The sequence below is a fragment of the Bolinopsis microptera genome, chromosome 1 (genome assembly GCF_026151205.1).
Source record: "Bolinopsis microptera isolate Bmic1 chromosome 1, MBARI_Bmic_1.0, whole genome shotgun sequence".
In the NCBI taxonomy this organism is placed as follows: Eukaryota; Metazoa; Ctenophora; class Tentaculata; order Lobata; family Bolinopsidae; genus Bolinopsis; species Bolinopsis microptera.
In genome coordinates, this window is record NC_087072.1 from 18,348,888 (window position 1) to 18,409,835 (window position 60,948).

Genomic DNA, 60,948 nt, shown 5'->3' on the forward strand with positions numbered 1-60,948 from the left:
AATCGAAATTATGCGGTACCACACCCGACTATAAAGGTTAAATGTGCGGTAAGGTGCGGTAAATTTTTACCAATTATGCGGCAAATGTGCGGCGAAATTTGTGCGGGAATTGTGCGGTTTTCTTTTGCATTTTCTCAAGGACTTTAGAAATTCTAAACGTATAACCGCCGCTCTTATCAAAAATAGGTCTGTTTATGTGTTACTGAAGGTGTAGTTCTTTACTAAGACCATGATTGAACCTAATATTGAGATTCAGTTATCTGAGAACAGTGACTTGATCTGGTAGAGATCAGGAGACAGTTATTTGAAGTCGCCTCTTGATAGAGTCGATCAGATCCCATGCAGGTATCTTCTGTTTCTTGTGTGGTGAGCTTGATGATGGGTCACTGGAGAGGCCGACGACCAGGCCCCCTACGTTGGATCATAATGATCATTATGCAAACATTCACATGACGATGACTCACCCACTTAAGGAATTGTGCGAGAAGATGAACAATCAACAAAGGCAAAGATGAGGAAATAAAATAATGTGTAATGCGTGTTAGGCATAAGGTAAGTTAGGCATAAGGTTAGTTAGGAGTTAATTTGTTAAGTGAAATTGAATCATGAGATTTGGAACAATGAGAACATTGATCAATTGTTAAGACAATATATACAGACAACATCTCATGAGGGTAAAGGAAATATTTCTATGAACGTAGTGATCAGGAGTGTCAGCTTTATACTCGGACGACGAGCCCTCGGTCCCCACAAAAGATAATCTTTATAATTATAGTTAAGACTAGTAGTACAATCTGTGTAAAAGAACTAATGGTCAGTCTATAAAACACATGAAAAGCAGTGTGCTCCATACCCCTTAGTCTCTAGCTTTGTTATCAAAACACGTGATTCGATCATGTGATGTTATCTCATTGTAAACAGGGTTTATTTGTTTTATTACGTGTAGTATGGTAAAGTATTAACACAATTTAACTAATAATATTATGTGAACAGAGTCGACATGTGAACTCTACTCTGTATCTAGCCCATTTCTAGGTCAATTAAATTCTACTGATGGATCACATCACTAATCATACGTCACTAATTGGTGTCATGATCTGATCTCCCGAATAATGAGGGGGGCCTGGCCGTCGTGCAGCCGGTCACTGTGTGTAGCTGTTCGTTTCTTTAGGAAACGGTCCATGACGTTGTGATGTGATATAGAGTAAGCAGATGATGTGGTGAAGTTACGAATGATAACTGATACACTATAATCGAAGTACGGTAACGACGAGGGTTCCATAACGGCCTGGGTCACGGTCCCGAAAGGGCCTGGGTCACGGTCCCGAAAGGGCCTGGGTCACGGTCCCGAAAGGGCCTGGGTAACGGTCCCGAAAGGGCCTGGGTCACGGTCCCGAAAAGGCCTGGGTCACGTGGTAACCGGGTCACGTGGCCTAGGCATGAGTTCCAAAAGGGCCTGGGTCACGGTCCCGAAAGGGCCTGGGTCAGGGTCCCGAAAGGGCCTGGGTCAGGGTCCCGAAAGGGCCTGGGTCAGGGTCCTGAAAGGGCCTGAGTCACGGTCCTAAAAGAGCCCGACTTTTAAAATATTTTGGTTTTTACACTTGAAAATCTTAACGCGAAAATTTCAAAATTATGCGAAATTACGCGGAAAATGCTAGATTATGCGGAAATATGCAGAAAATTACAAAATGTTCGGAAATGTGCGGAAAACAATAAATTATGCGGAAATGTGCGGAAAACGGTAAATTGTGCGATCCCGCACCCATCGCACCTAATATGTGCCTCTGAGTAGCTGTTGAAAATGAGAACTAAGTTAAAATAAAAGCTGCAGCCCAAGTTGCCCCGACAAATTTAAGGGGGGGGGGGGGGGGGGGGGGGGCAATGGGTATTTTTTTGTGAAACTTGATTTCGAAATAGTAGTTGACCAACAGACTAGGACCAGTGACCAAACTTTTGAGGGGGTCCCGGACCCCAACCGCCAAACGGTGCCCGCGGGGCAGCCACGCCCATATTTGGTCCAAATTAGGCCCAATTTAGCCAAATACCCTGAACATGCCCAAAACCCAGGCTTAAGGTGCTTTACTTGTAGCTAGTGGTATCTTGTAATCGTATATGAAATTTCATCAAGATTGGACAAAAAATGACTGAGTTATGAGCCAAAAACTATATGCCCATATTTGGGCATAATAATAATAATAATAATAGGATTATGGCCACATAGCCATCTCGACAAAACTTGAAACCCAACTGCACTCTACGCTATTGCAGTTCGCACAATATTTTCAAAAAGAAAAATGTTCCTATCGGAACATGTAATGATTAATTATTTTAAGGACGTTAACATGCGCATCAAATTTGGTAGAATTTGTCCCATAAATTGGTCAAATATCAATATTTTTGAATGAGACTTACCTTATATTAAAGGTAGTTTTAAACTGCATATCCTCTGTGAGTTATAGCTTTATATCTGTTTAAATGTGGATACTAAGGCGAAAATACCCCAAAAAATGAACGAAATTGCCCGTATCTTCGTTCGAAATATTCGCGGAATTGATTTCATTAATTTGGAAATAACTCAATCAGTTTTCAAAAGTTTTGCAGGAAATTTTCGGAATCGACTCTAAATCGCATTTCCACCTTATTGTAGAAAGCCGATTTTTGATTTAGGCCTCCAAAAAAATTTGGCGGCCGAATTCCAAAATTTTGTGGGAGGGGGGGAAGGGGTCTGAGCCTTGCTGACGTCAGCATTAACGTAACGTAAATTTTGTCAAACATTTTTGTTTCAAATCAATTTTATTATAATTTTAAAAACTTTACTAATTTCCTTGATATCAGTACTTCGGTGAACTGAGCTCTGTTCAACTTCACCAACTGTTTATATCAGTCGCATACTAATTTTCCCTGCCTAAACCCGTCAGCATTTCTATACCCCTCGCTAATTGGTGTCTTAATTCAGATAATCATCAAAAGTAAAGTAAAAAGTGAAAGCAAACGTTTCAGCCGATAAGCAGGAATGGAAATTATGATACAATTAAATGGAAGGTGTTCCTCTATTCGACGTCAACAGTGATGGGTGGATAAAATATTTTAATTATTTGCGGATCCACAACAAATATAAGGGAGCTGTTCAACATGGTAACCATCGAGGTGTCAGAGGTAAAGAATACATAGTAATAATTTTAATTGCCACGAGGTGAATTGACCACATAGAATATTGGATTATTTGTTTGTATTTATATCGTATCTTTAACAATTTAGTTGGTGCGACAATGAACTACCCAATATGTATTATGTATGTATGATTCTTTTTGTTTCATCCAATAGATGTGGATACTCGTGGGGAGGTGAGGTAAATTTGTTTACTTTAATAGTAAGTACCTGTTCAGCCCGTTAAATCCCACAGAAAATCCAATGAGGGCCCGTGAGAGTTGGAGAGTCAGGTAGTTCCCCACCACAGAACTGCAATTAGGATAATTTTAGGGAATCTAAAGTTTAACCACTTTATTCGAGGGAATGTAACATTACCCACTTATTTGACTTATATTATGCCACGTAGCTCACATTTATTGAGCTATTACCCCATAAATTGCGAAAACCAATCACCAAACCAGGGTGTTGACTAGCATAGCACAGTCCAGGTACCCCGACCGTGGTAAGATGCATGGAGGACCGTCAGTGGCAGTGCACTCTCAGGTATATTCACAGTTCAGTATTTAACTATTAAAATCGCCCTGAAGTTCTTACCGAGTAAATGGGAGACCTGCAACAAAGGCAGTTGTTCCCATTGTTAAATAAAGAATGCAGCCCAGAATTCACAGGCCACGTATTTTGTCAAAACACCTGAAAAATGGGTAGCTTTATGTTCACAAAATACTATTATATGGTTTAGTTTTGCAAACAACAACTCAATAAATTTAAAACTGCTGACATACTTACGCATGTACTTTTTATAGAACTTATAGAAGAACTACGAAGATTTCATCCGAGTTGTGGTGTTTTACTGGTTATCCAACTCATTACATTACTGGTATGCCTTAATGTCAATCCAGGTATTTCAAAGCTCAAATTCCAATAAATACCTGCTAAATATATTTCAATGCCATCCCCGATATTGATAAGCAGTCCAAAGAAAAGGAACATCCACTCCTTTCTTGTCCAAGTAAATATATTTCGATGCCATCCCCGATATTGATAAGCAGCCCAAAAAATGGAGCATACAATCCGTTCTTGTCCATTGTCCAAGTATCTTTCGTTTTTTGGAGAAGATCACTTTGTTCGCCTAAATTTTCTCCCATTCAATTATCGTAGCTGTTGAAAATAAGAACTAAGTTAAAATAAAATCTGCAGCCCAAGTTGCCCCGACAAATTTAATGTAGTGCAAGTTCTGAATCCTCAGTGCGTTTTTGAAATCGAGCTAATATCAGCTGCTTTGAAAATATATTTCGACGTGAAAACTTAAAAATAATTGTTGTTCATGTTTGAAGAAATGTATAGCAATGTCAATCAGCTGGTAAGGACTATTACTATTAGGACATATTAGGACTATCAGGACTATTACTATTAGCTACTCCTGTAGTAATACTAAAGAGTAGCTCGGTGTATTTAAGTTAGCGTCAGTAAGAGCACTAAAGTACAGAAATAAAGTTAAAAGACAACACGTGTGCTTGCTGCGCGTGTTCTTAGTACCATAATTATATTTGGTATTGTTATAATCTTGAAATAGTGCCCATAATTGGTTTTTTGAGTCAGTTTTGGATTTGGAAAGTGTATTTGAGGTAGAGTGAAAGCTCAGGACTTATAATTTACATCATTTAGCCGTCTCAGAATCTTGAAATAGTCCCCAGAATTGGTTTTTTGAGTCGTCGCTGTAAATACGATTAGATGGGATCGAAAGGTTAGGGTCACACGTTTTTCATGACGTAACAATGAAAACACCGGAAAGTAGAGTTACTTTTTGAAATCAGGAAAAACATATACAGAAAGTTCATTATTATTATAACTCCACGTTTTAACCTATTTGATGGCTACTTATTTTTTCATAATCGCACCGGCTTTTTTTTTCAGGGAGTGCGATTACAAAACTAATTGCGCTGTTTTGAGAGCAACCGAAATCGTATTCGGTGCGATTACAAAACTAATTGCACTGCTTTTTTAGAGTCCTCTTAATAGCTGTTCTACTATTATGAGGTACTGATTTAAATATTGATTTAAATCAGTAACCTGGGGTAGTTTATGTTTAACAGTACAATAATTGGATTGACTTTCAAATATTTGGAAAATTTTATAATTATTACGGATTCAGTGCAGAGAGAGTAGGTCAACAACTAGTCATATTCTTGGCCTAAGAAGGGTATTTGAAGGAGCCCGGGATAAAGATCTGACCGCGGTAATGCTCTTCATTGATTTCAAGAAGGCATTCGACAGCGTGCACCGTGGACTCCTCATGAAGATCCTCCTGGCATATGGAATTCCCAAGGAGATTGTAGGCTTGATACAAAGAATGTATGCAGATAAATTTGCTCGTGTGATTACCGAGGATGGTCTGAGTGAAGCATTCTTCATTCTAGCAGGAGTGATGCAGGGAGACACTTTGGCGCCCTACCTATTCATAATCGTAATTGACTACATTATGAGGGTGTCCCTAGAGGGTAGGGACTTTGGGTTTACTCTACACCCTAGAAGAAGCCATCGCTATCCGGCAGTCAAGGTCACTGATGCGGACTTTGCTGACGACCTTGCTCTTATAACAGATAGTGTTGCGGAGGCACAAGATTTCCTCAGGAGTCTGCATGGAACTGGCGGCCAACTCAGTTGGACTCCACCTCAACGAGGGGAAAACTAAGTACATGGGAAAAGACTATTCAGTTATGTTAAAAGATCGGGCGCATCTTTGCGGAGGAGACTCCTCAACCCACAATTAATTGCACGCAGAGAATAACATTTGTTGTAAAGACCCGTATAGAGCCACCTCTAAGGGCTTTGAGACAGTTTATTAAATATAATATAATAATCAATAATATCGAAAGTCGTTTCAAAATATTTTCAAACTCAAAGTTGAAATCACACTCACACTAAAAAGATCAATTATTTTGTCAAATAGTAAAAATTAAAAAAAAAAACTCTCGACACATTACAGTACGTAAGCATGATTAGCATCAGCATGCCTTTCATTTTATTTGTACCACTTAAGTCCCAGAACCTTTTATCTTTTAATTCTGCTTGCTATAGTTTGTTATAATATACGGCTATTCTAATTTCTAGAAATTTTCAAGCGTGACGATGAAAATTTTATCGCGAGAATTATCTTTAAGATTTTGTGCATTAAAAAGCCGCGCGGAGTGGGGTAAGGCTTGCTGTTATCAGCGCTTTGGCAGTGAAAAATATGCTGAAATATGTCAGTCCATTAAGCGAACGTTGTTTATTACTGCTCGTTTATTGTGTGTTTGCTGTCGTCCTATGTTATGTTATGTTATGATATGATGTCATGATTTAGCGATTATTGGTCGCTGTATTACTCAATCATCCCTCATCTATTGGACTTCCTCAAACCAGGTACGTTGTGTAGCAGAAATGCTGGCCAGCTGTCCTCTGAGTTAGCTAGTGTTGACTGTTGCTCAAGAAGCACGCGTTTTGCGTTCGATTTGTAAATATTTATTGAAAATAAGCTAGGTAGGGACGTGATGTTCTTGTTGGTGTCTGTTAGAGCTAGTAAAGGTCCTTTAAAAAAATGGATGCTTTGAAACATCGGTTATTGTACGTATCTAGCCATTCGCTACTGTTCTCATGATTTGAACCATGCGTGGGTATGTTATCTGGAAACAAATTTCTAATTGATACAGGTACTGTGTTAGGAAAGTGCTTCATGCGGTGCATTAATGTAAGCGCATTCTTTACGATGATGCCGTGTATTGTCAAAATCTCAAATTTGCAGAATCCTTCTCTGGTGTGAGCTGGCAATTTGCCGTCTTTGTAAAAGTAATTTACATATCCTGGCATAACCATCCGCATTCCTTGCTTTTGTTTACGGAATAATGTCTCAATATGTTTTGTTAACACTATAACAAAAACAGAACCTTGTCATCAAAGAAATTGTAAGTGTTGTGCAATGATAGGAAGTGAAAAGTGTTATTGTATTAATGGAGTCAAGATAAGACAAACTCCAGGGACCTGTTCTGGCTATAACATAGTCTATATATTCATTTGTAAATTATGTCCATCTCCTTTCTGCTATGTTGGACGTACCATTAGGACTTTGCATGAAAGAGTAACCGAACATAGAGCTAACTATTATAATTTATTGAAAGACCCTTCCTTAAAACTTAGTGATGATTTTTTATCTGATGATAGTGACACTTATAGTTTAGCAGCTCACCTTATAGACTCACATAACCTATCCAATAGACCTGATTTTGATGCTTCTTATAATGTTTTTATCCTAAAGAATTCTAGTCCTAGCAATTTAGAAGTTAACGAACATCTACTTATACAAAAACTCAGAACTTTGAAACCTTATGGTATTAATTCATGTGATCCTTTTGGTATGCCACTTTTATTTGAAAATAAAACTTTTGATAATGGTCCTTAAATTATTTCACCCTTAATGCAGGGACTAGTATATTTTTTTTCCGACTAGTTGGGGCCTCACAACCCCCCATACCCGAGTGCTTCCCATTCCATTTTTGAGAGTTTGGCTTCTTTTTACAGCTAACATCCTTTAGTTCTAATTATAATTTTCTGATATAATTGGAGTATTAACCCTTATCTTTATTAGGTACTGAAGATGTCCGAAAATGTTTTACCAATGATGTTATAAAGATTTTGTTGGAATTTTTAAACTCATTCGTTGTCTGACTGTGGGAAATATTGATTCTTGATACATGGGAATCAACATAAGAGATGATGATAACCCGACTCTAGTTGCTGGGAGTGGGAAGAACATTGAGAAAGTCGATGACTTCGTTTATTTGGGTAGTAGAATGAAGAGTTCGGAGAAGGACTTCGAAGTGAGGAAAGCTAAGGCATGGGGAGCGTGTCACCAGATGAAGCTTGTATGGAAGTCGGATATGCGTAGAGATCTCAAGATACGACTGTTCCTGGCTACAGTCGAGTCAATCCTTCTATATGGCTCTGAAACATGGACTGTCAGCCAGACCCTCGCAAAACGTATTGATGGATGTTATACGAGAATGCTGAGGATGGCACTGAACATTGACTGGAAAGAGCGGCAGACTAACGCCAAGGTGTATGGACACCTCATCAGAGCATCTGATAAGATATCTGCACGGAGGATGAGACTCGATCGCAGGTCATTTAGCCAGACATGAAGAACTATTGAGTCATCAACTTCTCTTCTGGGAACCCCTTCAAGGACATCGTCGAAGGGGAAGACCACATCTCACATACATTGACATCCTTCGGAAGGACACGGGGCTTGACGACAGCAAAGAGATTAACAAACTCATGCTGGATAGACAGATTTGGAAGAAGACTATTTCTGTTCGGACGCTGAAGCCGCCCTAAGTCGAGTAAGGCGAGTATAATTATAATAAAATAGAAAATATTTCCTTGCGTTTGAGATGTGTCAAGCGAAATAAAAACTTTCCTTGTAAAACTTTCTCGAACAGTTCCATTTTTATTACACTTATAAGTTTAGAGCCTAACCAGATAGCAAGTTGCATTGATAATGCATCGACTTTTCATACTATCGATATTTGATTAAAGAAACAAAAGAGGATGAATCTTGGCAAATGAACAACTTATTAAGCTGGATCGCAATGCCTCAACAGATTGAAATCGAGTCACTTTATTTTGGGCTCGTTATATTCGCTCATACACAATGTATCAGAATGTTAAATTAATGTAAAGTTTTAGTTATTAAGTTATAAAGTTATAATATTGAATACTCCAGTTCAATTATGCTCATGACGAGCTCAACTAACAATAGGGCAGCACTCAAAAACAATAAGGCAGGACTCAGTCGGGTGCGTCCAATTTCAATGAGAAACTCATAATAAACATGATCACATATACAATACACTCAAGAACAGGAGAATGTGACTCACAGTGTGACTCACAATTTAACACAAGTATGACCTCGACGATGGACAGTTCGCCGCTTCTGCCCAATGTTGCAGTTCAGGCTCGGAATGGATACGGTGGAGTTAAGTTATCCCCCTCCAAACCCAAGGACCAACCTAACGGTGATGTCAAATAGTCAACTTATCTAACGGCAATTATTTATTCATGTTCTCAAAATCATAACTAACTAACGAAACTAATGATCATAATATGTTCATCATAATTCGGTGTCCTGGGTAATAGGGTTCTCGAAAGTGATTCCCTGGTCTATCACACTAACAGCAGTTATGCATGCAGATGGTAAGACACCTTTAGTATTGGTAGTAGAATTTCCTATAATTTCCGTTCCACTTTAATCCCACAAAATGCAATCCTCCGTGCTAGATCTTTAACGTACTTCCCAAATCTTCTGTTGGTTATGGTGTACAATATTGGGTTGCCACCAACATTGAGAAATATAAAGTGAAAAGCCATAAGGTCAAGAGCAGGGGGCACTTTTATTCCTTTAGTTTTGAGATAGGTAAATATCACGAACGGGGTCAGACTGCAGATGAAGAGTCCAGATAAGAAGAAGATGGTTATCAAGCCCTTCAAGTTGACTTTCCTGTTTGTACTGTGCATGTGCCTCTTTTTTTGGCGATAAGCTACCAAGAGTAACACCAAGTTGAAAACTGTGATGAGGACAATGGGTACCACAGTCTGTGAAATGAACACAGCTCCAAATAACGGGGCAGCAGCTTGGTTTACATAAACAGTAGTGAGGCATCTAGCGGTGCTAGGAACAAAAACAAAGTTAGACTTGTATCCTAAAGAGATCACCGTTCCGGCCATCGAGAAAATCCAGATAAGTACAATGGCTAGATGAGCAGACTTCCTCGAAACTCCATGCAGTGGGAATGTTATGACCCTGAGTCTATAAGCTGTAATGGTCAGAACGGTGAGAGAGTTTACAGCACCGGGGATGAACGCCAGATGGGCGCTGATGAAGCAGTAAATGTCACCAAGAATATACCTCCTGGCGAAGTAAGTTATAGTAAGAGGCACCACCGTCACCAGAGTGTATAACATGTCCGCCATTGCCAGGTTCCTCACCAGCACAATGGATATCCGGTCTAATTGTATCGCGTTATACCGAATAGATGAGTAGACGACGAGGCCGTTTCCGATCAGACCCATCATTCCTACCAGCAGACAGAATGTTGCTAGGGGCACAACTTGAGCTGTGCTCAGCGTCAACTTCAACATTACTTCTCATTTTAAACGTTCATCTTCCTGAATAAAATGATTTATTTACATTAAGAAATCGAGTACAGCATACAACGGCCCTTGAGGAACTTAACGACCGTTCAGCGAAAAGGTAAACTAAAAAGTAAAGAATGATCTTTCAATGGTTATTTAGATAACATTTTATCCCTCGATATATGGTGATAAAAACTATGTAAAGGTATGTATATTGTATAATTTGTTTAAATACTTAGTGTTAAATACGTAGCTGTTAAATACGTAGTGTTTTGTGCAAACGTAAGCTTACAAAACACATTTATTGCCGATTTCTCGTATTGAACGTGTTCTTGAGATAACTGATTGAGGCATTCAAAAGTATGGTGGCTCGGATGCTTTTTTTATTTGTACAGATGGTCCAATATAATAAAGGTTAATCTGTACTTTATATTAGAATTGAACAAGTCAACGTTTACCAATTTACCAGCTGCATCTCAAATCATTTAATTATCTTAAAACTATAGATACAACTTTGGGTTGCTTACTTGATAGCTAATTTGGATTCTGAATCAATGATCTCAATGAATAATTATATTTCTGATGCATTAACTATGAAGAGGTTTAATAACTGCACAATTTCGAATTTGCGGCCTTCCTTGGGAACCATATTCGAAGCCATATTTTTTTTCCGTTCTAAAAGCGAGTCGAACAATTACAAACAATTTTTGTTAAAGCGATATATATATAAAAATCGTTGCAAAGAAAAGTTTTGACTGCAAGCCGTAAGTAAAATTCAGGGTCAAAATTCAGAACAAGGTGGACTTTTGAGTCTACACCGATCACGACCTCATAAAGTGTTGTTCGAGATGAAGTGACTAAGCCATGAACGCCACATCTGATAGTGCGATGCGATAAATTTAGCCTCTAGAGGCAGTACACTATAATTATACACTACCATCTTGTTTGATGTCGCACTAATCGAATTTTTGACGTAGGTTTTCAAGAAACTTCAGTGATAACATCTGGTACCAGATGGCAAAACTACTGTCTGATCTAAAAGTCTACTTTTACTCGATACTATTATTACTGATATACGATGAATGTTGCTCGCCATGTCAAGATATTTTCATGGTCAGTATAATCAGTATTTAAAGGCACATTGATCCGGGCGTCAAACATCGAGTGGTGGAACTACACTAACGACCATCATGCTCCAACCCTGGAGGTGGGACATCAGACATGTCAAGTTCCAGGTCAACTTTCAGGGAATTAAGATGCCCAACATCAAACATGAGGGAAGCCACACAATTCCACCTCTTGCTGGCTAAAGATCATGATACTTGTCCGGATAAGTTGAGGACGGGACTACGAATAGTGGACGTGGTCAGATTGTTTGCCTACCAAGTGATTGTTGTACACAAAGCTTGAGGCACCATCTGTTGTTAGATTGGAGGCTGTGATCCCCTCAATATTGCTGAGGATGTTTAGTCCTAAAGAACACAGTGGGTAATCACATATTCGGTCGGTGAATATGATGTTCACCGACCGAAGAAATTGGGAGGCATAGCTCGTTGCTATAAGTAGTGCCAGCTGTGATCAGAAGAATAAAATTTAGGATTTTTGTTATAATTATGTTAAAACTTTGTTATATACTACAAATAGAATTGCTCATTCAAACACCCAGCACCGTCCGGGCTAACAAACAAACAAGGATCTGAATAAAATGCACGGCAGTGCAATATGTGATAGAGATACAGCCCCAAAATGTAAAGACTTTGACTATCAAGAAACATTTTATATACCAGTTCCACTAATACTTGATTACCTTTTAAAATCGTTCAGCTGCAGTAGCTGATAAATGGTCAGGGATGATACCAATGATTAATGATATGTCATTTTTTATAGTCGATCAGAAACATATGAAGGTACATTGTGGTTGCTATTTTGGCTATTGCAACGTTCAAAACTCAGAAGTTAAGTCGCCATTATTAACTTTAGAACTATCAGTAACTTTTTACAGAATCAAGTTTAGACAAATGGATAAAAATGTATCCAAAAAGTACACCTTACAAGACTTTGGAAACACCTGTATCGTGTAGTATAAATACTAGTAAGACAGTATCTGAGCAGCTGTGTCCGGTAAACTATAAAGTGACTTACCTGCTAACCACACACTTAGTGGATTCTTACATGATAATTCTGCAATCAAGTGAACTAGCGGATAAATTATCTTCCATTACCACATCAAGAGACAGGTGTTGTGGAGTGATGAGTGTAATTCTCACTAAATATCGAATATTCTGACACGACTAGCCCCCGTACCAGATGTGTGTTAAATAATAGATAATATCAGTTCCCAATGTGACCGCTGTGATCTTATAAACAGAACCTCTCCCACAAGTATTCATGGTTATACGTAAGCCGGATGTGTGCTCTTTGGTCAGTTAAACAATTAGTCGAAACTTGAAAACTGCGAAATGGTTTAAACTTTTAAATGTCTTTACATTTAAAAGTTAAGTTTCATGTTTGTGAGATGCTGATGACGACTAATTATCAAAACAGATGATGAGGGTTGCTTGCGGAAATGTAAATCCAGTGACCAGTCCAGTATTCAAGTTTCGATGAAACTTTTGACTAAAATTTCGGAGAAATTAAAATGGCTGAAGGCCGAAAGCAGGGACCTTATTGAGCTGATGTATTTATGATCCGAATTGTTGCCCGCATATTGATCTGATCATTGTGATTATAAGTTAAAGGTTTCCTTGTTTTACCAGCACTGACTGAAAGTTAACGGCAAAGAACTTAAAATTAAAAAGACGATGAAACCCTGAAATTGAGATAGAGATATGATCCAAAAATGAGCCTTTTGACTGTAGTTTTGACTACCTTATCGGACCTTATTTGGACGGACATTACTTGAACGCTGGAGGCCCTAGCGTTCATCTTAATGTCCGTTCAAATAAAGTCCGTTCAGTTAATGTCCGTCCAAGTTAAAGTCCGTTGAGATTTTTTCAAAAATTTTCCATTTCGAACTTTTTGTCCAGAATATGACAACTTTGAGAACTTTATTGTGCCATAAGTTAACGACGGAAAGGTTCTCCTTGGTCTGCTGGAGGCACAAAAAACTCTACTACTACTACTACTAGTATATGATGTTTTCAAGGGTCACTTGGCGGAAAAAAGTCAACGAAATTATGGCATTCATGATTCAACAAAATAAGTCATGAACTAGTCCCCGCCAACATGACAAACTTGTTCCAGCCTTTATATATAACGGTAAATCGTGTTGCCAAGGACATTGTCCGACGTTGTTATAGTTCATATTACTCGAGGCGGTAATGAAACAGTGCTATGAAAGCTCCACGTGATGTTAAGGTTAACCTTAAGTTGTCTAAGATAAAACCACTTCACACCGAATGGCTTGTAAAAGTTAACACTGAAATGCAGGACCGGGGTAGTTTGATTAAAAAAGGTTTCCATAAATCACTGATGCTTTTCTTACTTACTGTATAAAAAATGGATTTAAAAATCATTTGCTGAAATTTTTTTAAAGTCAACAAAATTCGGATTTTTGATGGTTTTGAATGCCTTCGAGCGTTCATATTAATGTCCGTTCATAATTGTGTCCGTTCATGTAATGTCCGTCCAAATAAGGTCCGATAAGGTAATTTATAATTATGGACTAACTCAAATGATCACGTACATACGTTTAAACTGTTATTCCAACCTACACATTCAACTGGAATGTTGTTAAATCCATGAAATTTCCACTGACATCCAATAGTTATACATACTTGGAGCGAATTTGCAGATAAAATCAAAGCAGCTTCAATCATATATGTGCTAAACTGTTTAGCCGACAAATGTTTAGTTAACATTTGTCGGCAAAAATGTATTTAAATATTATAACTTAAATGCCCTCGATATTGACCACATCATCACAGCTGACGCTAAAACATTGGTGCTAAAAATATTAGAAAAACGTTCCTAAAAAATATTAGAAACTTCTGGATGGTGGTGTGGGCCAGATTAAAAGTCCAGGAAACTTGTGTTTTACGAGGGATATTTATATTACTGGAAGCCCCGATCACAATATATAAGTGACTACATCCTATGACTAGCTTTTTTGCGGTCAACAATTCACTTGAGCATTGAATATGAAGCAGCATCAAAATTCTTTAATCTTTGCTTCATGATTTTATATGAAACATTGAAATAGTAAAGTTGTCATTTGATAAAAGCTTCAAATTAAATCACAGATGCAATCAGCACAATTACATATGATTTGTTACAACTTACAATTATATCGTTTTAAACCGTCAATTTTCAAGAAAAGGCAAAAAGATTTCGTACACTGATACAAAGATGAAAGCCATCGTTATTCGTTAATCATACTAATGTTTGCTCAATCAAATAAATATCACGTGCGTAAAGAAAAGACCTCGATAAGCTGAGATGCTAGATCTCAACCTTTCACACAGAAGGGATCTGCTAACCCAGCAAACCCACTCGTGTACTGACTTAAGTCTAAGAAGTGGTCATGTTGTGAGACTGTGGGACCGCAACTGTTCCTTTCCTCCGAATAGCTGGATTGACAGCCACTGAGAACCTGCGGGAAACATTTCCTCTGAAATTCTTGTTCGATATTCCATAAATTATTGGGTTGCAGCAAACGTTGAGACCCATAGAACAGTTCAGGATTGTGTGCAACATATCAGGAGGTTGGAAATGTGTGGTACTCCAGATACTGTAAACCACAACTGGAAGATACGACACGATGAAGAGCCACGCCACACTCCCCAGAGCAAACAGTGTCCGCCGGGGGACACCATGACCTACTTTTGCTCCTTTGACGCACACTTTAAGCGCTATTGAAACGTTGATAATAGTCGTTAAGACTACACTCCCGCCAACTACACATATAACGTAGTATATTGTTACTTTCCGAACGAAATAGTTTTGAGATTGTTCTGGAAAGTTAAAATTTGAAGAAATACACGATAAGGAGCTGGCCACGAATTGTGCATCTACTGATGAGTCTCCATTAATGGACCTCCACAAAAGAACACTTCCAGGCATGGCAAGAGCTATAAACAGGTTTATCAACATCACAGAGTAGATTATTTTGTACATCTTAGTTGGATTTCTTCCATTTTTCCTTGATATTTTCCACAGTCGATACACTGAAATTGAGGCAATAATTGTTAAGAACTTAATTTTGAAAGTGTATTCATGAATTACGTGGCAATCAACAAACATTTAATTTCAACATGAGACTCCATTCGATATTCAACGATTTTTGTTAAACTATATAATTTACCCGACATGGAAAGAACTGTAAGCAGCTCATTGGCAACACAAGCAGACTTGAAAAACCCAGCCACCCAACAAAGAATATCTCCCAGGACCCATTCTCTGAACAGAACAGTGGCAAACATGGGCAGGAAAAACAAAAAGACACTGAAGATATCAGACACGGACATGCTGTGAACGAATATGAGGGAAGCAGAGTCTAGTCTGAGGTCTCCGTGTACCAAAGAGCAGTACAAAACTACCAGATTCCCGAGGAGACCCATCACAACGACGAGGCCGAGGTAGAGAGTCAGTAGATACCAAAGTGGTGGTGGGATCTTCAGGTTTTGTATTGAGGTCAAGCTGTTTGCTATGCTCGTTGTATTCACACTGTAAAGATCAGCCATTTTTTTCCTTTAAATGGTCATAATAATCGGAATCTGCCATGTTATCAGTTATATATATTTAAATTTAATATGCATCAAAGCGAGAGAATTGTTAATGAACTTTCATGTAAAGCAATTAAGGTTATTTGTATTTCGTAATGAATTTTTTGTGGAATCTCACGTTAAGTATTGCACTGAGGTCTGAGACAAACATAGAAACACAAAACTAAAAAAAATAAAACCTAAACTGTATTCAACTAACACAGTAGCATTGTGTACTTTATAGCACTGGTAGCTGTGGTTTAACGAACAGAGCCGTTCCATAAGTACTTAAGTAGTGGCTTTTACTTCGTTAAACGGATCTTTCAGGTTTCCGACTTGATGTCGATAATCGGCCTTCACACATCTCACAATGTAAGAATGTACGCATTCTCTGTAGAACAGCCGCTTAATTTTGAAAAATTTAAACTATTTTATACATTGAAACAAAGCGGGGAAATATGGATAAGAGAATACAATTTCACCAAAGCATATAAAGAAAAGAAATAAGATGATAATAGAGCCATAGAGGGTAAATTTAGTGTAAATTAACTTTTCCATTATATCAAATCTTTCAAAATGATCACATATATAAACGATTTAAAAATTAAAGCTATTTTTAACATTTTCCAATGACGCCGGAGATTTAAAAAAGGTAAAACACGATTCCATATCAGAGTACATAATTTTAAAACAAAACTAGTGAGATGTAAATTAGATTTCTGTTGTCCATTCTATTAAAAGATAACGCAAATCTCTCAACATTTAACAGTCATATGCAAAAAGGGTTCTTTTGCGATAGTCAAAACGCGACAACTAGCGCTGGATGGCGACAACTAGCGCTATCCAGCGCTAGTTGTCGCCATCCAGCGCTAGTTGTCGCTATCCAGCGCTGGATAACGCTGGCCAGCGCAAAATATATATGTTCGATAATTGTCGCTATCCAGCGCTAGTTGTCGCCATCCAGCGCTAGTTGTCGCCATCCAGCGCTAGTTGTCGCTATCCAGCGCTAGTTGTCGCTGGCTATGCGACACTGTCGCACGCGATAGTTTGCGATGGCCAGCGCAACTGGCCATCGCAGAAAACAGTTCGATAACTAGCGCTGGATAGCGACAACTAGCGCTGGATAGCGACAACTAGCGCTGGCCAGCGCTGGCCAGCGCTAAGCGATAGCCAGCGCTGGCCAGCGCTGGCCATCGATATCCAGCGCAAAATTTTTGCGCTATTACTCGTCAGCTAGCGCTGGCCAGCGCTAGCCAGCGCTAGTTGTCGCTATCCAGCGCTAGCCAGCGCTGGCCAGCGCTAGCCAGCGCTAGTTGTCGCTATCCAGCGCTAGCCAGCGCTAATTGTCGCTATCCAGCGCTAGCCAGCGCAAGCCAGCGTTAGCCAGCGCAATGTATCAAAATCATATACTTGCGATATTACTCGGATGATGATTAATCACTTTACACTTGACTGTCACGTGCCTTTTTTAATCCATTCTCTGACTCTAGCTGGTTCTGAACGACTTTTCGAAACCCCAACCCTCTAAGTCTAATCTGATCCCAACCCTAACCCTAACCCAATCATTAACAAAAACATATGCTGAAACCCTAACAATAACGAGAAATTAGACTAACTTCCTTATACGGTCATATCACGTGATCGATACATGTACAGTTTTTCGCCAATATCTCGTCAGGAGAGCATTTTAACCCTATGTCATGGGCCCATGGGGGTTGATTCGGAATTAGCGTCCGAAAATACATCGATTGAAGTTGGACACAACCACCGGGGGCCCTTTTAGAACAATCTCGAAGATCCACTGTAGAGTGATTAAGCACGCTCGATATTAGTATTACTCGTCAGCCAGCGCTGGCCAGCGCAATATAATTGCGATATTACTCGTCAGCTAGCGCTGGCCAGCGCTGGCTAGCGCTGGTTAGCGCTGGCTAGCGCTGGTTAGCGCTGGTTAGCGCTGGCTAGCGCTGGTTAGCGCTGGTTAGCGCTGGTTAGCGCTGGCCAGCGCTGGTTAGCGCTAGCTGACGAGTAATAGCGCACAAATTTTGCGCTGGATATCGATGGCCAGCGCTGGCTATCGCTTAGCGCTGGCCAGCGCTGGCCAGCGCTGGCCAGCGCTAGTTGTCGCTATCCAGCGCTAGTTGTCGCCATCCAGCGCTAGTTATCGAACTGTTTTCTGCGATGGCCAGTTGCGCTGGCCATCGCAAACTATCGCGTGCGACAGTGTCGCATAGCCAGCGACAACTAGCGCTGGATAGCGACAACTAGCGCTGGATGGCGACAACTAGCGCTGGATGGCGACAACTAGCGCTGGATAGCGACAATTATCGAACATATATATTTTGCGCTGGCCAGCGTTATCCAGCGCTGGATAGCGACAACTAGCGCTGGATGGCGACAACTAGCGCTGGATAGCGCTAGTTGTCGCCATCCAGCGCTAGTTGTCGCGTTTTGACTATCGCAAAAGAACCGCAAAAAGATATTACTATTTTGAACGTATGATTCGAAAGATTAGGCAATATATTCCTTGTTGTAGAGCAACCATTTACGACAACCATTAAGTTCAATATTCGAATCCTTGCCTTGTTCATTTACTCCAGGCTTCACGTACTGTTCTAGTGCTTTACTGTCTCAATCTTATTACACTCAACAATCAGATACGCAGTTGAGGCATTCTTACAAAATATAAACAGGGGTTCAATGCTGAAATCGAAGGTATCAGGATCAGGGTGGTCAGGAAATGTCCATAGTTCTGCCACAGCTTTGTATTCTCGACGATCTTCTCTTTAAAACTGTTTCCATTGAATCCTGTCGCTAGGTACATAACCTCTACCACTAACCTTGGGAGGTTGCAAACGAGGAAGACAGTGGTGAATATAGTGAGGGTAGCGGTAATTCTGCGAGACTCTCTTGCCCTTTCGTCACCTGCAGCAGTGGTCACCGAACTTGATCGCAGCAAGGAACAGGCGTCACAACAAAGCAGATAAAAACGATCAGGGATGGAATGAGAGCCTAGACTTGTTGAAAACCGGAATGAACGTTTGCATAGATCTTCCCTGATGTTGCGTTCAGAATCGGTTGTATTTCACAAAATGAGACGGCTTTTCGAAACCTATAATCTTAATTTTCCCAGTATGGAGGTACAGCACATCAATCACTGAAAGTATTACCAGGTATATCGATACCCCAGGTATTATTTTCTTGTTATGCTTACCGATGTCATAATAAGGATACACTATTGCGATTGTCCTGAAGATGTTCAGTACCATAACCATGAATATTGAAGCTTTGATCAAGAGGTAAAACAAGATGGACCAGGATTTGCAGAACACATTGCTATTGAACATCATTGGAGTTCTACCCGTTATCAGAGATGTTATCACTGGAACTACACAGTACACATACCGATAAGCCGATATCAACTCCTGATATGATAGAATATTTCATACCAGTGGATTTCATCCCTTTTCTAATGAAGTAGATAAAGGAGGTAACGTTACCTGCATCACCAAATATCATCAGAAGGCTTGTGAGGCTGCCCAAAACATTGTATCTAAGTTTGTTCTGAACGAAATTCGGACTTGAAGTAGTACCATCTTTGTTTACACCCCTATACTATGTATTGGTGCCATATTGATACATGACAAATATAACATGGCCACAGTAGTGGTTCCCGGTGTGGTTCCAAATGTGCGTATTGGACGTGAATCTAATTGGAATGGATATACCTGAGATGATCCAGTGAAGATGCTCCAGTAATCTCAGAGGATGGCGAACTCAATACACCATCTAGTTTTGTTCTAAACAGTAACTGGGAAACTGTTTTCTTTAACTCGACTGCTGGAAAATCGTTTGAAATTGAGTTCTGGATAAACAGACCTTCACACTTAGCTGATAAGGGTACGGTGACACTGAAGGTTGACTATATTTTCCTCGACAAAAATAAATTCGTGGAAGAAGTTGAAGATTTTTGCGATTCAGGGCATATAATGTGCGAGGACCAACTCAACTGCATTAATCCGGAACATGTTTGTGATAATGATCCCGATTGTTATGATACAAACGACGAGAGTTCCTGGTGTCTAGATAGACCTTGTCTTTATTCACAATAGTTTAATTATTCACACAGTTTAATTATCTTAAAGATAATAAGTATGAGTGTGGCTGCAGAGGAGGACAGGAGCGAGAATCCGATAGTGTTTGGGCTGAAAGAAGAGGATGAAGAACAGCTTCCAGCTCTGGTAACCGCAGTACTGGAGGAGATCGGGGAGAAACCTCATTTTGAAGCGACAAGAGTCGGCTGGAAGAGGCCAGGTACGGCTATCGGACCAGTCAAGATCACCGTCCTAAGCTCAACAGCAGTTCATCAGATTCTGACGAAAACAGGGAGACTGAGGCTGGCTGAGGCACACAAAGATGTATGGATTTGTCCTGATAGATCCAGTGAAGAGCGTGCAGCAAGGAAGAACCTGGTAACTGACCTGAAGAAGAAAAGGGCTGAACAGACTCATCTCGACCACTACATCCGTAACGGGAAGGTCTGTAGCCACCATGAAGTAATTCATGTCTCTCGGACACCGATCAGTATATGTAGGAGTATCTTAAGGGTTTCGTACGTTATCGGATCAAACGGATTAAACGGATTAAACGGATTAAACGGATTAAACGGATTAAACGTTAATTGGTCAAGAGAAGCCCTAACACTCCTGGCTTGACAATACAAGAATGTAATCATAACATAGAAATAAGATACAAAAACCGTAAAGAAACATATACTATAATTTAAGCTAAGTCTCTCGGGAAACGAAGTGCATCTATATCAGCTAACAATTTAGCAATCTCTTTTAAAAGCTTTGGTTGAGTGAATATGAGATCCATTCCCTCGAGGAGGTTGGTTTTAGCTGTACTAGCAGGAACCCGTATAACCCTAAAATGGTGTCAAGACTCAAGAGACTAAACTAATCATTACCTATTTAATTGGTGTTTTTGACACCACTTAAGGGTCCGCTTTTTAGCATTTATACATTTCGGCCCATTTTATATGTTTGTTCGATTTGCTGTTCATTTGTATATTTTCTATTTTGCAAAAGTTGGATCCGACAGTGTGTTATTTTTCGTGTGCGATTCACACTTTTGATTTAGTGTGGAATTTATGTGTGAATCTTAGGCATGGACACAAAGGACTGGTTGTTCGCGTCATGAACATTCCTTTTTAGAATAGCTCGGTTTTTAAACTCTTTAGACTATAACCGTCAACCGTGCATTTTTCAGGACAGGTTTCGGTTTTTTCGTTTTTGACTTTAAAAATTTAGATCCGACACAATGTTTATTGTAATGATCATTTTATTTTGAAATCCTTGAAAGTTGAAATCCTTTATTTTGAAATCCTATGATAACGTGGTAAAAATGTTTGCAGTGATTCATGGTACAAAAAGGGAAACTGATGTTTTCGTAAAAGTTTTCAAATGATCAGTACATAAACATGAAGTATTGAATTGATAGTAGGTAGCATATACGCTAGGATTAGCTTCAGTGATCACTTATAGCGACCAGTTTATTGACAACTTTGATAAACTCTAGAAATTGTTAGGTTTTGAAATAATTATTGATCAGAAGCGCGAAAAAAGCCTTTTCTTCGTCAAAATTCACCCCAATGACCATTTTTTCCTGGGAAAGCACTGGATTTTTTAATCTTTTCTCTTATTATCTTTCCTCTGCAAAATATGGCTAATAGTACATCGGTTCCTTCAACTGATGGAATTGGGACGTAAATGTAATCCTCAAAATTTAATAACCGGTGTTGAAAAGCTTATTCCGGAGCCTTATTCTAATCCAAAAGCACGTATTCATTACCATCTCCTTTTAGGTCCTGGTTCTTGTCCGTTATTTTCCCAATTAAGGAGGGATGCTTTTTCCACTCATCCCTCCAGACCAGCACTCCGAAGACAATACTGACCACCCCCGTCAGTCCCACCCCACTGCACAGCACAAAGAACCACTTCCACCTCATCTCATACTCCTCCCAATACCCAGTCTTATTCTCGTCCACACTCGTCATTCCTGCTCTGATCAGGGGCACCAGAAACCCGGATGTTTCCCCCACTCCGTTTATGATACCAAACACTACTGGGCCATTAAAGGGGTCTAGTTCATAAGCCAGGGTCACAATGCCTCCAGCAAAAGCTGTCCCTATCATAATATCACTCACTACCAGGAGCAATATAGAAACTGACAAGTTCCCGGTGAATGGCATTATAGCGAGGCACACACATCTTATTACAAGCGGGATTATCATCATACTTATTCTACATTTTAACCAGGACAATTTGGCATCCAGAAATGTAAGTACGCTTTTCCAACCCACTACAGAAAGCGCAGTTGTCAGACTCAATCCGAGTTGTAGGTAAGATAAAAACTCAGTGTCTGCTCCCCAAAATTCATTGAAGAAAAAGGGAATAGCCGTGAACTCGGGATAATACACTGACAGATGAACAACCATACAGATACAAAGACAGTAGAGGTAACGACGACGAAGTATATAAATTATAGATACCTTGTACAGGTCCGCATGTTCACCGGTCTTAGCCTTCTCTTCAATCTGTTGTTTCTTTTGGAACAGCATCTTCTCCTTACACGACATAAACCACGCTTGGGTAGGGTCATCCGGTATAAGTATGCACTGCATGAAGAACAAAAGTATGAATACGATACCGCTGATATAGAAGGGGAAGGTCCACCCAATTCTCTCTGTTAACATTCCTACCATAAAGGGTCCCACCCCACTTCCAGTAAACAGCATGATACCAGACATAGATAACACTAACTTCCCCTCCTCTCCTAGACCCCACTTTCGCGCGCAATCCATGTTACCGGGCAAAAACAATCCTGCTACAAACCCCTTCAGGACCTGGAAAACTATAGCTAAATCAGGTGAGAACCTTACAGTCATTGGCAAAGTTAGCTGAATTATACCCGAAATTATAGTGGAGAATCTGAGCGAATTGTTGAAGCCTATCTTTGTTGCAAAGAAAGCGGGTATCATCTGTAGAGCGTAGCCGTAGAAGAAAGCACCAATAAAAGAGGCTTGACGTTTGTCAGACCAACAGAATTCTCCCTGATCCAGAGGGTCGGAGCAGTTTTTCTTCACCATCCCCCCGATCATGGCAAGGGGGCCGATATAACGGGAGCAAGCATCGTGAAACATGAGGAAGGTAGTCAGGAAGAAAGCTACGTATCGGTAGTGAGCAAGCTCCATGCTGATGGTACCTTGAAAATATTGGTTAAATAATATTATCTATCTTTACCTGTCCATATCATGATTTTTTGCAAAATCATGTAGACAGCAAGTAAGGGAAAGAAGTGTACATTTCAGCGCAATAGCTTAATAGACTATACTAAACAATATCCAGCAAACTCGCGCATTAATTGTGATACCTAGCCTTTTCTTCTCAGAGGATATGTACTCCCTCAAATCATTTATGACATTCTCACTCAGTCAGTTCATGACATTCCAAGCAAATAATATCATAATCATATGGATCTGAACCGTGTCTGCCGCTACAATCCATTGTTATATAATTACAGTGGGTTTAAGAGAAGTTATCAAAGTTTAATTGCTCGATCCACTGAACTGTTTTGAGTGGTTATTTTAGGGTCATGCTGGGCACTCGTGATACACCGTTTAGCCAATTATTATAGTCAAGCCATCACTGCTTCTTTTTAGGTGAATTGTATTTGACGCATATCATCAGTTATTGACTGATCGTCGAGTGTATAAATATAATGTATTGTCTCTAGTCGACAGAGCGATGAATGCTGTTTTAGGGTTACGATACTTACATGTATTATATATTATAATATATATTACATAATATGCGTTAATATTAAGAATAACACTTTCTATTCCGTTGTTTAATTTCATATGGGTAGAAAATTATATTGCTACCAGTCGTAGTGGAAATTTGACTAAGCGAGTATGCGATTAAACAACAAACTTAATAATAATATTTATCAACTAGGAATTCGCTTCAAAGTACTACGTAGCGAATAAGTGCTACAAAGCTGTGAGGTGCTAATCGATACTGAACTGAGATAGGCAAATCGAGAAATATTTACCCGGTTGTTATAGGTAGATACAATGTGAGCATATCAATCTATCCAAAAATTGAGAGGAAAATTACAAATATTGTCAATTTCGGAGGAATCATACATTTCTTAGAATAAAAGTTCTGCTACGAATTTACTGAGACCCTTCGTATGGAGTAGTATCTTGGTATGCTGCGTGAATACTGACGTAGCTGTGTGTCAATGTAAACCTAAAAGTAGCTAAAATCATACAATGGCATGTGTTAAAACATTAAAAATAATATAAATAATGTTAAGGGGAAAATGGGCGATTTTAACAGATATGACTATTTAGGACCCTAACACTTAGTACTATACGGCTGCATCACAGGGCGTCATCACAGACTCTCACTCACCCAACACAAATAATATGAATTGTTCCGTTATAATATGGCCGTTATTTTATGGCCTCTATAGTAGTATAGTCTATACTCTACACTAAGTATTATTGAGATAACGGAGCTGATTTAATGGTCGAGGTAAAGGTGAAGCTGGAGATTATGGGTATGGGGATTCCGTTGAGTAGCTGTAGTTGAATGTTGAAAAGATACTAATTCCTTAATTCAAACTTGGTAGCGGATGCTCAAGACTCAAGTACAACAAAGTTATTTTTACTTGTGGACATCAGGCTGGTGGCGTCCACCAGTATCAATGTATTATTCTTCACTCATGGATAAACAGAATGGCCGGTTAACAGGAAATATACAGGATTTTAAACAGGAAGTGAAGAGGAATCGTATGTATAGTATATGGCATATTCATAAAATTATAAGGACTGATTGCTCAATTAACATCATAGCTGGATCTAACAGTCTTGTGCGACATGCCTTCAAAGAGCAACGCAGCCTCAGTCTTTCTTGGAACACCAACATCGAGACTGCACGGTCGGTTCTAAACCAAGCCAATGGACATCATCTAAAACTCTCACCTTCACAAATCAAAGAATCGATGCGTTCCAACTTCAGGCAGATATGGAACACTGAGAGATGGAACAACAAGAAACTAACGTTCTACAACACCATAAAGATGAGTTTTGGCTATGAGCAGTACCTCAATATGAATCTGTCGCACGCTGAATCCAAAAAGCTGGCTCAATTCAGATCAAGCTCACACAATTTCAATATTGAGACAGGACGTCATGGAACCCACAAAAGAAACCAGATCGTACCTCGGATATGTAAAGCTTGCTCAACAGAGGACATGGACATGCTCGAAAATTTTGCCGAAATGCCATTCTTCGACCCCATCATCGAAGATGAGGTACACGTCCTCCGGACCTGCTCCCTGTATGAAGACTACCGACACCGCTTTAGTCAGAGAGCCAAAACCTGTCTTTTCGCTAACTTAGAGGGGCTATTCACAGATGCCAGCCTCATAAGAGAGACAGCGAGGTTCTTGGTGAGAGCAAACAACAGGCGTTTCCCGAAGAAGGAAGTCACTAAGAAGGATCTGCTGAAGTCCAGCTGTAAAGTCCCCGCTACACCTCAACAGAACTCCTCTGCGGACACGTGACGGTCAAGTCGAGCTTCATTTCATTTCATATCACGATCACCATATCATATCATTTTGGAACATGTTCATGGGAATTAGATTATTTTATTTGCACTTGTTTCTCTTTCAACAAAAGATATGACGAAGTTAAATTTTTATGATTTTTAAATTTTTATTTTAAGAAAACTCTTGATCATAACTCAGAAACGTATCACTTTTTGTGCTTTCCTCCAAAATACACTTCAACGTCCCTTTTCAGGAGAGTTTGGGGGAAACCATACCATGTACCAGAGCAGATAAGCCACAACTAAGATGCTATCAATGATACCTATTAAACGTATACAAACATTATAACATTATTTTTTATTTGGACATGAAGGGAAACACAATTTGAGGTTTGAAATCTTCGTAAAAAATTACAACATGAAAGCGTGTCAAACATTTGAAATCAAGCAATTCATATATTTCTTTATTATATCAGGATATTATAAAAAAAGTAAACTTTATTCAATCAAAAATCGTACTGAGATCATATCATGACGAAGGACGCAAAGTTACTAAAAGTGGAAATAAAATTAAAAAACTGGTGGAAGCTTTGAGGATATGATAAAAATTGAAGGAGGGTCTGTGGTTCACCTTGCTAATCACGTACTTACGTGTACTACTTGACGTGCTTACGCGTACTACGTAACGTGCTTACGCGTACTACGCGACGTGCTTGTTTCACTGCAAGCGCGACGGTTCTGGTTAGAGAAAGGTCTGTGGCTTTATGCCAGAAGAGCTTAGCCTTAGTCGTACTCGTAGCATCCTGTATTAGTCTGCCACAGCTTTTATCTGTTTATGAACAGAAAAAGCCTGAGGTGAGAGGTCCCCAGGTAACGATAATAAAGTGCAAGTTATCGACAATAATATGTGATGAAATTAAATAGTGATTAATATGAATTCTTCAGCGGATTATATTTATAACGGGGTGTTCGTCGCAACTTTATTTCTAGATCAAAACCTCGAGATTTATTTAATTTGCATTTTTATTCCCTCCCTACCGTACTACTACTAAGTTAATTCCAAAAAATCTAAGTCTTAAATCAATTAAAATTTAAATGTATCATTTTGATTTAAAGGCCGGGTAGGGCCAGGGGGTCGCTTAATGCTGAAAGTTGCTGACGGAGGGAGGATATAAGACGTTTGCCTCACATTTCACAAATATTTGCCGCACTTGTCACCAAATTTGCTGCACGCTTGCCGCACATTAAGCAATTTTAGGCAAGTGCCGCACTTACGTTTCAAAGTTGTCTGTGAGGCGGTGTCTCAAATTCAAAAGTCACTGAATTTCTTTTAACATTTCTTAAAGTACCGAATTTCTGCTGGTTGGGTCAATTGCACTATACTACTATATCATATATGTAAATGAACGGTCATACATTGACCAGTTTGTCATACAATCTATAAGCACCCTTTTATAACGCATTTGTGGTTATCTAAATTAAAATAGATTAAAGCGACGACGAATGAATCAAATACCGGATGGTAACTGTTAAACTTAAAGACAACTACAAACTGCGCTAACTTTGAATTGTTGAAATTTTGTACGGAGGATAAGATGAATTGAAAGGATCGCTGCACGTGGGTTTATTTTGCATCACACTTTTGCACTATCTCTGCTAAACGCGTGGTCGGTAGTGAACAATGCTACCGAGTATATTTTAGCGTTTTCTGAAATCAATCGCAATGATTTTAGTTTGAAGTTCGACCTAGTCAGTAGTCACCCTTATTATCTGCTAACGCAACTTTTATTGAAACGCGTATATCTCATAGCTAGCTATGCAATTATAAAATTTAAAATGGAGCGGTGTTTCCTCGGCCCTCGCATGATATACTTCTGCAATCTATAATATGGTATCGATTTTATACGTATCGTACTTCTACATGACAATCTACATGGTATCGATTTTAGACGTACCGGGCTTGCATGATTCTTTGCTACGATCAGTTTATTATAAGTCAATAAATAAGATCAGTTTACTGATCATGTCATAAGCAGTACATATTATACATTCTTGCAGTTGTTTCATGATTTCCTACTGCCATTTTAATACCGTATGCTCGAATCAAAGGACGCTAATTTGTACCTAGCTATAAGCTAATATAAGTTTAAGCTAAATTAAGTTTATAAGCTAATATAAGTCTAACATGATTTTGTGGGCATGTTTTATCCTATAAATGGTTCCGCTTCGAAACCGCATAGCAGTTGTTATATGTAACAATCATTTACCTTGCAGTTGCTACCTTAGTTATACCAATGACCATTGAAAAGTAGAAATTATCGCCCGATTAAACTCCAATTATCGCCAGATTTCCCTAATTTTCACAGAGGTACCGCATGATCACTAAAATTTAGACACAGTAAAATCACTATAATTTAGCTGGTAGCCAAGTCCCTAGCATTGTTATTTATCAGCAGAGCAGAGGCTGTGTCGGCATGATCAAGTCTGTAAATAGCTAACTTTTTGCTTCGTTATCAGATCGTTGAATGCTCCTATATAGTCTCCTATGCAACGTCAGATGCATTTGTCAACACCCGATGAATAGGTGTCCTAAATTTAAGAGAAGCAATTTGCCTTTAATTTTTAGGTTCATGCTTTGATTATAAAAAATCGTTCTCTTTTACTCTACTGTCAGTGTAAATGTTAATTTTGCTGACGTAGTGTTCCCCGGTCATTTGATAAATGATCAGTGGCCAAAGCGTTTAAACAAACGTTAGCATACCCCGTATTTGAGTTTGCATATGACTTCATAATAATTATGATCAAGCTTTGATGATTCATGATATCAATTATCACGCAATCGTTATTGATGAGTCCAGAGACTGTCCGCAGTCCGTGTACTCGGTGTGCATGATTAGACCGTTCGGTCCTACAGGCTTCGGATCTGTGATTAGACTTTTTGATAATCATCATCATCATTCTCTGCTTATCTCAGGATCTGTCGTTTACTTTTAGCATCAACATAAAATTCAAAACTTAGTGAATTCCATTTTCAATGTCCCCGTTGCAAAAGTCCAAACTGTAATGTTTCATTTGATTAAAAACGGGCCAAGAAAAGATTGCAATTGATTCCTCAAATATCCTGATCTCTTTTTAGTAATAATATTCACTTAAATTTACTGCTAATTAGCAGTAAATTTAAGTGAATATTATTACTAACTTAAGTCTCAACTCTCCAGATTGTTTCTATTTACATTCTCGCACGCTTTGTCAATTGCTATAATCAGTGCCCAAAGATCAGTCACTCTGTGAAGATCGAGACGGATCCCTCAAAGTTCAAACTATATCAATGTGCGCTCAATAATAATCAGATAATCATCAGCTAATTATGCTCAATAAGGAACTACCCAGTTTTGAATATAAAATAGAATCTATCGTGTTACGACTGTGATACTGCCTCATTTTTGTCATATTAAATTATAGTGTTCAGTATCAAAAGTTACTTACCATGTCCCCGGTCCCTTTGAATTGTTATATCATGACAGGTGACGGTGGTTTTAATGGTTTGTCCTATCGTTAATTGATATGATGATGATGGTAAAAACTTATTATCAGCCAGAAGGGTTATCAGGGATTATGATGCACGACAGTTGCTGTAGTATCACTATAACAAGAACTAATCGGTCATTTCTTGTTCAGTAACACTACATAAACTATGCTCCTCATTATAGTTCAAATTTGTAATAACAACATCTCCTTGATAATTAAACTCACAGGTTTCTTTACTTTTTTTTCAGTTCTCGGACGAAAATTGCTCAAATTTCCACGTACCAGCTCGTTAATTTATAGAAGTATAAATAAATCTGTCAAAGAGTCTATATGGAGGACCGTTGACATGTGGCTGCAGTAATTGTGTTGTATTTCTCCTCATATCAGAATTAATTCAAGCGCATAAAAGAAGTGAGGTTGTGGAACACATTCATTATTTGGTTGCTACGATTATCGTTTCGAGTGAACGCAACAGAAATATCGAATGTGTATGTAAAATCTCTGAAACTGAACCCCCACCCCCCACCACTACCCATTCGAGACACACTCAATGCACCTATCACCGGATCCCACCATATAAACCCAACGTGCAGATATCCTTTAACAGTTATAGATTTTAACTTTCCCCGTTCATTGCTCGTCTCCCTTCAGGGTCCCTAACATCAGGTCCATAACCAAGTAATTTCCAATGTACAGTGTACACCATCTGCAAGCCTCTAAATCCGGTGGTATTTAACGGCCCTCCTTTTTTATCAGACAGGGTCAACACATGCTCTGCTGCTCTAATAAAAACGATCTATTTAATGAACAATGTATGACTATTGTGCGGCTCTACCATTTTTTCCCAATGTCATTGCCGCGCCGTCTGGGCTGGTATACGGTTATTGCCTATTAGTATTATTTGGAAGACCTGGTTCACATCGTAATCAAATAGTTGCTCCGGATCTTCCTAGACATTTGGGCTTACCATCGATAATCCCGTTAAATCTTCCTGGTATGTCACGGAAACGTCCTCTTCTAATTCTACTTCAAAGATACCACAGCTTTAATTGCCATGGTCCATTTTAACACCAGGTGAACGATTTCCAATCAGGAGGGGAACATTGCATCATCCACCAATAACAGGATCGCCTGACAGGTTTCTAGTTTTTACTGCTTAAACAAAAACAATTATGATTGTGCCCTGGTGTGCTGAAGGGTGTGTTTATCGTGTGTTCTTCTGAACTTCACAATCTTCAGCGGTTCGTAATATTTAGTTCTCATGTTGCCATATTTTCTGTAATTCTTGAATAATTAATGTGGCCGGTGAGAAAGTAAGTCTTTGGCGAACCGTATAAACAGCTGCACCCTATTGTTAATTATGAACGTGGTTAATTTGATTGGTATGCCTAACTGACGAGAGGAATTAATGCCCATGATATTCAGTATGTGGTGTGTCAAATACCTAATATCTATGATAATGTTTTGTTTAAATGCATGCTTTATTATCAGTGTTTCTCAACAGATGTAATTTGTGATAAATTTAATGTTCTGAGATTGACAAGGCGTCAATTTTGGAAGAAAAGTCAACAATTAATTCACACAGAATCGTGTAGTATAAAATATAAATAAATATACCAGTTCATTACAGTTGGTACTTAGCTTTTGTTGAAAATGTTTGCTGATTCCTTGACTTGAAAAGTAAGATCATCAGTGAAATCCCTTAATAATCTGCATCAGCTGAAAACATGAAAACGTTTGAGTCTTGTTCACATGCCGATCTAACCGATTTATTTATTCCATTATCCCATGCTTTTCTGTCAGATGTCGCGGAAGCGGTCGTTTACCTTCTGTCGGCCTAATATGCACTTTAAACATCCATTAACTATATCATACATGCTGCATTTGTATAATCTTCGTAATTGCCTGAATAGAGTATATTCGAAAATGAACAGAAACTGTTCGGAATTGTATCCCGATCGTATTTATGATTGAAGTTATGAATGGATCCCATTCCCCAATATCGATGAACATTGTTGATTGCACTACCAGAGTAGCACTATTGTTGTTTGAGACAAATTTAGAGGTTCTGTAGACACCAACCCCAGTATAACAGGCTCTGCGCTATAAACGATATTTGATGCAGATTGTAATTTGTTCTACCATTCCTTGGCCTTATGAATACCATATCTCCAGCAAACTTGCTGGCGATATGGGCAGGAATATAGTAGCAGTTAGGTATAGCTAATGTGGATCTCACCTTTAAAATCGTACAATTTATATCATTGATGAGATCGTTCAGATTGTGACAGGAAATGTCTTGAAACTCTTATTTTGGTTTCGACTCACAAGGCTGGTTAACTTCTGCTTTACCAAAATGTGCATCTCCTCAAATGGTCGCAAAAACGTGGAAATATTCACATTGTCATTATTCGTCCAACTTTAAAAGCTGTCGCCAGTCTCCCGCATTTAACTGTTTTTAACTATGTTAAAAACACAGTCTACGTTTTAAGAAAAGACTTAGACAGGCAGCTCAAGGGGAGGGGCAATTAGACACCATCTTGTCACAGCAATCAAGCTAGTACTAAGAGGGCTTCGCCCTGTTAGACTGGCTGGTCTGTTCAGTTAGTTGAAACGGAGGCAATTTAAACATAAAAATTGTTGTAATTTTCTTGTGAATTAGATCAGCTGTGTTTTCCAAATCTTTGCAGTTGACTGATGAGATATTGAGATTAAATCTCCAACTCTTTATTATATTATTCCCATTATTCCCATTATTCTACAGGCTTACTGCAGCAAAATCTTACCTCAAAATTGGGCTGTTGCATAGAAACCGAAACCAGAGCGAAAATTGGGGATTATGACTTTGTTCAGAGAGGGAATTAGAGTCATTATCCCAACAATGTGTCATAATGCTTCGTATCTTGACATTGTGTTAAGTCCCTACAATTCTACACCCTTTTATTCTGCAATCTACCGCCCTGTTTCTTAACAGACTTTGCAGCCAGCATCACGGCCTCTGCTAGCCCACTTTTACCATTTACCTTACTAGATTTGTTCAACCGTGGAATTGTCCGGACAGTTCCAATAGTTTAACAGTTAATGGTGGTACTGCAGGTTCGGTTATACCACACTATTGTCGCAATACTGAGTATATAGATACTTCTCGTGGATCTCGTGGAGTAGCCTTCAATACTTTATAAATACTCAATGACAATAGTCCTAGCTAATATGTCTGCTGATTTCCCGTCCAATTTCACCAATTGTTGTCGAAACGCAATTCTAATTAATTAGCAAAGGTCGCAAAATCAAATATTAGTAGCCTTCATCAGGATCATCCAAGCATGTTTTTGTTAATTGACATTCGACCGGCGCTGAAATTTACAAATTTGAACCACCGCAGTGGCTTAATCAATGATCGTGTTGAATATCATACGGTTTGTTAGGAATGGTGATAATAACGTAGTATTGCTTATCATTTGATTTCAAGTCTGTTAATTTCAACACGATGGTTAACTAAATACCCTAACCGACCCAGAATTCTGAGATTCAAGGTGGTGGAACTCGGTTCACCATTGATGTTCGACTTTTCGTCTTCTTTTCGTTTTACCATGGCGATTATTTAGGCCAAAAATCGCGGTGCCGCGACATGCCAAACTAGGCAAAATCGCGGCGAAAAGTTAGATGTCATATATTCGTTAACTAGCTTGTTAGTCTAGTTAGATAAGCTATAAATACTGAGCAGAGCTTGCTTTTAGATCGGCCCTTCCGGCTTCCAGACGATCTCAAAAGTTCCTTCCAGCTAGCCAGCCAGACCTCGCCAGAACGGAACTCGATGTTCCGCTCCGAATCTGTACTCATATACATACATAAAATTATAAGTTAACTTGTGTTAATACCTTACCATACTACACGTAATCAAACAAATAAACCCTGTTTACAATAAGATAACATCACGTGATCGAATCACGTGTTTTGATATAAACAAAGCTACTAGCTAGAGACTAAGAGTAAGGGATATGGAGCACGCTGCTTTTCATGTGTTTTATAGACTGACTATGAGTTCCTTTACACAAATTATACTACTAGTCTTAACTATAATTCTAAAGATTATCTTTTGTGGGGACCGAGGGCTCATCGTCCGAGTATAAAGCAGACACTCGTGATCACTACGTTCGTAGACATATTTCCTTTACCCTCATGATCATGAGCTGTTGTCCGTATAGATTGTTTTAACAATTGATCAATGTTCTCATGGTTCAAAATCTCATGATTCAATGTCACTTAACAAATTAACTCCTAACTAACCTTATGCCTAACTAACCTTATGCCTAACACATTACACATTATTTTATTTCCTCATCTTTGCCTTTTTTCATCTTCTCGCACAATTCCTTAAGTGGGGGGGGAGTCATCGTCATGTGAATGGTTGCAGTTTTCCATACATTGATTGAGGTGTCTAGTGGTCAAGTTTATGTCTAGTGTCAAGTTTTAGGGACGTTTTTGGCTAACAATGTTACGTCAGCAGACGAGAAATGCTTGTGAAAGTGGATTTCTGGAAACCAATTATTTTCCACGGTTTATGCAGTAGAGGCGTGAGCTAGCCGGCTAAGCCGGCTTAGCCAGCCGATTGAAATTGCCGGCTTAGCCAGCCGATTGCCATTGGCTAGCCGATCGGCTAACACATTTTCAACAGTTATCACTTATCTCTACTTCAGGCCGGGAATCTAGACGGCATGTAACAAATTATACCATGATCGACTTTAGAGATAAATTTCATAAATTTCAGAACCGTCAGACGGATCGTCTTAAAGACGAAATTAGAGTGTATGAGGCCTTGCAGTGCCCTAAAAACTTTCTGTCCAAGATGGACACTCTTAGATTTTGGAAATGTCGTAGTGATACATTGCCCCTTCTTTCAAAATTAGCATGCGCTATATTTTCGGTTCCTGCATCCGCTGCTGATGTGGAAAGAACACAGGGCTGACTGTAAACAAGATCAAGAGGATATCAAAGATCTCATCAGACAATTTAAAAGCCATTATAATGCTCATTAATCGTAACAGAGATCTTTTGTTAAGTTTTATAAGTAAATTAGAGATTGACTCTGACCATCGAGAATTTCCTAACTTATTATTGACTAACTTATTATTATTGAAGTTATGAAATTGTATCACTTGTTACCTTCCATTTCAAGTTTTGCCCTTAAAATCGACATAAAGTATAAAGAAACATAAAGTATAAGCCAATAAATTTTAATACAAAATAGTAATATTAGCAAAATACAAATTTTTGGTACAATATCTGATATTAGGATCTGGTAATCCCATTCCCAGTTTTAGCCGGCTTAGCCGGCTAGCCAGCCGATTTTTTCTCTTAGCCAGCCGATTGCCGTCGGCTAGCCGGCTCACGGCTCTATTATGCAGTAATATGCTACCCTGATCATTATGAGCCTAACATATTTTTTTCGGTTTACTTTACTGAAGTCCGTACCTTTTAGTAGTACCTACTTCTCGATATACGATTTTGGACTCGAGGCTTCAACCTTGTAATGCGATCTCGGAATGCAGGCGGGAGGTACGTATCGAGAATTAAGTCGAAAATTTTCAAAGATTTTCTGGAAACTACGTTTGTTCATGTTTCATGCTACCCTTATTGGTTCCATATATTTATAAAGAACGTGATATTTGGCCTGAAGATTTAAAGGAGAATGCTCAAATTTGTCGCGGAGAACTGAAATAATTGCGATTTGTCGCGAGGATCTGAGAAAATCGCAATTTGTTGCTGCAAACGTCAAAAATCGCGATTTGTCGCGAAGAATGGGAAAAATCGCGATTCCGCACGTGCCGTGATTTCCTTTTGTCCTTGTCGTAGCTACACCCATGGTTCGTATCTTGTACTACGACCATAATTGATCGTTGTACAATTAGATACAAACTAGAGCCGTGAGCCGGCTAGCCGACGGCAATCGGCTGGCTAAGAGAAAAAATCGGCTGGCTAGCCGGCTAAGCCGGCTAAAACTGGGAATGGGATTACCAGATCCTAATATCAGATATTGTACCAAAAATTTGTATTTTGCTAATATTACTATTTTGTATTAAAATTTATTGGCTTATACTTTATGTTTCTTTATACTTTATGTCGATTTTAAGGGCAAAACTTGAAATGGAAGGTAACAAGTGATACAATTTCATAACTTCAATAATAATAAGTTAGTCAATAATAAGTTAGGAAATTCTCACTGGTCAGAGTCAATCTCTAATTTACTTATAAAACTTAACAAAAGATCTCTGTTACGATTAATGAGCATTATAATGGCTTTTAAATTGTCTGATGAGATCTTTGATCTCCTCTTGATCTTGTTTACAGTCAGCCCTGTGTTCTTTCCACATCAGCAGCGGATGCAGGAACCGAAAATATAGCGCATGCTAATTTTGAAAGAAGGGGCAATGTATCACTACGACATTTCCAAAATCTAAGAGTGTCCATCTTGGACAGAAAGTTTTTAGGGCACTGCAAGGCCTCATACACTCTAATTTCGTCTTTAAGACGATCCGTCTGACGGTTCTGAAATTTATGAAATTTATCTCTAAAGTCGATCATGGTATAATTTGTTACATGCCGTCTAGATTCCCGGCCTGAAGTAGAGATAAGTGATAACTGTTGAAAATGTGTTAGCCGATCGGCTAGCCAATGGCAATCGGCTGGCTAAGCCGGCAATTTCAATCGGCTGGCTAAGCCGGCTTAGCCGGCTAGCTCACGCCTCTAATACAAACCATAGGTGTATAGGTAATCACAATAATATGTATTATGTCTTTCATAATTAAGACAAACATTCTATAACCCAGCGATTTTTTAAACTTGCTCCTCCTGCCTCCATCACAAACCCATTTTCGGGGTTTTGGTTGTACCGGATCAAATAAATAGTCTTCGGTGTATTTCTATTTTCTACGGTACAGGGATACACTCTAAACACTATAAGTATAAGACTATCCCTATGAGTTTCAAGCATATTGGAACATTTTTGGACCAAAGATATGCAACTGTTTTACTTAATCGATATTTACTATTTGGACCAAGACAAAGAATACTGATTTTGGATGACAAATTTTTAACGAGCCCACTGTCCAAAATATCAAAGTTACATTGAAGTATGAAGTTCCAAAAGTTATCATGCTTTCACAAGGCCCAGGCCACAGAGTCTTCGTTCGTGACGTAGTAAACCCATACTTTATTCATTCTCCGATCAGAAATAATATCATCTAATCACGACGCACGAGTCGCACGTCAATATGATGCCTTACGAATTTAACACGTGCTATACCTCCAACCACAATGTAATCTGCGAATTGGATCCTGAAATGATTGCTTCTAGATTCTAAAATAGTGGAATGCTAATGATTGGGCTTGTGCTCTGCTTTGGCGCCAATACTTAGATTCATATTTACGTGTTCGGGAGAATAGAGGAGGTAATTTGAGCACGTTCGTACCTGGAGTACCTGGAGTGGCCACATGCAGATGGTTGAAAATAATACTAAATTTGAGAATCATACCGAAATAGGTCAGATTACGCATTTATATTTTTTACAATTTATCTTTTCACTTATCCATTTAAAATGTAACTGATAAGAAAATAACATATTATCCCGTATTTTATAACGAAAAGTGCGACCGATTAGAAGATTGAATAAGCAATCAGTCGCTACACTACTTGTAATATTGACAGTCCATTCGATGCTGCCGGCAGAATGGATCACAACTTATTCCAAAATGTTTCACTTAGTTATAGTATCACGTGAAGCTACAATTTCATATATTATGACGCAGTGAAACTATCGGACTACGATGTATGGGGACTTGCACCATCACATGGCAACATTAAAATATATTGACTCTGTTACATCGTTTCCTGTTAATATATGTATAGTGTTTTATATATTTTACTTATTAGCAGGTGAAGCTACAATTTCATATTATAGTGTTTGTTCTCAGTGCACCTGGAGTGCATGTTGCACAATTATCAATACCGCGACAAAAACTCATTGGCTGATTGTTGCACTGCTGTGCACTGTAATTTTAAGAAGCCATTGTCATTCTATGAGAGCTTCTTTGACATGGCAAGTCCCTCAAAGGACTTTATTCAGAACACCATTAAAGGAAGACGGTATCCAAGATCACGTGGATTTTAAAAAGTTTCCGTATTACAATCAGTAGACTTCTTCCGTCTGCATCATGCTACCTGCCTGTAACCAGGATGTTTTGTGAGTTTGTTGAATGTAGCGTCATCCCTGTGTTTTTATGCCACTTTTCACTTTCAGTGGTTAAACAGCCTTTGTTTAATCTGATTTGGTCGTGCACTGAAAGAACAAAGAAGCATTTGTTTAACTTACAGCAAATTTATTCCGATGATGATAGCAGCCGGAATGGAAACGTGAATTTTTGCGTTTTTTATTTTTTACTCATGTACATCAACATGTGCTCAGTACTTCATCAGCCCGAATTCCGCGTCGACCGATAATTCTTATTACTGTCATGGATCGGAATTTCCGTCAGTTACCCTGCAACCGTATCGCACAGAAATGGCAGACATATTAATTGATGCGTATTATCCAAAGAGTCAGATCTTTGCGGCTACCAGGAATTTAACCTACTCATTTTATTTTTATATTATTAAAGGAAAACCTGCATACATTTTTTAGATTTACAACATAGCGGCCTTTCATAAATTTTTTTTCTTGAAATGTTTATTGCTCCTGTCCGATTTGTGTATTTATAGAAATAATATTTTTAACCGGTTCAAATTGGTTAAAAGCCTGACTACTAAGGGTAGATTTTAAGATAGATTTCAGGGTAGACTTTAGGATTAGGATACGGGACAAGGGTTAGAGCTTAGGTTAGTGTTAAGTTTGGGTCCCTAAAGTCTACCCATGCTACGATACCCATGCTTAGGCTTCCAAAATAACACCACTTTAACTTTTAAGTCAAACTGTATCAATAAGATCTAACATTCATGGACAATATGGACATTGGACATGCTCAAGTAATCAATGATAAGACGATTCACGCCTGAATTAGTATATTATAGTCTATTGATTGTGTTATGGCTTATCTTCTTAGACCACCAAAGCTACTATAAGAGCACACACACAACGTAATATCTGCACTTGAATCCCTGTGTTGTCAGTTTTCTTTCGAGACACAATTTCAAGCTGCACTTCATGGATGACAGCTAATTCATTAAAACAACAGCGTGTCATTACTCAACATGACCACAAACAGTCGTCAGCTTGTGCTTACTTCGTGTTTTATTTGCTACTGACCACATGCTTTTTCTAGAGCTATAAGTATACCCTCTCTCAATATCATTCCCTGCTATTAATGAATCAGATGTAGTACGTGAGCTGTGGAGGGCATTACGCAGGCCAGCAACCGAGACAGGGTGGTATATTGTACAAGGATATAGGGGTAACAGTTAGGGAGGTTTTAGTGAGGGTACCAGTCATGAGATGACAGTACTGACGTTTTGTATATAAGTAGTGTGGGTTTCTAGATCGGGGACTTTATCACTGTGGTAATATTTCTTTATGCGTTTATACTCCTGTCATTTGCAGCACATGTTATCCGACACCTTCTCTTCATTCTCTCAAATTCTTTGAAAACCTCCCCCGAACTAGCTCTGTTAAATCATTTCTATCGCTTTATCTGGAGTTATTGTTAATGGACTGAATGAATTGTTCTGATGCGGTCTAACTATTAATTCTTGTATCAAATATCGTTCAACAGAGAGAATATATTGGCGAGCAATGTGGGTTCCTATACTCTTATACTAATCCAGTGGTGACCAGATGACTGGACTAAAACACGTGTTGGTTTCTCCTCACTGAATTCAATTCTATATTAATTAGTCTCGTCGCTATTCATATGTTTAATTGCCTGTGATCGTTACTTCACCGATTCAGTTTGGACGTGACTAACACGGCATTGGATCAAAAGAACTTGAATATGATTTACTCATTTACTGGTACCAACGCAGTCAATTCGCTCATGATGCTATGAATTATTAAAATTATTAAAAAACCTTAGTCTGAATATCAGGCCATGTTAAATTTGGGTTTCACTGTTATATTATATATATATATATATTATGTTGAAGGAGACAACTGCTTTAAATAGTTTGGTGGACACTCAATAAAAACAGCACTGGGTTTGTCGTAAATTTTAGTAGTGCTGGAGTTGTTTACTTTGTTCGTTTATAGTATTGTTTAATTAAGCTTATAAATGTAATCAACGAATATTAAAATTGCTTTTATTAAGCACAAAAATTTATGTCTGACGACTTTAAATTGTTAAAAATTGCAAAAATTAAACTCTTACGCAATTTGATTTCACGTTTTTGCACACAATTTGGTCTGCTCGAATAAAAGCTGATAAGGTAAAAAATCGGGTTATGTTAAATCTGGTTTTCACTTTTGTGTTGAAAGATATACCTGCCAAAAAGGTTGGTCAACACTCAACACTCGTCCATGAACCCTCGTGGCATTGCACCGGAGGCCGTATAACCCTTCCTTAGCCACTCCTTGGAATACAATAGACACTAAAATTAGACATCAGTAACGATTCATCCATCGTGTCGAGAGCAATTCATAGGTGACAATCACTTTCAATAGCCTATTTGCTGGCAATAATTTCAGCCGAATGATCGGAAACTACTACGAGGTTTTACTAAGTGGCAAATATTTAGATTATTTTGTCAAGTCTCCTGAAGACTGACTAACAGTACTTAACTTGTGAGGTGCCTAGCAGATTGTCAGCTCCGTTTCACCAGCTCGTAAAATCATGGTCAGATTTATTTTATCCGTCTATCACAATTGACGCCACGCATAATCCTCGTTGTCACACAGCTATATCTTTCATCGGCTATAATTTGGTAAATTTCTTGTCGTCTGAACATGGTGTGGATCCTGCGATGTCGTGTTTGATCTTATGTAACCGTTTGACACGATTTCAAGGCTGTATTTTATTTGGCAAGCGTTGGTACGACAGCTCACTAACATTGACACTAAGTACTAACGCATTGTTACGAGAATAGTAACTTTCTTCGGCTCTTTTATGTTTAGAATTACTGGCCTGACAACAACAGCCGTTATGCTGATATTTGGGGTTTAACGTGGTTTAACAATGTTAACTTTGGTTTGCTTTTTCAGTGAAATGTTACTGTTTCACTTTTGGACATAGAGTTACCCTCGATTGCAAGATGTTTAAAATCTGCATTCTGCAAAGAATACAATTAAGTTGTTATGATAAACTTGCACCGTAAACCAAGGTCAGTCGAGTGAATAGTTAGGTACCTGGTACATGGTACAAAAATCTGAAAATGGGTGTGAGCAGTGGTGACGGCTTATATTTTAACTGGAAAAAATACTTTATCCGACTTCAATTAAATAGTGATGTTTTTCTTGTGAAATTTTATTTACTTTTTTATCTACTTTCTTTTGTTTCTCACTAGTCGAAAATGTTAATACAATCAGCTATAAAGCTCTCAAATTATCAAATATAATCAAAATTCACAAATAAAATAGTCCACTGGCCAGTGCTTGCCGAACGAAGAGAAACTGCCATTACGAGATTAGATTTATATTATTCTTCGCCATTCAGCAGCCTCATACGAACCTGAAAATAGTATCGCCAATGTTTACGACACAGTTTTGATAATTCCTTCACAGTTTCCTACACACATAACATCAAATAAGTATTGCCTCCTAACTATGATTATTACAAAGCAGCGAGATGACAGAGAGTAAAAATACAACTTTCAGCCACCAACACGACCTGCATCTTGATAGGGTCTTCGGGACTGTTTCTCTTCTCACAGGTCAGCAAATCCGGGCTTTTATTTAGCTTTTTTTTAGTTTAAAATAATTCGCTTGGCCGAATCTAAATTGTTTCGATTTATTCAAGATATCGGGCATTTACCCTTTCTTTATCGTAGAGGCGGCTACTGAGTTTGACAAATATAGATCGGTTGGAATTGACAGAATTTACGGAGCAATTGCTATTGGTGCAGGTATTGAGAAAATTAATTAATGCTACGCACGGTTAATGCTACTTTGATTGAAGCAATTGCTTGGGCTTCTTGATCCCTTGATTTTGCAAAAAAATTATATAGTATACTTGAATCAGAAAAAATCAAATCTAATGTGAGTACAATTTTTAAAATTGTTGTTAATCTTGCTTGATGACATTTGTTCTTTTTTTTGTTACAAATTTTACAAAGCTCATCTAATAATCGTGTTACTTTAACATTTTATTTTCTGTTAACCATCACATATTATGCGATCGTATTTTGGTGTGTCGGTTTGGTATGATAACATAAAATAAATTAGCTTGAATTCTGTTTGGAGCCGTTAATCATCAACAATAACGACTCCTTGATGTGTGAATTATTTTTGCATTGGAGTGATGTTTCTCCTCGGTAAAATGGTTTTTATGGCCGTAACTGATATTTATTTCAGGAATTTTAGGGCTCTTCGGAAATGCAGTGATCGTGAAAATCCTTCTGAAGCACCGGAAAAGTCTCTCAGCAAAGATATTTCTAGCCATCGCCTACAATGACATCATCACATCCTTATTTGGTGCAGTTCCGTTCAGCATACCTCGCCTCGTTCCTCACGAGGCCGGCCTGTTTGGTGTTCCGGCACTTTGCAACCTTTCCGGGTCCCTGTTGAACATCAGTGAGAGATACTCTGTGTTTCTGATAGCCGTGTTGAGTGTGACCCGAGCATGTGCTCTAAAGTACCCTCTACTACACATTAAACAAGGCAGGGTTCTAGTTCTCATGCTCGTCTACTTCGTCATCCAGACCTCCCTTGCTTGCCTCCCTTTCTTCCAGGGCAAGTCCTACTACTTTGACGAGGTTTACACGGTATGTACCTGGACACTAGATGATATCATTAATTTTGACACCCAGTATATCTGGTACCAGTTCACCTACCACATCCTCCTCTTCATCCCCTTTTTCCTACCCTCCATATTCGTCGTGACCAGCTGTGTGTTCTGTGTTCTGTCCCTCCGAACCAGCATCGTCAACAACAACGACAAGAACAAGGCCAAAGCCAGCATGACCATAGTCTTGTTCACTATCACTTACATCGTCCTTCATGTTCCGATATGGATATTCCTCTTCCTATTTCTGGTTTCTGAGCACGGTAAACTCTCAGTTGACATGAGTAACAAACTCCCTCTGTATCTCTTCATATTCAGTTCCAAGGTGAGTGTCTTCATCAATGCCGCTCTAAACCCACTAATCTACATGGGGCGCACTAAAAGTTTAAAACATTCCTTCAAAGAGGACGTGGTAAAGACGGCTACAGTCCGAATAAGTCAGATAAGGAGGAGTATGGTGAGGAGAAAGACCACGAACACGGAAGTAGTAGAGCTGAAGAACAAGGAGGACAAGGTGCCCAGTTACGCGGATGAGAACGCTAGGGTGTTTGACGAAGAGGGAAACGCCCTCATTGCTGTTAGTAAGGCTTGAAATGCCCCATTTGAGCAACATTAGTGAATACACTGATGCTGATTCGACCACTTTTTAATGCGTGATCTGATTGTTCTACGTTCAACATTGAAATGAGATCAATCGACGAATCGCTACTTTAGTTTTGAAATTTAAAAACTTGTTTCGCTTTTGCAGAAACAGGTATAGTGAAGATTATACCCCTGCCGAGAAAAGCTGGACTTAGAAGAATTACACTAAAAACTGTAGTATAGAATGTTTGTTAATTGTCATTTTGATTAGTTGTATAATGTATATATACAAAAACAATACTTAATACAGCCAGTTTTAAATATAGTAAATACTATTAGAAATCCGTTAATGAAAAATATGAGTTATCTCATTGTTTAATTTCATGATCTATGATACAGGATACCTTAGTTCCCAAAAATTTGTGTGCCATTATATTGAGCACAATTTATTTGAGCCCGAAAAATTTGGGCAGAAAATTTGAACTCATTTGGGCGACCGAAAATTTGGGCACAAATTCTTCGAAAAATGAACGATTTTCCACTAAAATTTCAGTTAGATATTTGCCTTAGTTCATTATTATTCCTTATTATTCCAATCATTTTGCTTTCAATTTTAAGCATGTAGGTGGTAGTCTGAGTTGTTTCACATTATGAAATTAACAATCTGCCCAGTAACTACTAAAAAATACAGTGATGATGGCACAGTAAAAAATGATAGATATACAATAGTGATATTTAGTCTCTCAATCAGATAGTTTAGTCTACTTACACTCAGCATATGATACCCGCTTGACAGTGATCTGTGAAGTACACGCTCGTTGGATCAACGAACTTTTTGTATATTTAAAAGGGAGGCCAGATGACATAAGGAAAGGCTTTGAGAAGTCGGGTATAACTGATGCTTGTAGATCAGACTTTACGGTGGATGATAATCCATTTGCAGATCTTGTTTAAATCTCTAGCTATGCGAACCTCTAGCCATTAGTTTTATTAGTAGCTGTTAGATATTCCAGTTATTTCTATTCATTTAAAATATAAGCCTTTTTACTTGATCAAGCCATGAATGACAGATTAGAAAACTAAAATTTCAAATATTATTTCACTTGGATATGAAGAAAAAGCCATCTTTCTATAGATTTCAGGGCCACAGGCCAAATGCCAAAAGTTTGGTTAGCAAAAAATTTAGCAGACGGAAAAGATTTATGCAATTAATTTGGTCTGCAAAAAATTTGGGCGAGAGGCCCGCTCAAATTTTTTGTCGCCCAAATTTTTGGGAATTAAGGTACTATGATAACTGGATTCAGTAGATACCCCGCGAAAAATGTAAACATGCTTTCTGCTGACAATCAAGTTTTTAAATCAATTTTCAAAATCTGTTTAATTTCTTCCAAGAAGATAAAAAGAATAAATTTAATAACTATATCAAACATACAATAATAATAATGATTTGACCCCATGACCAGACTCATAAATAATAAGCTATGATAAATGAATGAATGGTTGATAATCAAATTTAATATTGAAATTGTTTACTGGATTGCTAGTTAACAACTTTTATTAAACAAGCTTCTTAGAAATAAAGAAAGATTTCAAGTTCATCATCAAGAAGCATCCCGAAGAAACCACAGTTAAAGCGGTGACAGCACCGTACCAAATAACCCTTGTGCTTGTCAGGTAGGAAACCGTCCTAAACTCTTGTTCTCGTTCCTGGAGATAGGTTTGTTTAATTCAGGTTTTTTACAAACAGTATCGGAAGAATCGCAGTATCTGAGACAGTACTATTACGATTTACGGTGGAAGGAGAACAAAACAATTATACGTCCACACATACCTTGTAGTATTTCTGTTCCATCTTAATCTGCTTCACTTTCCTAAGGTTCTTAGAAAGAGTGTTAATGATGGCATCCTCTATATCCTCTACCTTCTCCTTCTCTTCATCTTGATACTGTCTGGTTGCTTCCACGTATAAATGCTATGGTGAATACGGGATTAATTTTAACTTTGAACGGTGTAACTGTAAAGGGTAAGGTAGAACAGTTCTGGCTTTTCAATGACAATTTAGAAAGACAAGCTTTTAAATAATATACAATTATTTTACCATGGTTATTTCTACAAACTTGACTCACCCCTGAAGATATTTGCCACTCAGAATTAGCTGTAGGTTGCATTTCAAAACACCACTCATACTCCCCATAGTCTTCCGCGTAGAAGTGGATAAGTCCTTGTCCGTTCTTTAATTCCTGCGATATCGTTCATTAGTTCATTAGCCCACAGTGCAAAACTTTTACCTTAGATTTACCAGGCTTTTTCAACTTTTCAATTTTCTCCTAAGGGGTCGTTCACAATTCACATATTACATAATCAGCTGAGGGGGGAGGGAGACGGGAGTTTTTCGAAATAATTACGCTTGTGTAATTTTGATACAAAAGCTATGTGTAAAACTGATTACGGAGAGGGGGGGTTAAAATTGTCCAAAAATCGTTCATTAGTTCATTAGCACACAATGCAAAACTTTTACCTTCGATTTACCAGGCCTTTTCAACTTTTCAATTTTTCCCAAGTACTGGTTTCTTGTTGAAATTAATGTAAATCTCTATAAGGTATCCAATTCCTCTCACGAACCTGCTGTCTCACGATTGAGCTGCCGGGGTTTGGGCCAGTAGATTCCTTTTTCTTAGAAATGAACAAATATATTCTCGCGTCTTTAGAGGGCTCTTTATCGAAATCATCTAGCTTGTCGTTAAATAGGTGGATCGACCATTTATCTGGTGATAAGAATAATTATTTTAGTCATTTAGTCTCATTCTCAACGGCTACTTTAATTTATCTACTTTCTGCAAACTGTTTAACGTCTGGACATTCTCAGCAATAATTACACCTGAATGTGGTAGTGGGAACTTACAAGTAATCATGGTGCTGTCAGGAACATCCTCAATAAAACAGCGTCTCTCCCACGTGGAGATCCTGTTGTAGAGTGTGGAAGTGGTTTGTAGGAGGAGAGATAGAATCAGGGATACCAGGTACCAAGATGTCATGACTAGCTGCTATAGGTTGTGAAATGTTAGGGCGTGTTTGCCTTTAAACCATTACAAATACCAAAGCATGTGTTAATAGTAATACAATCACGACAGGGTTAAGGCTTTTTCGGAACATATGAACTAAAAGACTGTAAATTGATAGATCATTGCGCGGTGATCATTACGATTACTTTTATTTGTGGAATCACGAATTTCTGTGTTTAAGGTACTTTCGACTGTACCAAAATATCTGCGCAAGCAATAATAGGCAGCCATTCGAAAATCATACAATTAGTGATGAAATGAAGTGAAATTAAATGAAATGGTATAGAATGTTTATTGATTGTCATTTTGATTAGTTGTATATACAATACTTAAAACAGCCAGTTTTTAAAATAGTAAATACTATTAGAAATCTGTTAATGAAAAATATTAATTATCTCATTGCTTAATTTCATGATAACTGAATTTAGTGGATATCCCGTAAAAAATGTGAAAGTGCTTTCTGCTGACAATCATTTCAATGATCAAGTTTTTAAATCAATTTCAAAATATGTTTCTTTTCTTCCAAGAAGATAAAAAGGATAAATCATGGTGCTGGCTGGAACATCCTCAAAAAGTATGTTGGGGCGTGTTTGCAAATACCAAGGCATGTGTTAATAGTAATACGATCACGACAGGGTTTTTGGGAACATATTATCAATTCTAAAACAGTAAATTGAAAGATCATTGCGCTGTGATCATTACTTTTATTTGTGGAATCACGAATTTCTGCGTTTAAGGTACTTTCGACTGTACCAAGATATTTACGCAAGCAATAATCGGCAGCCATTTGAAAATCATACAATTAGTGATGAAATGGAATAGAATGTTTAATAATCGTCATTTTGATTAGTTGTATATACACAACGACAATACTTAATACAGCCAGTTTTAAAAATAAATGAATTTTAAAATCTGTTTCTTTTCTTCGAAGAAGATTAAAAGGATAAATCTAATATATGATAACTATATAAAATATTCAATAATAATAATGATCTGACCCCATAACCAGACTCATAAATGATAAGCTATGATAAATGAATGAATGGTTGATAATCAAATTTAATATTGAAATTGTTTACTGGATTGCTAGTTAACAACTTTTATTAAACAAGCTTTTTAGAAATAAAGAAAGATTTCAAGTTCATCATCAAGAAGCATCCCGAAGAAACCACAGTTAAAGCGGTGACAGCACCGTACCAAATAACCCTTGTGCTTGTCAGGTAGGAAACCGTCCTAAACTCTTGTTCTCGTTCCTGGAGATAGGTTTGTTTAATTCAGGTTTTTTTACAAACGATATCGAATAGGAAGAATCGCAGTATCTGAGACAGTACTACTATGTATTACGGTGGAAAGAGAACATAACAATTACGTCCACACATGTCACATACCTTGTAGTATTTCTGTTCCATCTTAATCTGCTTCACTTTCCTAAGGTTCTTAGAAAGAGTGTTAATGATGGCATCCTCTATATCCTCTACCTTCTCCTTCTCTTCATCTTGATACTGTCTGGTCGCTTCCACGTATAAATGCTATGGTGAATACGGGATTAATTTTAACTTTGAACGGTGTAACTGTAAAGGGTAAGGTAGAACAGTTCTGGCTTTTCAATGATAATTTAGAAAAACAAGCTTTTATATAGTATACAATTATTTTACCATGGTTATTTCTACAAACTTGACTCACCCCTGAAGATATTTGCCACTCAGAATTAGCTGAAGGTTGCATTTCAAAACACCACTCATACTCCCCATAGTCTTCCGCGTAGAAGTGGATAAGTCCTTGTCCGTTCTTTAATTCCTACGATATCGTTCATTAGTTCATTAGCCCACAGTGCAAAACTTTTACCCTAGATTCACCAGGCTTTTTCAACTTTTCAATTTTCTCATTATTACATAATCAGCCGAGGGGGGAGGGAGTGTTTCGAAATAATTACGCTTGTGTAATTTTGATACAATAGCTATGTGTAAAACTGATTACGGAGGGGGCTGGGGGGGGGTAGAAATTGTCCAAAAAGTGATTACGTAATATTATGTGAACGACCCCTAATTACTGGTTTCTTGTTGAAATTAATGTAAATCTCTATAAGTTATCCAATTCCTCTCACGAACCTGCTGTCTCACGATTGAGCTGCCGGGGTTTGGGCCAGTAGATTCCTTTTTCTTCTTAGAAATGAACAAATATATTCTCGCGTCTTTGGAGGGCTCTTTATCGAAATCATCTAGCTTTTCGTTAAATAGGTGAATCGACCATTTATCTGGCGATAAGAATAATTATTTTAGTCATTTAGTCTCATTCTCAACGGCTACTTTTAATTATCTACTTTCAGTAAACTGTTTAACGTCTGGACGTATTCTCAGCAATAATTACACCTGAATGTGGTAGTGGGAACTTACAAGTAATCATGGTGCTGTCTGGAACATCCTCAATAAAACAGCGTCTCTCCCACGTGGAGATCCTGTTGTAGAGTGTGGAGGTGGTTTGTAGGAGGAGAGATAGAATCAGGGATACCAGGTACCAAGATGTCATGACTAGCTGCTATAGGATGTGAAATGTTAGGGCGTGTTTGCCTTTAAACCATTGCAAATACCAAAGCATGTGTTGTGTTAATAGTAATACAATCACGACCGGGTTAAGGCCGGTTGTTGGGAACATATCAGCTCTAAAACAGTAAATTTATAGATCATTGCATTTGCGCGGTGATCATTATGATTACTTTTATTTGTGGAATCACGAATTTCTGTGTTTAAAGTACTTTCGACTGTACCAAAATATCTACGCAAGCAATTTGAAAATCATACAATTAGTGATGAAATGAAATGAAATTAAATGAAATGATATGATATGAAAAGAAAAGAAAAGACACAAATATAATTTAATCCCGCTTATGCTAACAATAAAAATAAAGATTACCGGAGTCATTAAAGCGGATAACCTATCAAAATGAAGCAAAAACTGAATACTAAAATTACGATAATTTATGAAGAAAGATTTAAATCAAATACCTGGCATAATATAAAATATTTTTGAGTGTCGGCATCATATTCCCGACCTCCACCACAGCTCTATTAGTACTATAAATATACAAATAGTTTAAAATAGAAATAACTTAGCATATAAAATTAGCTGATTCGGCCTTCTAAAATATACATAAAGAATACATCTACGACCTATGAAATACTTTCTGATATGAAGTGTTAAATGATACCTTCTTCAATCTTCATGCAATGGAATGATGTGTTGGCGGTAGTTAATAAGTTTTCTTCACACTAGCTTCTTGGCGAGGAAGAAAGATTTCATGTTCATCATCAAGAAGCAGCCGGTAGTAATGACCGTTAAAGCGGTGAGAGCACCGTACCAAATTACTCTAGTGCTAGTCAAATAAGAAAGCTCCCTGAACTCCTGCTCACGTTTCTGTGAAAATGTTTGGAGGATGTTAACCGGAACTATTACAAAGTATATATGTTGTGATCCGGAAACTTCCTTGAACAAACTAAATACAAATTTAAAAGCATCAATTTGATGAAGAAGAAACTTACCTTGTAATAGCTCTGCTCGGATTTTATTTGCCTAGCTCTTCTCATAATATTCCCTAAGGTTCTTATGATTGCATCTTGAGTTGCCACAATTTCGTTATAAACTTCGACCTCGTCGTCAGAATACTCAATCGAAGGCTCCATGTGGAACGTCTGCAGAAATAAATATCAGCTGATTTGTTGAACGTGTGTTGAATTCTCAGTATTGTTCGAATGAAGCTGCTCTCAAAGTATTTTTAAAGACTAACAAACAATAAACATTAACAATCCCGTTCCTTACCCCCATTTGGGCACCGTTAGCAGCCGGCTGCATTTCAAAACACCACAGATATTCCCCCGAGTCGGAAGCGAAGTATTTAACTGTCCCAAACCCACCAGTCAATTGCTAAAATTAAACCGGTTAAAATTATATTATCGCATTTTAAAAATGATTCGATCGATTCTAAGGTATCCCTTGTAATTTCTACAAGTACAATAAGAAGCTTGGTAATCATCAACATGCTGGTGGATACAATTAACTTGTAGTCCGTTGACAGTACGTCAAGATTGTTTGTCCCACCGATCTGTGCTACAATCATGTGACCTGCATATTTTGTAATCATCATCTTACCTGTTCATGTCTGAGAATGCCTGTGTCACCCCCAGAGTGCTTTAGTGAGTGGGCACTGGTGATGGTGAGTCTCATATTGCCCTCTGGCGTGGGGTCTTTATCGAACCCTTGAGTGCTGTAGTGGTGCAACGCCCACTTAACTGAGGGGGTTTGTTCGTTATAAATACTGCATGTGTTGTTAAAGTCAAAACTTAGTTAAGTTTACGAAAGGCGAACTTTTTTATGTTGTGACTGGAAAGTATATCGGAGCTTTACCGATAGTTGAAATTCGACATCTAGCGCTAGATGTTCAATTTTAACTATCAATAAAGGTCCATTATTATACATATCTACGGGCCGAAGTTTAAAGAAAATCAAGGACAATGACTATGACAAAGATTTTTAAAAGCGGTAACGCTTACATGAAATCATAGTATTATCAGGGACATCCTCCGTAAAGCACCGTTTCTCGTACAGCATTATCTTGTTGTAAAGTGTGAACACTTGGTTGGGAAGGCAAGACAGCATTAGCCAGTACACTAACTGCCAGGTTGCCATGGTTGCACTGATCATTACATGAATTATATAAGAGTCAAATTCAGATAAATAATCGGCCGAATGATGGTGCTAATATTGTGGGAATTTTCATTCGTCAATCTATATATTTGTAAATGTATACAAACGTATAAACTAAAATACAGGGACCACATCTGTCATCTAAATCTTCATGCGTTCTCGTGATGCAACAACATAATACCAGTACAGTACGTGTTGTAACAACACAAGTCACTTGTCAGTACTTTAGTTAAACTAGGAAGGTCTCCTGGGGCTTATATCTTAAGATATATAGTTTTTAAATAAAGTTAGGGCGCTTTGTCAGGAGTTGATTATGTAATACCAGATACTTTGAATACTTTATCATAAGTAACTGGTGACGAAAATGGCGACCTATTTCGCAATCTCAGATAATATCAACAAAAACCACTTTAAGCAATAAAATACCAACTTTTAAAAAACACGGTGCAACCACACAGAAATGTAATTCGATCCATAATAATTAAGACTACAATTAAACGACACAAAGTTGAGAACGCCTCCCAGCATTACACGTAACACAGCACAGCACAGCTTGTATTATACAATGAGGGCTGGAGGGACCTGGTTAACAGGTGTATTGTGGCTCCTTCCTGGCCCACGTGCCTCTCTAGCCGCTCTGGGATTGGTCACTTTATCACATACTCAACCCCTCATTGGATAATGCACACAGAGCACAGAGTAGCTGGATGGTCACTTATTGGTCAATTGTTTCACTCGTTTTGGATGAAAGATAAGTAATTATTCCATATTTGGTGTAATATAGGGATCCAGGTGCGTCATGTGGCTAACCTGGAGTCCTTAGTAGAATGTATATAAGTCATACACATGACCCATTAAAACAGAGCTAGCTGTAAAACTACTCCATATATTAGTAAACAATGAATATCACCTATTATATAATACTCTCTGCATAGAAACTGTATAAATCTATTCAGTGTGTGTGTAGGTACCACTTATATATATTATAAAATACTAATACTATCGCTATCTTTCTATGAGTAATGAGTATACAGAATTAACACTTACTGATACAGTGCGGTTTTTTCAAATTTTGATTTTTTAATTGATAATACGTAAGACTGTTCACTGTAACAAGATATACAAAATTAGCCAGATTTTGCATCATTTGCAATTTGTGCACAAAAAATTTGCATTATCAATTATACCTCAGTTACATTTTGGGATTCCTGTAGGCTCTTCTTTAACGGGTGATACTCGTAAATATTAGTTTCAAATACAAAACCGTTGACGAGTCCAACTCGGCGCGCGCGTCTTGGTAGGTTATAAACCTACAAGCTCTTCTCCATTTATCAAGGTGGGGTTTTTGTGTCTAACGAACACTGCACCACTAACCCGGCGCGCTGTACCCTCCGCAAGCATTCGTTTCATTTCTTCTCACAGATCAGAGAGAAGCGAGCCATATATTTAGACCGACAAGCTGGGAAGGATAAAACTTTTAAAACAGATTAAATACATCAGAATTATTTCATTTCTGATGTGAATAAAGATTGTATGATGGAACGGAAAATACTCAATACCAAATACAAAAAATCACAGTGTAGAGTTTCATATGATCCCGATCTCCAGTATATCAGTAACCTCTCAAGTAACATGTTGAACGTCTTTTATGCTATGCCCCAACAGCTGATAGTGATATGCAAGACGAACGTATTGAATCATGTAGAGATGCAATATAGCTCGCGATAGATTACACGACACGATCTGGCCAAACAGGGCTACAGATTTGGACAGGAATGAGTACGGCAATATATGTTCACGGTATAGAGACTCTGACTAGTCGAGAGGCACGGTACGCGAAGTCGGAAAAGTTTTATTTATCTTCTCACTTGTTTGTGCAGAATTTTTTCTTCGCACGTTCTAGCTGCTAGCGCGGGACTCGTTGACTTTTTCTTTTTGCAACCTTGGAGTTGAACCAGTCAGCAAGAATCAAAACGTCTCATCGCTCTAGCTCTGTTTAGTCATTATAATTAGTCTTTACTGTCATGTTGGCGTTGCTAGTAAATTTCACAAGCTATTTTCTAACGTGCGGTTTATACGTGCCATGTTGTAGGTTTACAACCTACCAGGACGCGCGCCGAGTTGGACTCCAATATATGGAACAGATATTTTACGAGTATCACCCGTTAAGTGCCATGCTGTACGCTACATGGTACACAAGGTTAGAAGGTTTTCACCGATAAAATTGAACTTGCCGGTTTATTGTTTAGGGGTCGTTCACATATTACGTAATCAATATTTTAGCAATTTTTACCCCCCTCCCCCCTTCCGTAATCAACCGTAATCATGACCCAACCCCCTCCCCCCTCCTGACAGCAATATTATTATTACGTAATCATGGCCTGACCCCCCTCCCCCCCCCTTGACTTATTTCCTAGAAAACACTTTTCTCTACGTTTCATGCTACCCTGATCATGCTATCATGATGAGCCGAAATCATTGTTATGATATCCGGCCAAGCACCTTCTAAACTACTTACTATTATAGCCGGATATTCGATCAATTTCTTAATTTTATCACTATCAGAGTGAAATTGAGTGGAATTTGAATTAAAATATTGTGAAAATGTTATTATTCTAGAGGGTAAAAAAGAAAATTTTGATTACGTAATCAACGACCGAAACCCCCCCCCCCCACCCCGTAATCAACCGTAAGCATTTGGAAACCCCCCTCCCCCTCGGCTGATTACGTAATATGTGAACGACCCCTAATGCTGAAAGAAATTCATTTTTTTTGTTTTAAAATCACGCGGTTTATTTTTGCATGCAATCTGCTCTTAAAATAATATGAGGTTTACACCAAAGAATAAATCTCAATGATCAATTTGGTGTAAAGTCAACCTCATATTATTTCAAGAACAGAGGTAATGGTATATATTTCAAAATTCTGTACATTTCGCGATCGTTCGCAGTAATTGAGTCGAGTAATAGCCCAAAGCCAGGAACACGTACCTATGCCAAATCATTAATCAGTTTAACCCAACCAAATTAAATAATTTATATCGACAACAACCTGTACCTGGTCGCCTTTTGCAACGAATGACACACTTTTTTCGTTTTTTCCATCCATGATATTCAGGTATTATACAGTTAAAATACAAAATTTACGATTGAATCATATGTATACGTGTTATGGGCATCACCAATTCCAAATAAGCCCGGCTATATTTATATAGCGCCACTGGTCCACTGGAACTATGGCTTCACTTTAGTTTACGTACCATGACAACATTAATTTCTGATAATGGCAATGGGTTATCCTTGATGCTTGCGAGGCCTTTAAATTACAGGAACTGAGCTACCTCTCCATTAATATTATCAATATCTTCCACGTCGACTAATACGTAATCATTATATCCAATATTCATGTGACAGCCGACGCCCATAGTCAATTATCATGCAAGATTAAGGTAATATTTATATTCTTGCTAGCATACTAACAGACTAACTACAGACTACTACTCTACAGAGTCTACACTCGATTTTCGAGATTTTTCTAAAAGGGCTCCTGACAGTTGAAACCAACCTGAATCGATGGCCATTTTCGGCCGCCGACCCCCCCCCCCCCCGCCCCCCCCCCCCCTCGAGATTTTTCTAAAAGGGCTCCTGACAGTTGAAACCAACCTGAATCGATGGCCATTTTCGGCCGCCGATTTTTTTACCCTCTAGAATAATATGTAATAACAATTTGACAATATTTTAATTCAAATTCCACTCAATTTCACTCTGATAGTGATAAAATTTAGAAATTGATCGAATATCCGGCTATACTAGTAAGTAGTTTAGAAGGTGCTTGGGGCTTTGTAATACTATGACGGCATTGCTTTGAATTTGAATTTCTGATGATATTGATTTTCACTTTCAGTGCTATGTAACCTGGCAGTAACGTTGTAAAGGACTTTGAGGGGGTCTGTAGTCCCCCCGCATAGTATGTTTGTGTTTCACTGATTTGTAAACTGAAGACGTAAATAACAATGATTTCGGCTCATCATGATAGCATGATCAGAGTAGCATGAAACGTAGAGATAAGTGTTTTCTAGGAAAAAAGTCAAGGGGGGGGGGGGGTCAGGCCATGATTACGTAATATTGCTGTCAGGAGGGAGGGGTTGGGTCTTGATTACGGTTGATTACGGAAGGGGGTAAAAATTGCTAAAATATTGTTTACGTAATATGTGAACGACCCCTTATACAAGCCAATTTAATTACCAATTACTTAAATTAAATTATGGATGTACGTGCGCGCTACGTTTACACAACGAAACCAATGAAAACTAGCAATAGGAATATCTAATTTGGAAAATTTCTGGTCACGTCACGATTGAGTTATGTGCTGTGTTGCACGAATTACTGCCATGTGTAAGCTAACTGCTTCATAGTTCATGACCAAAAACTGGGAGAATATGAAACAAACGTCTTCAGTTACTAGCAGAATTTAGAACATAACAAAAGAACAAAGACAGAAGAAAGCTATACACAAAAACGGTTAACAAATAGAAATATTAAGATATTACGGGTTATAATACTGATAATTATTGCTTGAAATATGAATTTCGATAAAATAGACTTAAAGAATACCACATGCACTGTACACATGATGATTTTGTTTCCATTCTGATTAAAAACACCTAACTTCGCTGCGGAACTAAAAATCGCCCATACAAATATTAACTAAATAATATGAATCGGTCTGAATGAAGAATAAACGCTATTCTAAGATTATAAGCTAGTTCTGATGCTAAAGTTTAGTCCCAAACACTACAGCTATAGTGTTATAAATATCTCTAACAGGTTCGGTAAATTACTTCACTGCCATAAATGGCATAATGATACAAATAGTTACGGAGTACCTATCTTGTATGTGATTGTTTAAGTTATAAATCCACATGTCCACTTTTGGAATGAATTTTTATGCTGACCTGGGTTTACATTAATAACGGTAAGAATGTTCTCAAGATAACAACTGTGTGTGAGTTTAGTAACTAACATCACAGAACATTTTATTACGAAATATTTAAAAATTAATTCAACTGCATAACACTTCAAGTTAATTTTTTTGAAATACTAGAACTTGAAGAAATTAAATAATTGCAAACACTCATATCAAAACATGCGTGACCGGTGACCACTAAACAATTCAAATAAATAGGGTGTTCTCTTTCAACCCTATCAATACCGAACCCAAATTGACCTAGTAGATAGCGATCAATATTGAGACCCTCATTTTTGAGGCCACACAGGATATTGACGCGCCTTGTCTGCCTCCTCATGGTCACTACCCTCACCTGACCAGCCCCCATCCAGGGACAACTCTCCACTATCATACAACTTCCTGATCATCTGAACATACTCATAGAACAATGTGTCGTTGTAACCTGCCTGTCTCGGATTGACACCCTCCATAAAACCTATGTGACCACCTTTAGCGGTCACTACAAACGCAATGTTCGGGTTCGTTTCCGTCAGATGAACGGGGATGGATTTCTCTGGAGAGAAGACATCATCAGCAGCGTTAAGCGAGAGTAAAGGTATCTTAACATGAAGGAGCTGTCTGTGGGGAGACAACATATCCCAATACTCCTCCACCGTGCTATACCCGTGTTGGGGCGCCACATACTTCTTGTGTATCTCCTGTACTGTTCTGCACTTCAGCACTTCCTCCGTGTCTACCCCATCTTTTTCAAACATCTCCTTGTTCTCTACAATGACTTCCTTGTACCTGTGTGTCAGGTACAGATTAAAGATCATGTTGGAAGGTTTACTCAAACTCTTGACACTCTCAAATATGCACCATCCTGTGCTCTGTACCATGGCAGCGGTGACCTTAGCTTCGAAGCCGTAAGTAGCCAGGTAGTGTACCAGGGTGATGCCACCCATGCTGGTACCTCCTGCTATTATTGGAGCTTGTGGGTACTTCTCTTTTATCTTGCAGATCGCTAATCTGAGATCCTCCTTGTTATGGAACCCATCATATGTCATGGGTGTATCCAGGGGACATCCACCCGCACCACGGTTCAGAAATACAACAGATCTCAAACCAATAGCCCGCAAATCAGTTACCCAATTAAGGAGATAACTCTCTTGGCTGTGGCCAGCTACTCCTGGTATTAACAAACAAATGGGGAGAGTGTCCGAGTAGGGCTCTGGTTCCACAACAGGCCAATCCAACGCAGCAGTCCCACCATCAGTCAGTTTAATCAACTCTCTTCTGTACTCAACATGTGGTCTAGACTTAAGGAAGAACCTCATGAGAGTCATGCTGTGAGTACCGGTACACCAGGGTGTGGGGAAGTAGTGCCGGTACAGGGACGGTACCTGCGATAGGAGGTGGGATCTGAAGGTGCCGTGTGCAATGTACGTCATAGGCTTACGTACCGAGAACACGTAGTAGTGGATGGAGTAGGCGATGAAAGCGAAGATGAAGAGCTGCAGATACCATGGTATCGCATACCACAACCACATTCTGAAATGATGAGTTAGTTAAGGTTTATTATTATCAGCTAGCTGCTGGATGTTCTTATGGTTCATAATCTATCAGCCAGATGTTATACCAGTAATAATACATATCTATAACAGGTATCATGCTATTGACTTTCAACGAAACAAGGAGCCGAAATGCAGCCGAAACAGCGATACTATATTATATGGTTTAGTTCACAAATTACATCCAAGGGGCGTCCCCATGTGCGTCCCCAAGGGACATCGTCATGTAATCCTGCACCTTAAAGTGGATGTACATGCCCTGGTCATATTTTAAACTATATTTATACAGTTGCAAAATGAGAGCTCAATTTCGACCGTATTTCGACCGCATTTGCACGGGACAGGTCACAAAGTGTCATGATAAAACATTTATTGATTTGATCTTTGACATAATATCAACGTGCACGCACTGTTACATCATGACACATACAGACAACTTGTCACACTTAATTGAATCTGTCAAACCATTGGTATAAATAGAATATTTATACATATTATAATGAAAGCAGTGAAACACAACGAAATTACAAACTTTCAGCATTATAATTATATAACAGGAATTGAAGTATAAAACGTTGATACTGATATTTCAGAAAGTATTACATAAAATTTCAATCAGATTCCAGTAAGAAAAATTAATAGTGGCTTTTTGTGAGTGAAGTGAACTTTATACATTGATTAAAAATGTAGCATTGTAGCTAGAAATAGAAAAAGTATAGCAAAATATAGATTAAATTGAAACCAAGAATATTGATTAAATGTCCCGTATTTTGAGAGTTCCAGACTCTTATACTGGATAAAGTTACAAGTGAAAAGTAGTAATTAAAAAGAAATTAGCATGCAATTAGCATGCAATCCCGACAAAACATTCAGGTATTTCAAGCATAGTCAGGTATATTATTCCATACCACTGGTACATGTCCCAAAGCAGTCAGCTTTTACTGCGTTGTAATTCAAACCATTTTAATGACTTGACAATGTAAATACAGGCTCTACTGCACAGTAAGCAATGCACATTATGCAGCACACACGAAGTGCATATCTACAGCTAGCTGACTAAATGAGCTGTGACAATGGTTATATATATATTTAAGTATGTTGTATTATGTTGTAGGGCTAATAAAACACTGTGTCTGGGGAGCTAATAAACAGTAGAGCCTCCAGACACAGACGCGGATATAATTACTGTGTTTACTAGTACTACAACAATTACCATATTGTGTGTTTCTTTTTATTCACCGCATAATATTTCAAGTTACTGTGTACACTTAACCCAGACTACAATGTAGGCTAATACCATGTAGGCTACATGTTATAATGAATATATTATATATTGTGTACCATACAGTATAGGACAGTACAGTACATAATGTGATTATAACTAGATAATAATATAAAACAAACAGTTGTGAAATATGGGCAGTGTTGTGCGTTTTTTCAGATAAAAATAACAATCAGATGTTTACTTTTCTGTGGAAAACGAATGGTCGAATACTTCAAAACTGCGTACTACATTTTCATAACATTTTCATAAAATCATGCACTTTACTCGTCTTACACGTTTTTGCTAACAACTGTTTTAAAAAGAAGAAAGAATTCCCAGGAGTATTTGCTAATTATATGGTGATTTAAAACCAGTCCAGTTTTCAAGTCTCTAACTTTCGACCGATTTACACACATTCGGTTGCAGACGTGAATTAAATTTGTTCAACAGATCACATACAATATCACATACAATATCTGAACACGTGGCGAGCTAACTTAACAATCAAGCATGAAGCATGTTAAATGTTTATTGTGTCTTTGTAAGGAAATTCAATATCCGTGCGTTTCTCTCCAACCATTACATAACACTTAATTTTAAGTTTCCAAAATATTAATGTGGTAAAGTGTGGTAAAGTGTGTGTAGTCAATTAACATATTTCATACACCACCCACCTGTTACAATAGTAAAAACATATAAATCAGTCCATTATTTTATAAACGTGAAATTCAAATAATATTATCATGATATGGCCATGATCTGACTAAAAACCCTTACAGTATTTGAAGCTTTTGGTGTGTACTGTACAAATCTGGTTACTGGTAAGGAGTAACAATTTCTATTGTTATATCATGTACTCTGAAAACATAATACTCTTAGTGTATTATGAGGCAAATAGGGCGGTTTTCTCAGAAGTCGGAACCCAGTTATTAATAGTTTTTTAGACACGTTGTCTATTTTAAATGTGCCTCTATAAACAGTGTTTGGCAGTACAACTAGTCATTACGACCTTACGTTTAAGGCTGAAGAATATCATAAAATCGAGTTATTTTGTCAGATATTGGCAGACATAAACATAAAACTAACTGTAATATAACGGAAATGGAAAAAGTGGGTCAGTAAAATTGCTGTAGTTGTATAACATGAAATCTGGTTTATACTTTTTATATATCACATCCAACAGCTTCTTAGGGACAATTTTAAATTGTTCTTTTGCAAAAAGTGTAGATCGTTCAGTTCGTGGGTCACTTGACGAATCATAAGGACCAGGGACTGATATGTGATTGCCTGAAATCCCTTTCAAGTGTGTAAAGATCTCTTTAGCTTGTTCCTTAGCATGCTCCAAAGTTCCCACGAAGTCGTAAGATATAATAGTTAAGTCGAGCATGGTGTACTGTGGACGAAAATGAGCATTTATGTCAGCCAAATCATCATATGCAATGTGATTCAGAAATTCCAAAAAGGTTGGCCTTTCTCCTCCTCCTAGGACTTCGCCCAAAGAAATGTTACTATCACGATATTTCTTCAAAATCTGCAGGGCGACTTTTCCCTTTTGCCATTTCTCTGACCTACTTGAACTAAACTTGTCGTTATACCCTGACGCCATACGAGTCCATGGATTTCTGAGAACTGTGAAAGAATATTTAGTATTTAGAGCTTTGCGATTGTATTTGTATACACTATTAGCCAAGTTAAGTTTGTTGATGATATAATGAACTTTGGGACTCGGTTTGTCATCTGGGTACATATCTTCCATTTTGAGAAGGGTGAATTTCCAATTAGTGCACCCAGATTTAGGAATACCAGTGTAAATGACATCTGCTGTTGGTGAGTAGTACGATTTTAGAAGGGTTATGTAATCAGCTCGCCACCAGTTGGTTTTTTCAGGCAAGGACAAATTGAGAAACTTCATCACGTTCAATATGTTCTGCCGAACCCAAGCTTGAGTTGGAACTGGAGGGTACTCTTCCAGTGTATGTCCGTAGTCAACAGTGAGTGATGCTGTTTCTCCAACAGGTATAGTCTCTTCATACACTTTATTGAGGTCTAGTAACGTCTGAATAGCAGTGTCTTTATATCCCTCAGTCCCTTGAGTCCATTGCATTTCAGAGACACTACGCGTGCTGTCCTCTGTAAACCAAAATTTATTATCAATGTCAATATTGTTGGAATAGCGAGAACCTGCTACCACTCGGTTTGATGGATTTGGTGATAACGGCACAGGCTCATCTGAGATGAAGTTCACTGATTCAAAGTTCAGGTAGATGTACGCTGTTACACCAATCACTATTAGGAACAAGACGATTGTAACAAATTTAGCCATTCCATGCAGGTAGTCTCACAACCTGTTGTCCTGTAAAGAAATAGTATGATAAGGTAGAAATAATAAAATCAAACAGTTCTAAGACTAACAATATAGGGAACAACTATACAATGAAATCTGGTTAGGGATAGTAACAGCCACATAGAAGGATAATGGATATACAGTGGAAACTGCGGGAAACTGCCCAATTAAATGTGAGAAACAACAGTTATAAAACTAAAAAATCAACACAACAAATATTATTCTATTTATACCAGATAATATATTTGAGGACCTAATCAAATCAATTCACATCAAATCAAATGACAATGATGGAAAAATGAGACAAATATCATTGCACGTCATCACAAATATTTGTAAACAATTTAAACTAAAATAATAGATACAAAAACCCAGTAAACCGTAAAAATGTAATT

General features: G+C 38.1%; 10 protein-coding genes across 10 annotated transcripts in view; 2 read left to right on the forward strand and 8 right to left on the reverse strand.

Moving 5' to 3' along the window:
• Positions 1-913, reverse strand: part of LOC134821692 (putative metabolite transport protein HI_1104) — a 6,200-nt gene extending 5,287 nt beyond the window's left edge. Inside the window, exon 1 of the mRNA XM_063832405.1 lies at positions 465-913. The gene's annotated coding sequence lies outside the window, so the exon portion shown is untranslated. The remainder of the gene's footprint in view (positions 1-464) is intronic.
• Positions 914-5,389: 4,476 nt separating this feature from the next.
• On the forward strand, positions 5,390-5,842 carry LOC134822139 (uncharacterized). The gene has a single exon (XM_063833082.1). The coding sequence runs from the start codon at positions 5,390-5,392 to the stop codon at positions 5,840-5,842; it is 453 nt and encodes a 150-aa protein (XP_063689152.1).
• A 3,569-nt stretch (positions 5,843-9,411) lies between these two features.
• Positions 9,412-10,254, reverse strand: LOC134822235 (melatonin receptor type 1B-like). Its single transcript, XM_063833173.1, has one exon. The coding sequence runs from the start codon at positions 10,252-10,254 to the stop codon at positions 9,412-9,414; it is 843 nt and encodes a 280-aa protein (XP_063689243.1).
• A 4,572-nt stretch (positions 10,255-14,826) lies between these two features.
• LOC134822301 (melanopsin-B-like) lies at positions 14,827-15,998 on the reverse strand. The gene is made up of 3 exons (XM_063833306.1): positions 15,620-15,998; positions 15,353-15,482; positions 14,827-14,908 (listed from the first exon to the last, which is right to left on the reverse strand). The coding sequence occupies exons 1-3, from the start codon at positions 15,996-15,998 to the stop codon at positions 14,827-14,829; spliced, it is 591 nt and encodes a 196-aa protein (XP_063689376.1).
• Positions 15,999-40,848: 24,850 nt separating this feature from the next.
• Positions 40,849-43,031, forward strand: LOC134820407 (C-X-C chemokine receptor type 3-like). The gene is made up of 2 exons (XM_063830785.1): positions 40,849-41,015; positions 41,656-43,031. Exons 1-2 carry the CDS (start codon positions 40,931-40,933, stop codon positions 42,675-42,677), a joined length of 1,107 nt encoding a protein of 368 aa, XP_063686855.1. The 5' UTR covers positions 40,849-40,930; the 3' UTR covers positions 42,678-43,031.
• Positions 42,908-45,707, reverse strand: LOC134820425 (transmembrane emp24 domain-containing protein eca-like). Its single transcript, XM_063830808.1, has 6 exons — positions 45,570-45,707; positions 45,290-45,432; positions 44,794-44,907; positions 44,499-44,639; positions 43,954-44,374; positions 42,908-43,071 (listed from the first exon to the last, which is right to left on the reverse strand). Exons 1-5 carry the CDS (start codon positions 45,700-45,702, stop codon positions 44,225-44,227), a joined length of 681 nt encoding a protein of 226 aa, XP_063686878.1. The 5' UTR covers positions 45,703-45,707; the 3' UTR covers positions 42,908-43,071; positions 43,954-44,224.
• Positions 45,708-46,352: 645 nt separating this feature from the next.
• LOC134820417 (transmembrane emp24 domain-containing protein 11-like) lies at positions 46,353-48,260 on the reverse strand. Its single transcript, XM_063830796.1, has 5 exons — positions 48,123-48,260; positions 47,838-47,983; positions 47,413-47,526; positions 47,118-47,258; positions 46,353-46,982 (listed from the first exon to the last, which is right to left on the reverse strand). The coding sequence occupies exons 1-5, from the start codon at positions 48,253-48,255 to the stop codon at positions 46,833-46,835; spliced, it is 684 nt and encodes a 227-aa protein (XP_063686866.1). The 5' UTR covers positions 48,256-48,260; the 3' UTR covers positions 46,353-46,832.
• A 214-nt stretch (positions 48,261-48,474) lies between these two features.
• LOC134820433 (transmembrane emp24 domain-containing protein eca-like) lies at positions 48,475-50,412 on the reverse strand. The gene is made up of 5 exons (XM_063830820.1): positions 50,274-50,412; positions 49,873-50,012; positions 49,543-49,647; positions 49,266-49,415; positions 48,475-49,140 (listed from the first exon to the last, which is right to left on the reverse strand). Exons 1-5 carry the CDS (start codon positions 50,407-50,409, stop codon positions 48,991-48,993), a joined length of 681 nt encoding a protein of 226 aa, XP_063686890.1. The 5' UTR covers positions 50,410-50,412; the 3' UTR covers positions 48,475-48,990.
• A 4,474-nt stretch (positions 50,413-54,886) lies between these two features.
• LOC134819272 (phospholipase ABHD3-like) lies at positions 54,887-56,951 on the reverse strand. Its single transcript, XM_063829116.1, has one exon. The coding sequence runs from the start codon at positions 56,922-56,924 to the stop codon at positions 55,683-55,685; it is 1,242 nt and encodes a 413-aa protein (XP_063685186.1). The 5' UTR covers positions 56,925-56,951; the 3' UTR covers positions 54,887-55,682.
• Positions 56,952-57,429: 478 nt separating this feature from the next.
• LOC134821886 (carbohydrate sulfotransferase 12-like) lies at positions 57,430-60,558 on the reverse strand. Its single transcript, XM_063832702.1, has one exon. It carries the CDS (start codon positions 60,530-60,532, stop codon positions 59,291-59,293), a length of 1,242 nt encoding a protein of 413 aa, XP_063688772.1. The 5' UTR covers positions 60,533-60,558; the 3' UTR covers positions 57,430-59,290.
• Between the last annotated feature and the right edge of the window lie 390 nt (positions 60,559-60,948).

Coding starts and splice junctions, on each gene's coding strand:
- LOC134822139 (XM_063833082.1), top strand. CDS start 5,390: ATGCTCTTCATTGATTTCAAGAAGGCATTCGACAGCGTGCACCGTGGA.
- LOC134822235 (XM_063833173.1), bottom strand. CDS start 10,254: ATGGGTCTGATCGGAAACGGCCTCGTCGTCTACTCATCTATTCGGTAT.
- LOC134822301 (XM_063833306.1), bottom strand. CDS start 15,998: ATGGCTGATCTTTACAGTGTGAATACAACGAGCATAGCAAACAGCTTG. Junction 15,483..15,619: donor TACAGTTCTTTCCATGTCGG/GTAAATTATATA, acceptor CCTCAATTTCAG/TGTATCGACTGTGGAAAATA. Junction 14,909..15,352: donor GGAAGTGTTCTTTTGTGGAG/GTCCATTAATGG, acceptor TGTTTCCCGCAG/GTTCTCAGTGGCTGTCAATC.
- LOC134820407 (XM_063830785.1), top strand. CDS start 40,931: ATGACAGAGAGTAAAAATACAACTTTCAGCCACCAACACGACCTGCAT. Junction 41,016..41,655: donor GACTGTTTCTCTTCTCACAG/GTCAGCAAATCC, acceptor TATTTATTTCAG/GAATTTTAGGGCTCTTCGGA.
- LOC134820425 (XM_063830808.1), bottom strand. CDS start 45,702: ATGACATCTTGGTACCTGGTATCCCTGATTCTATCTCTCCTCCTACAA. Junction 44,640..44,793: donor AGTGGCAAATATCTTCAGGG/GTGAGTCAAGTT, acceptor TATTCACCATAG/CATTTATACGTGGAAGCAAC. Junction 44,375..44,498: donor TGGAACAGAAATACTACAAG/GTATGTGTGGAC, acceptor ACCTATCTCCAG/GAACGAGAACAAGAGTTTAG.
- LOC134820417 (XM_063830796.1), bottom strand. CDS start 48,255: ATGACATCTTGGTACCTGGTATCCCTGATTCTATCTCTCCTCCTACAA. Junction 47,984..48,122: donor AGACAGCACCATGATTACTT/GTAAGTTCCCAC, acceptor TCTTATCGCCAG/ATAAATGGTCGATTCACCTA. Junction 46,983..47,117: donor TGGAACAGAAATACTACAAG/GTATGTGACATG, acceptor ACCTATCTCCAG/GAACGAGAACAAGAGTTTAG.
- LOC134820433 (XM_063830820.1), bottom strand. CDS start 50,409: ATGGCAACCTGGCAGTTAGTGTACTGGCTAATGCTGTCTTGCCTTCCC. Junction 49,416..49,542: donor CTAACGGTGCCCAAATGGGG/GTAAGGAACGGG, acceptor TTATTTCTGCAG/ACGTTCCACATGGAGCCTTC. Junction 49,141..49,265: donor CCGAGCAGAGCTATTACAAG/GTAAGTTTCTTC, acceptor ACATTTTCACAG/AAACGTGAGCAGGAGTTCAG.
- LOC134819272 (XM_063829116.1), bottom strand. CDS start 56,924: ATGTGGTTGTGGTATGCGATACCATGGTATCTGCAGCTCTTCATCTTC.
- LOC134821886 (XM_063832702.1), bottom strand. CDS start 60,532: ATGGCTAAATTTGTTACAATCGTCTTGTTCCTAATAGTGATTGGTGTA.